Genomic DNA, 72,089 nt, shown 5'->3' on the forward strand with positions numbered 1-72,089 from the left:
TGCAACGTTTGAATCCTTGTCCTTGAAGTACTCCATCTAGGTGTCTGTTCCTTGCCTGCCGGATTGATGAAGACCGTATATACTTTTTCTTAGCTTTAAAACTTGATCTTTGTTTTGAGGATCATCAGACGAGGGTTTTAACGTATTGCATATTTCTTCGAGGTTTTCTGGAATCTCCATATAAACATCCTCGTCTAGCTCAGCATTCAAATATGCAGCTCTAATGTCTAGGTGGTGTATTTTCCAACTTCTTTCGGCCGCGATTCCAAACAAAGCTCTCATACTTTTCATCATGACTACAGGAGCATATGTTTGGTCATAGTCCTGTCCGTGTCTTTGAGTGTTACCAAGCGCGACAAGCCTTGCTCGATACTTTGCTAATTTAGATTTTATGTTTGACATTGTTAAATCGTCATTGTCGATCCGTAGACTACGTGCTACAAATTCGTATTCTTTGGGAAAGCCTAGAATAGCAAACCCTGCCAAAACAGTCTCTTCAAAGATAAATCCTGCGCTCCTCACTTTGTGATAAAGACCAACACGTCTAGTTAAATATTCTCCGATGGTTTCAGAATCTTTCTTCGTGCATGACACGAATTCCTTCACTAAGAGTAAACCATGCCAAGTATCAAATTTCGTATGTATTTCTTCTAGTGTTGTCCATATGTCTTTGGCACGAACGCAATCGGCGATATCATCGAGTCCTTCATCGTTCAGAATCATATAGAATATAGATTTAGCCTTATGATCTAACGCTGTCTGAGCGGCCGTTAAATCCTCTCCAAAACCAGGGGATACAGCATTCCAACATCCTTTTGCTTCTAATAGGCCTTGTGCCCTCATCGACCAGTGTCGGTAATTATTAGAATTTAACTTCTCTACCTTGTAATCGTCTCCCATTGCTCTGGTGTATCTTCAGTTTCCTTTATTCTCTTTGTTGATTCTGCTTCTCCAACAAAAGGAAACGTCCTTCAGTTAAGCCTTTGTCTCTTCTAGTAACTTTTCTTCTTTGAGTTACATTAATATTTGCGCTATTTCTTCACTTAAAGCGCAGTGAGGTCAGTGCTGGCGCCCATAACCTGTTATATTTGCAGAGTAAGGACTTAACGTCGGGGAAATAATCACACTTGGTTAATAATAACAAAAGAGCATTTAATAGTACGTGTGAACACCTCTAACTTCTTAGGCGAACCAACGAGGGCCACACGGAGTGGCTTATACAAAAAATAAAGATACACAAAATAAACCACTAGATGGCGCTATTGCCTCTGATTTTATTCAGTCCCTGCCAAATTCGAATCTTGCACTGACATCTGCGTTCTTGAACTATTTATTAACAACAAGACTGTCACTTTCAATTTCAATTATAGCTTAATATTTTACTTAACCTCCCTTAGCCCTTAAACACATTTTTAATCTTTTATTAAATGACAGACATAAACGCTAAATCGGGTTCAAGTCGGGCGAGAGAGCGGGTTAATCCAAAGCGTCAATTCCTTCGTTCTCCAGAAATCTTGCAACGAGTCCGGACGTATGGGCTGGGCAATTGTCCTGCTGAGCCTGAAACCATACACTAAAACAATGTTTTAAGTTAGTTATTAATATTAATACCGGTCACGACGTGGGCTGGTTACTCATACGGAGAAAAAAATACCAGCGAACAGGGCGGATCTCTATTTTTAATATTACAATGCTTTACCTTCTAATTTCATTAGAGTTTATGTCTGTCTTTTAGAATACGATTAAGAATGTGTTTAATGGGAGGGTGAAATGAGAAATCAAATAATTTTTATCGATTCTTCTACTAATTATAAGAGCATTCTGCATAGTGAAACATCCAGGAAATATATCCGAATGATTCAAATTAGGTTCAGATTTTACGGAAAATTTGAAATAATGACCTCCGACCCATCGCGTAACGCCCTACCTTCCAATTGACAAAATTCTCGTGGCACGCTCCACGCCGAATGAAATTTATCGCGAGATTTATTAAAAGTTGCTTGCGATGTGAGAGAATATGCAGCCATTATACCGTACAAGATGGCGGCCACTCAAGGGGGAGGAGTCGGGTTTTTTCGATCTCCTCTCTTTACCTGTCAACATTTGATTGATTGTATAGGCTTATAACAAAGGATGGCTTTGCAGTAGCGTCGCTAGGGTTTGAAATTTGGGGGGGCTAAATCTGGGCAAACTATTTTAAAGTTATTATAAGAACTTAATATAAACAAAATGGCCCAAGGGCTGGGACTTAATAGTAGCCACAACGTTATCTATTTAATTAGCACATAAATAAAAAGAAAAAAATTCAAAGACCCTAAACAAAAAATCAGAAGTGTCCAATCCCACAGTGGTAGGGTGTCTTACTGCTGCGCCAGCCCGCCGGGTTCAATTCCCGGGTGCGGTGTGAAAAATTTTTTCATTAAAATAAAATCTCTAACTGAGCTCAGCTACCACTATTGGTTCCATTTAAGCTAAAATCTGACGATAACGAAAGCGAAAACCCCGGCCAGTACTACTACGGCTCGGGTCAAACTAAGAGCCTATCGTATACTACGATGTGGCTAAAAATTGCATAATGGGTTCTTTGGAAAATGTGTTGACTTTTAAAACTATCCGTAAATTTGTGTCAACGTGAAATTATTCGTATTTTAAAGATGTACAACCTTTTATTGATAAGGACTACGGAACCGATTATGAAGGACTTTCACTCGTCTTAGGTTTATTTTTAGTTTTGGTTAGCTTTTAGTCCACACTAAAGAACACGAAACACTTTACTTGTCTCCATCTGTTTTTTTCTTCAAAATTTTACTGTTTGACATTGAAAATTTTTTATATATTGCTTCAGAATTTTAGGTTGCTAACAGCAATTTTTTGGTAGGGTTTACGGATTATTTTGGGGGGGCTAAGTTTGGAATTGGGGGGGCTATAGCCCCCCCAAAAAAGGCCTAGCGACGCCACTGTGGCTTTGTAGGAATAAATTTATAAAGACCGTAACATAAAATAAGTTATCTGTATGAGTAAGCTTATAACAAAAGATGGTTTTGTAGGAATAAAGACCATAATATAAAGTAAAAAAGTTATTTTATTTTCTTTAAAAGTATAGGTTCTAATATTAAAGATATTTTTTCAATTTTCATTTTAAAATGCATTTGATTTATTCTAAAATAATTCCTTCTATCTTCGTAAGGAAGAAGATAAATTTTAATATTATTTTTAAATCTTACGTAAGTCATTAAGCCTATCTTTAATATACAACGCGTTAAGTTGTTTTCTAACGTAGAGTTCCAAAACAAATCTTTCGAGATCTTTAGTTTTGACTTTAAAGGTATGATAAGTTTCTTCCGTGTTTTGTTGAGGTTTTTCCGGTGGATTTTCCTCAGTCTTGACTTTTATATTTTTGGTGTACGTTTCTGTTTCATCAATGGTAAAGGGTATGTTTTTAGTAGGCCCACCTCTGATAAAATTACATTTAGGGAAATGTTTTAAATGTTCTTCGTAAGGATTATCGGTCGGTTTCCATGCTAGCAAAATCCCGTTGCATTCGAAACATTGTACTAGATCATCAGTATGTAACGAATAAAACCCCGCTCTGCTTAAAGCTTTTTTATAGTTTTCATCTTGTGGCCAGGAGTAAAAAGAGTGATATCTTTGCAGCTCGGAGTTCATGATGCTGAATGAAAATTCTTATAGGAATATCTGAGTTATATCCCCTTAAATTTACTACCCCCCTTTTTTACTTTCCCCCTTCCTTAATATATGAAATAAAAGAAAACAGTATTAAAAAAAGGGTGACACATTTATTTTTTAAAAATACAAACGAGATTACAAAGAGTATTTGTTAACAAAAGGATTAAGTTAATCTTTACGGGCGCGCTTCAACATGTTTGTAACAATGACGTCATTTTTCAACCGATCTCGTCCAAACTGTCTCATGAATGATTTGTGGCTCTTTCTTTTTGTTCTTTGTATTATATACATAATACAATATAGTCCGCATGTCGAACTTGACAAGTTTTGAAGTCTTCTTTTGTTAAAGGACCATTTTCTTGAATTTCTTTTAACAAATTCTTTAATAGAGGGGAGAAAGTTCCCTAAAGCCAGTGAGTCAAAATAATAACCCCTTCTGTTTCCATCAAAGTAACAGCATACCCAGTGGGATCCGTCTTTATAGTGATTGTCTAAATTTATTATAATAGATGAAGGAAACTTGTCAATTTTTTCGGGTAATAAATCACTTGGGTAAACACCTAGGAAATGTGGTGTGAATCGTAGAAAGCGTGTTATCTGATCGGCGTTCATTATTTGTTTAACAAACGATTGACACGTTTCTATTTTTATCTATTTGTAACAAAGCCTGGAATTCGGCTAATACGATACAACTAAGAGTAGTGGGTGTGGGTTTTTCAAATCCCAATTCCAATCTTAATTGTCCTTGTTTCGTGGGACTCCAATGATCTGAATGACTCGCGTAACCGTCAGGTGTTAAGTCTAAACAGTAAATGGCGTAACCCGAGGCAAAGTCGTCCATAGAGATATTGTTCCGCTTGTCATTGTAGTGGGAGTTTGACCCCGAAAATAAAGTGTAATAGCTTCGGACAAATTGCTTTTTACTGTAGTTGGGTCTTAAGGCTCTAGATGGGTATTGTTCGGAATTGATGAATGCTGCTAGATGATTGACATTCCAATGTCCAAAGTCGAAAGGGTTACTATCCAATGTTCCATTGTAAGCAGTATGCTTTACAATAGCTACTGTAATTCTTGAGGGCTGGGTACCCAGGTAGATGTTTCCGATTGATGTGTTTAAGATATTAGGCGAGATTGTAAATATTTTAGTTTCCGTTCTAGTGTAACTATATTGGGCTGGTTTAATACTTAAGGCTTGTTCATGAGCAATTAGAATTTTAGGGGCTAATTGCAACTTTAAGACGTATAATATGGCTTCCACGATGACCGGTTTATAACCAATTTTCCCATAAGACAAAAATTAGGTTTGCTTCTGTGTAATTTTAATTTCATAGAAACGCCGTTTATCAGATATCGAGGGATATTAAACATGTCTACGTAAAGGCTGGAATACATCTCAACTTCCTCGGATAATGCTGTAAGTTTCTGTCGTTTAACAAAACCCATATTTTCTGTAAGCGAATCCATGCTTCCACTTGTATCTTTGTAAAACAAAGAAGCCCCCAAATGAGATTCTTTAGCCGCCGGACCATAGACATTAGAATACTATTAATAACCTAGACACACTTATCGGAAGAGAAACACGCGCTTTTTGGATGCCGATTTTACGCTATTTACCCATTTTATATGCTATGGGGAAAAACAAGACGTTGGCCACCTAGCGGCGGACGGAGAAACTAAAAATCAAAATAATTCCAAAAAGGCGGTAAATTTATGTTGCATTTTCTGTATTTTTAAAAGAGATGGCATAAAAATACACAAATTATGTTAAGAAAGTTAGGTTTTATTAAGATATAAATGCATTTGCTATTTATTTATGTAAATTTCAATTAAATAAAAGCCGGAATTTGGCATATACCAGACAGGTGAAGTAGACCCCGCGAACTATAGACCCATTAGTCTGACCTGCTCAATTTGTAAGGTCCTTGAGAAATGTATTCGTGCAGCCATTATCCAACAGGTCAACCCTTTACCTTAGTGACTATCAACATGGTTTTCTCCATAACCGCTCAGTTGAAACCAACCTGCTATCTGCCTTTCATTCTTGGACCGCAGCCCTTGACAATAGTAAGCGCGTAGACGTCATTTATTTAGATTTAGCAAAGGCTTTTGACTCTGTCCCCCATACTGCCCTCCTAGCCAAACTCACTACTTATGGTCTTCCGAAAAATATTCTTGGTTGGGTGTCCAGTTACTTACTCCATCGTACCCAGGCAGTTAGGGTGGCGTCCTCCCTTAGTGACTTTCTTCCGGTGTTGAGTGGAGTCCCGCAGGGAAGCGTTCTTGGCCCTCTACTATTTGTCCTATATGTTAACGATCTTCCGCAAGTTCTTACCTCGCATCCCCGCTTATACGCTGACGACCTCAAGATCTTTCGCGTTATTAATAACTATGACGATGTTGCATGCCTACAGCGGGATCTTAACTCTCTCGAAACCTGGACAGTCCAAAACGGCCTTGCATTCAATACCGATAAATCCTTAGTCCTGACGCTACAACGTCGCCCCACAGACTTATCTACTCCCTCACCATATTACCTCCACGGTCATAACATAAAGAGGGTCAATGATTGCCGCGATCTAGGTTTAATTGTCACCCATAATTTATCTTCGCGATCTCACGTTATGCGCAAGTGTAAGCGTGCTAACAGTCTCATATCTGTGATTAAGGCCAATTTCCCCGGTATTTCCCTCCCTCTCTTAACGCGCTTATTCCAGTGTTACGTGCGTCCAATCCTAGAATTCGGAAGTCAAATATGGAACCCCAGTACCAACAGGGATACTGATATGCTCGAAAATGTTCTTGCGCGTGCTTCCCGCATTCCTTCTGCCCTGCGCTCTAAACCTCGGGAACTCCGTTTGTCCGCTCTTGGCTGGACTCCACTCTCTCTCCGTCGTACCTACCTCGACCTAGTGAGCCTTTTTAAAATCCTATCTCACTCCTCCCAGAAATATTTTTTATTTGCTACTCATAGTAAGGGTACTAGAGGCCACAGCCGTAAACTTTTTCTTCCTCCTTCCCGTACCAATATCTTACGTAACTCCTTTTTCCGCAGGACCATTCCCTTATGGAATGCTCTCCCTGATTACCTAGTTTCCATTACTTCAGTGAACCAATTTAAGAGTCATTTAAAATTATTCCTAAATATATAAATTTAAATTTCGCCCCAATTTAAGAGTCATTTAAAATTATTCCTAAATATATAAATTTAAATTTCGCCCCAATTTAAGAGTCATTTAAAATTATTTCTAAATATATAAATTTAAACTTCGCCCCAATTTCTTGTTATTATATTTCATATTGTTTAATTTGTTTAATTTAATTATAATTAATGTAACTTTTGTATGATATTCCCTATGGCTTGTATTGTATGTATTGTATTTTCAAAACGTTTCGGAGCTGTAAGACCTTTTCTTTGGTCCTAGCTCGACAATAAAAACGGAACAAAAAAAAATTCATAAATAATTAAACTTTCCGAGCATGAGGTTTCTTAATGTGTGGTGATATACATAAAATAATTATATAATTTATTTATTTCGACTCGTACTTAGAAGCCTGAGGGCTAATTTCATATCCCAGGTATCGATATTTTACTCTTATTACTACTTTTAAAGAAAAGACTATACTGTAAATGACTCGCTACCATGAAGCTGTTGAACTTAGTACCTGGTAAGTGGTATTCATATTGGATTTGTGTAATTTTTACTTGGAACAATAACTATGTGAGGCCTACCATAAACCAGAGAGGCAAGCCTCTTTGTGGTAATTTACTTGTTTTGCATTGGCACAGAAAGGCTACTTGAGACTTGAGTAGACCGAATAGGAAAAGTGAATAATACGAGAGTTAAGTTAACGGCTTACAATAAAACAGACACGCACAAAAGCTGATATACGTATGTAAAATTAGTATGATAAAATAAATTAAATGATGAATTTTCATTGGCCAAATGTTAAAGAAACAATATAAAACTTGACACAAATGTTTAGATAGAAACTAATATTGAGTACCTTTATCATCTCTACTAGTATATTCTGACAATTTTTACCAATCCAGACAATTACCAAGTAGTTGTATAAACACTAGATAAAACACTTATTTTGATAAATACTCGGATAATATATGTTAAATGACTAGCTGTCATGCTGCTTCGGACAAGAACCTTTGGACTCAGTCATTTAATCACAAAGAATATTCTGATAGAGTAGTGCTCATCGAGAATAATCAACTAATACTCTTAAAACAACTTTGATAGGCCTAAATACTCTTAACTCATTCCTATAATAGGTTTATTAAAATGTAGAATTTCGGTAAATAAATCAATAAGAAAACACAACACTACTGGTAAAAAGAACAAACTCTGAAGAATGTCACAATCTGGAAAATTAAGACCAGTTTATCAAGGCTAGCGATAGTGAGATTCACGCTACAGAGGACAATTAGTTAATGATGACACAATACCTTTGTTTTTTTAATTAAAAGATTTAATGAATCCAGTTGAAAAGTGTACATAACGATTGAATAAAGAGTTTAAAAATTTAACACAAAGACACATTACATCGCAATCACGACCCAATATCTCCCAATAACGTCTTATAAATCCCAGATTATTGTCTTTCTTTAACCACGAAATTGTTGTTGCCAAGAAGTAAATACCTTTAAGAATATTTAAAAAGACCAGCTTTGTTAATACTATTTGAAATGGGAATTCTGAGGGTATCGGTGTATTGGAGTAGCTCATTGATACTGATTTTTCGATGTTGTCATCGGTTGATGATGTAACTAGGCTCCCAGCATGATGGTATCATCTCAACGCTTTGATAAAACGAATTGATACGATTTATTTTACTTTTCGTCAACACAAAAACCACTAAAAACATTTACAACGAAATTAATAGAGAAACTCTAAGGAAAAACCTACCTTACCAATTTACCAAGTAGTTAAGCCTTTGACAAGGGCAGTAGCCCTAACTTGAAAAGAGTTGATTTTGCTTTATAATAAATTATATATTTCTCTCTCTCTCTTTAAGGAGAAAATCTATTAAAGTTGCTTACCATTTATTTTCTTTTATCTTGAACATTAATAATTTAATTAACTTGAAAAAGTAAATAATAATGCCCTAGGCCCCTACCGTATAATTAAACTGTATTTTTTTTACACTCTTGGCATTTTTCGTTCGTGACGCTGGTGCGCATGACTTAAATAAGTTAACCAATCATATTCCAGCATTAAATTAAAAAAATATATTTTAGTTACCGCCGCCGCCGCAGAGTGTCGCATGGCCTTTTTTTCCCCATATGACGTAAAATACATAAATGCTCTGACGTCAGCAACAATCGGCCTCAATTGCGGAAATTCAACAGTGACTCTATGTATCTCTATGCGCCGGACCGTATGACGTCAGAGCCGAAAGCAAAGCCGTGTACGCGTAGTTACTAGCAGCGGGTGTTTTGCGCAATCGCCCAGCTCCAAATCGACACGCTCAAATTGACTGTGTTGGAAATTATTTACGGGTCCAACCTCGTCAGTGGCTGTTAAAGCGGTTCCATCCTCATTTTCAATTTTAGTTCTGGTGTACAGCATTGTTAAAGCTGTATCCACGTATTCGCTACCGCTAGACGTTACTTCAAATTCAATAGGTTGGTCACCTTTCAAGGAAGTCAAAGGTTGATACGGAGCCCATTTGGAATTTTCGATGGCCGTTTGAAGGGGAGGGGTGGCGAAAATATCGAAACCAGTACTGCAAGCTTCGGTCATTTTTTAGGGAGAGAAAATATCGCGAACCGTTTTGAATGAAAGTTTACGTTCATCTGATTTAAATTTGTTTGTGTTGCTTTGTTTTATAGATTTCTTTCTCTTTGGTATTTTTTTCTTTTTAGCTAGTCTTTTCTTTTGTTTGCCACCCCCTCCTCTACCGTATTGTTGTTGTACATCATCCAGCGTTTCGGTGAACCTTCTTTTAGCGGAAGTTTTCAGATCCTTTCCAGCGGCGACATCGTTTATAATCTCTGAAGATGTGCCCAGAAGCTGTTTACCAAAGAACTTTGCCCCTTTAATTAAGAAAGGTGATACGTATCTTCCGAAAGATTTCAAGAAGGACCCTATCCCGTGTCCATTTTGGCCGTGGCCGTGTTGTCCTTGTTTGCCGACGTAAAAAGTCAGACCACCACCTGACATCGCTTGTTGGGTATAATAATCCGTGTAGACACATCTTTTGTTATCTAACGCGTTTGACTTGCGCATCTTAAATGAACTTTACAGTGCAACAGTCCAAACTGAAATAAAGCCGGTTCACCCATGTGATCCTTTATATAAATGCCAACCTCGCTAATATAATGTTTTGACAAAGGGACGTAATGGGGTGAGACAAAAGTAAGGCACACGGTATCAACGTGTTTCTTGTCTTCGATGGGTATAATACGTAAGAGGAGGGCGTGGATGTTACCGACAATTTCCCCCTCTACCAGGTCGCAATAAATATATAATTGAGATGGTACGTGGTAGTTTAGCCTGGCAGGTCTATCGCTCAAACCTTGTATATTGAGATGGTCTTTGTACCCCAAGATGTCGGCTAATGATTTGTGGGTCTTGAAGATAATTTTTGTATCACCAGAGGCATCGGTTTTTAGTTTTACATGTCCCGTCGTTTCTTAATGAAATAAAGAAGCTGTTTTTTCGCATACTTTGGAAGTATTGATAGTTTCCACAACGTGGTTTAGTGATTTTTAATGACCAGCCGGTATATTATGCAGCTGATAGATTTCGTATCTGGTCAGTTTTGCATCTTTTCGTTCAACCTGGTATGTTAAGTAGCATGACTTGGTGTTTTTAGGTTTTTTAAAGTTACCTTCATCCAATGAATCTTCAGGTGTTTTTCTCTTATCGGTTTTGTATATTACATTGTACCCAGGTAGCAAATTCACGTTGACACAACGTTTAAACGTAGCATTGAATAAACGTGTGTATTAACGTTTTTAAAACGGTGATCATGTCACCTTGAAACACGGTGTTTACACACGTGTTTTTTTTGTCTCAAATACATGAGAAATCTTGTTTATTTCTCGTTTTAAAAACGTGTATTATAAAGTAGGTTAACGTGGATAAATCGTGCGTTAAACGGTTCCAATTAGGTTTATTTTTCGGGTTATTTGAACGTGTGTAATAAGTTAATCTAACGTGTTTCAAAAGTTAATTCAACGAGTGTAACAACTTAATCGAACGTGCACAAAAATTTGTTTAATGTGTTTTATAAGTTAGTTGAACGTGTGTAATAAGTTAGTTGAACGTGGGTAATTAGTTAATAGCACGTGTGTAATTATTTAACTCGTGTTCTCAAAGTGGAACCGAAACATTGCCAGTACTAGCTTCGGCAGTTTCATTTGTAGATGCAATCCGAACCAATATCACAGCAATGACAGGACTAATACAAAGCCTAGTTTTCAGTTGTTATGTATAAATGTAGTATAGCTAAATCAAAAGATAACAAGGCTTTTGAAATGTTAAAATTAAACGATTTTCTTGGAGTTTTGAAACGAAACATAGCTTTATAGCTATACAACTACTAAAAGAATCGTAATGCCGAAACATATTTACCATATTTTCATTTTATATTTAGCAAAATTACAGTTTTGTAAGAGTCCTATTCACGCTAATACAAGGGAAAAAAGCAATAAGGGAGTATTAACCGAGGAGTAGAAACTGAAAACTTCTTATAATTATAAAAATTTATAGCTCAGTTTTTTTAATAAGCTCTAATTCCTACTAGGGCTTTCGTTGTTGATTATAAAAAACCAACCGTCTCTATCCTAAATCGACTTCTCAACAACGTCTTAATTACTCGCTTCATATTAACTATGAAATACGTAGAGTTTCAACTTCATTACCAGTTCAATATATATTTGACGGATGTCTTTCCGATGAAGGAGGCTTTTCTTAAATAATTAGGGTTATATGAATGATATAAATTATTTTAATCGTCACTATTTTACCTTAATTATAGTTAAGTCGATTTAAGAAACTTTATTCCTAAAATCATTTTAAACATAGCTATTTTTAATGTTTGACTTCTAGTGAACACCCTTTTAAGAATTTTTGTAAAAGGGTATATAAGGAGATTGATTCCTAGATAGGCGAATAAGAAAAAAATGCAATTGCGTGAACCTTTGACGAAAGCCCTGCCATCGGGGGCTAGACGTTTCTCGTAACCATAGACGCTCGCCTCCAACATTTTAACCCTAACGACAAGCTAATGTTGCAGATTGGTGTCTATGCGGTATAGACGAAAGACCAGCTCAAGACATGTACGAAATATCAACGTTTCCGAAACGTACAGTAATAAGGCAAAATTAAGGGTCATTTAAAACCATTTTCACGCGTGTTGTGAACGAACTTCTTATAAAGACTTGAAAATAAAGCTTTTGTATAAATGTATTTACAACTTTCTCGAAACTTAAGTCAAAAACGCAAAACTAACATTCCACTTAACACCATTTCGAAACGTGAATTTAACCTAAAATAAACGTATTAGTTATCACTTTGTATAATCGTTTTAACAACGTTGCCCAAATATACAGTAATAACGCTAAACTAACGGTCAATTGAACACTATTCTCAAACGTGTTACGAACGTAACATATATTTCTGAAATAAACGCTCTTGTATAAACGTTTTAACAACGTTGCCAAAACATACAGTAACAACGCTAAACCAACGGCCAATTGAACACCATTCCAAAACGTGTTGCAAACATAACATGTAGACCTGAAATAAACGCTTTATTTATCAATTTCTATAAACGTGATAACAACGTTGCCGAAACATACAGTAATAACGCTAAACTAACGGCCAATTGAAAACCATTCCCAAACGTGTTGCAAACGTAACATGTAGACCTGAAATAAACGCTTTAATTATCACCTTGTAAATACGTGTTATTGACGTTCAGAAAATCCTAAACATCTTGAGGTAACTTATGTACCAAAAATAAACGTTATTCTTACGTGTGAAGTACACGTGAAACGTTTTCAAAACATTGGCACCAAAAATCTACTTTAAATCAACGTTAATTTGCTATCTGGGTAGTTGCCGCTCAGATAAAAATTGCTCAAAAAAACGGATGTACCGTGGTTAAAGAAGTTGTTGAAAGTGTAGAAGAAACACCAGATGATAGATCCGAGTTTCTTGTTTTAGAAGTAAGGAACGCCTTATATCCGCGAAAATACATTGTAACATAAGATAATAAGACTTCGAGAGACCAGCTCGTATTTTTTGGCAGAGACCCTAGTTCTGAAAATTGAAATACATTTGGCCTCGCTTCGGGCTGTACAAATTTTTTAAACACTTGAGATATGGCGTTCCACTGTTAGAATCTGACACACAATTCCCTCAGCCATACGTAGTTGGTCCCTAGGAGTTGTTATTACCTTGTGGTCATAAAGGGACTCGAAAGAAGGCAGCGGCGATTGGGTAAAGATTATTAGAAATACGTCACAGGCACCAAGATCCAAAGACTCCGTATGGAGTGAGACTGGACACCTATGTTTTTGCGAGATTTCAGCCCAATTCCCTGAAGTGTTAGTTTTTGAAATAAAACATAGTTTTCGTGAACCACGCCTTTCCTTGGTGTAAAAACCCTAACGCTTTAGCCTATAATAAAAAATTAATAGACCTATTATGGAGTAAAAGAAAATCTAAAAAGTGTAATAATAAAAATTGAAATAACTGTCATTCGCGATTAAAAACGAAACTGTAAAAAATGAACATTGTATACTGATAAGATTTGAAATTGTCAACAAAAAACAAACATAATGCCTACAGAGAAGGGGGCGTCTCTTGCTCACGAAGAAAAAATTATTGTAATATCAGTCAACTTTTAGAAGCCGCGCCGTCAACAACTACTAGTTTAGAATTTTAGAATAAATAAAGACAATTTTTAGTAAAACGACTCGTAATTTTTAGTTCGTGAAATACAACGACGATAGTTAGCCGAAACCACTCGAATCCGCGGTGTTTCAGTCCGCCGAATTAGCTCTCCCAATAGAAAACAAGACGGCCCAAGGGCTCGTAATAGTAGCCATATCGTACGAGTGAATAGTCCCTCTATACCCTACCCCTAATGAGTGGATAACCCCTCTATACCTTACCCTAATGAGTGAATAGCGCTATCTTTTTCAATGCTTAAATGATTTACCGTGCATAAAATCAGAGTGAATAGCCCTCGATTCCCTACTCAAAACAGTGATTAAATTATAACCGTATAAATTTACTTATGCTGTAATTCTAATATTCCGGCGAATCGAAGAACAGATAGTTTTTAGTGATAATCCTCTCGATGAGTTTACAACATAGACTTATTCCGATGCATACTTATCGCATCTTATAAATTTCTAACAAGGACTTATGCCCAGAAACTTTTGAAAGAGAAAGTTTAGTTATAGTTATTACGCATTTTAGTGATTATACCCTCGAATAACCTTTAGCAATGCTAAAATGATCAAACGCATAACGCTCAATTAACACTATGTTAGCTCTATCTAAACCCACATTTGAATTAACCGCCAAAACGTTCCAGTCAAACATAACATAGATGACGATAGCTACCGAACGAGAACGAAACACGCGCACACACAGGAGCGCGGTAGGAAACGGGGAAAATCGTTATCTATTTAATTAGCACATACATAAAAAGAAAATAAATATAAAAACCCCAAACATAGAAATTCATAAGTATCCGACCCCACAGATAAAAATTCAAAAGTTTCCGACCCCACAGATTAAGAGGTACCTCATCCCACGTCACCCCGACATTTTAGAGATAAGAATAAATAATAAAAAACTCGGAGTTTCTATCAAGTCTCTATGGTTCAGTTGGTAGAATGTCTAACTATTGCCCCAGCGACCCGGGTTCAATTCCCGGGTCTGACCTGAAAAAATTTTAATTAAAATTAAATCTCCCTATGGGTGGGTTGTGGTAATATAAAGTTCCTTTTAAGCTAAAATCTGACGATAACGAAAGCGAAAACTCCGGCCACGACTACTACTATTACTACTACGGCTCGGGTCAAACTAAGAGCCTATCGTATACTACGATATGGCTAAAAATCGAAATAACAACACCACTCCAATTAACACCGGGACAAAAACAATTTAGAGTGGCCAAAATCAAAAAGACGGCCACACTTGGTCACGTGCCTCTAACGTATTTCAAGTAATTTTTACCCACCCGAATCGACCTTCCTTGGAATATACTTTCTCTTTTCTAGTTGACAACGTCGACCGGAAAAACATTTAGGAGCAAGAAAGTTTTATTGTGCACTAACGCCTTTACCAATTTTAAAAGTTTGCTACCCGAAGGAAAGACGGCTAAAATGGGATTTAATATGTCGGAAGTCGCGCTTTTACTGTTATCACCCGAAGAAGCAAACCGGTTAAAGTATTACATACAAACATTTTGGCTACGAACCGTTCATTAACTACGTCACGACAATTTTTTATTTTGAGACCCTTATTCATTGTCATCAAAAGCTGATATTCCCTTTACGTGTGGCCTATATATACGTTGAAACCATGTGGGGGTTAGGATTGTGGGACGCTCTGAGCAGGCAAAGATTAGGATTCTAGAATGTCAAGGACATTAATTGTCTGAAGCTAGGCACGTGGGGAACTTAGATCTTTATTTTTCAAGTATGTAAAGGCCACTCAAAATTTTAAAGGACTGTTTTAAGGTTGGAGCATCAATCAGTGAGAACTTACAGCAGGAGGCACTGGCTATCGGTCGTACAGTTCAGCACTTGTGCACTTAGCCCAACAGAGAAGAAAAAACTCAAACTTTGTTGCCCGAAAGCTTGGCCTACAGAAGTGCGCCACACTCCCTACTCCTTTCCCTACTTCGGTCATGCAGGATGTATTCCCTAAACCTCTATGCGCCAGGATCGAAAAATAACTTCATTCGTGGTCCTATTTAGAATTACGAAGTACTTAGTACTTTCCATGTACGCTGCAAAATTGTGTGACGTAGTTTATGAAAGTTCGTAAAAATACGCGTCGATGAAATTATTTAAATCTAAAGGCATACTTCAGAACTATTCCAGCGATCATATACGGACGTGTTACAAAAAATGGGAAACCAGAAAAGTACAGCGTTTACCGAACACCACCCTTGGTCTATCCTGATGGTTAGTAAGATACTTTGGAAATAAACGGTACTTTTTCATTAGATCTTTGAGAGGGAACTACGTGAAATAAGAAATTGTTGAGAAGCCATGGAGAAGTATAGTTAGGTTAGAGGGGTTCCCTAGATTTAACGGATGTTATTGTTAAACCTCGAGGGAAGGAAAAAACCTGGCAAATAGCAAAATTATTACTGTAATAATATTGTTTTATCGAAGATATTCAACGATATTAATATTTACCTTTAGTGCATTTATTATCCTAGGTTAATGACTTCAATCCTGGAAAATAGTGGTCTTGGTTAATGAAGATAAATCCAAGTTCCTTATTTTTATGGTACTTTTTACAATTTAATATAGGAAAACATTACTTGAAGATTGGATGGGACGATCCTAGCAGCGGGTATATTTATACTCTCGAAGAGATGATAGAATGGTATAACGCTAAAGACCCACTGCCTAGACAGGATCAAATAGTTGATATTGCCAAAGAATTGTTTCCAGGTAGGCAAGGAGCATAATAATAAATATATTTACTTTGGTCATACCACCCTTCTTCGAACACAGTGTATAATCACGAAGATAATTGGTGGAATTCATAAACGTCGGGCGCAACGCAATTTAGTACAGACAACGGGATTGCGCAAAAAGCCGCCTTTGCACACTACATTGCGATGCGTTCGACGTTTATGAATTCCACCAGGGATAGATTTAATTTTAGAAGTAGGAATGGAGACCGGTTAGCATTTACTTCAGTCCGACTCATAGCCCAGTATAGAGCCCCTCCCTCCAACACGTAACGAAAAGTTCAAATTATCTTATAGCCTCACTTAAACTACGTTTTGATGACGTTGCTGACAGGAACGGCGAAAAATAGGCAATTCCGTTTTACGTCTGTCGCTATGACCCGCCTCTTATTTCATACCCCTCCGTCCCGTGGAAGGGAGTCCGGGACTTTGACGCGCGCCAAGTTTACTCTGTTCTCCATTCCTACTTCAAAAATTAAATCTATCCCTGATATCACCAATAGAAACGGAGTGGTTTTTGGCCTCGGAAATGAGTACTTCGAACACCTATTGGGAATGAACTTGGAACAACAAGGCCTACAGCGTTCGCGTATGATTTGTGACGTCGCCCATATTTTCTCTAATCATGTACCTCCACTTTCAGCTCGAATATTTATTTTGTTCAACCCGTAAATCGCAACGACTTTTCGAAACATTAAGGTTTTTATATTAATCTTATGATTGAATTTAATAATAATAATCTGAGCTTTGAGATGAATTCAATTGGTTGGGACGCACACGTCTATAGTTGACTACTACTAACTACATTTTAGACCTATTCCAATCGCCTGTTCTTTGTAGTAGCAATTTTTCCAATCAATCCGAAACTTCATCAAAATCTGTGAAATTCAACATTATTAGGTGGTGTTTTTTACCACTTTCATATACGTTCACACCACCGCGCACAGAAATTTAGAATGGCCTTAATAAACTAAAATCGTAATTTTCAATACAATGCCTTCATGGTTTAAGATCCATGCTTGAACTATTTTCTCCCAATGTAAACTCGTCAATAGTCAATTATGGAAAATTTTTTTCTTTACAATTTTAGGATTGAAAATTGAAAGTGTGAAAGGTATGACGTGCAGTACTACGGCCTCGCCCACCCGTCTGCCCTACATTGATATGGTGACACCTAACATGGGAGTAGCAATTTGTGGAAATGGCAATTCGGCAAAGAGCTCTGATGAACTAGGAAGAATAGCAGCCAACTTAATCGCCAAGGGTGAATGGATCAGTGAAATACCACGAGATAAATTTCAAATTATATTTAACGAAATATAAATATTACTGCACATCGATTTTACATTATTAACTAAAATTTAAATTTAAAATTATATTCAACGCAATATAAATATTATTACACATAAATTTTACGTAATTAACTTAAATGTCTTACTGTGATGACACTGTATGAAGGATTTAAAGAAAATATTTTTAAATGAAAATAAAATTAAGCCTACAAAATGGCCGATAGACTCTAATGAGCTTCGACATTAATATAATTTATTGGGTTTCAAATTTTGGACAAAAGAAAAATCCGCTTTCCCAACCGAAGGAACTGAATGCATTTTCCAGGAAAACCAAATTGCAAGGGCCGTTAGTCTATTTTACCACATTCTAATGGAAAATACAGTTTTTTTCGTTAAGAAGCAGCGCTTTTAATCACACTATATTTGAGGGGGGGGGTCTTCCAGATTTGCTGAAATCCGAGCTAAATAATGGGGATGGATTCAGTGCTTCTTGAGATCTTTTCTAAATGTCCGGAAATTTTCTACAGATGTGTGTTTCAATCTCTCCTACAGTGAATAATTATTTTAAATTACAATTAATTTCCAAATTCAAAGTTTTATTTAATACATTCTCTTATCCGAATTTAAAATTAATAGTTTTAGAATTTATAATAATAAAATAAACCCAAAATAAGGTTGGCCGTCTAATTTAGGCCTAAAACTAAAAATTCACGAATCTAACTTGTTTATATCACGAAGTAATTAGTATTCCTGATGAATATAACAATGAAAAATGAGATAATCATCATTAGTCTTACATATTCAGAGACTTTATGAAATGATTATGAAGGATATGTTATTAAAAACAAATTAGAATTAAAATGTCAACTGTCACGATTGTTGTTTCGTTAAATATTTCATTTCGCTTTTTAATATAAATGTCAACTGTCGTGCTTACCTGGTGATTTATATTCTTGTTGTTTTGTCAAATATTTCATAATACACTCACATTAAACTATATCACCAAGTGATTAACGAGAGCATTTAAACCGTTTCAGGCGCAGTTTGCTTTAAGACTCATAACGCCCCTATATCAGTGATAAGCTTTCAATTCAAGCAAACTCGGCGTTTTGCTTAAAATTTAAAGTACGTGACATCACTTTTACATTAAAAACAACACGAACTGGAAAAATTTAAAACGCACTCACTCGACGTTTTATATCCATAGTCAGAAGAACAGTTTACTGAATATCATCATGAAATTAAGCATCTTCGGTCTAATTTTTTTCGCAGCCATTATGTTAACTTTGGAAAATTCCGTGTACATGCTAACCTATGCGTGTAACACAAAAGTCGATTGGTATCAATTTACCGAATTGGTGGACTTTGCTAATGCGATTTGCTACGATAAGGGTAAGTTTTAAACGCAAAACATTAACTCGCCTCGTTACTAGTAGTAAAACCCGATTTTTACGGATAACCCTTAATAAAATTAGCATTAGCTTTCAATTTCTTCTTTAAATTTAAGCAATCATCCGTAAAACCAAAAGCAGATTATGCTTCACACATAAAGTACGTAAGTCCCACTTTTCCATAGCTTTGGCCATGGATTTCATTCCCCGAAGTAAAGACTAAGCAGACGAAAAAAAAAGCTTTTAACAAATCATAAGCCCCTAACCGCAGATAACCTCTTTAATGCCAGACCAATCGGCGACGGCTATTACCTCGTAAAAAACAGATACACGGCGTCTTAAATAGTCCAAGCAAAAGCTACCCAGATTGATAAGATCTGCGTTCTTTACTCCCAAATAATCTTTTGTATTGTGAATAGTTATATCTAAAGAATATTTTAGACACCCTACTCAGTCTTTATAGTAGTTCCCTAACTTATGAACCTGGTAAATTGGTTCTTAAGGCGGAAGGTTCGCAAGGATCCGAAAGAGCCGCATTACCGATTTTTTCTCCGCGTAAGGGGAGGTTCTTTCCTAGGAGCTTAGAGAATATCGTGTAGCTCCCGCAGGCACATGTTACGTACTTCATGTGTAAAGCCTAATCGGCTTCTGGTAAAACCCTCCAATCATAACTAGTGAACGGAGAACCTAAGGTCAAAACGTCACTTAAAATTTCGATTAAAAATCGCCCAGTTTTTCGGTCCCTCCGCCTCTTTTTGAACAACCTGTAAATAGTAATACAGTACAGGTTTAGCAATAATACTTTTCTATTGCTTTAGACATTGATAAATGCTTGACTGAAATAAAAAAACTAGTCACGGTAAACAAACTAAAAATTGTCGAATTTCTACGGAACTTCATAATAAAAAAGTATAACTATGCACACTTCTTTTCAGAAATATAATTCCACAGTTGACACCAGTTGCTTTGACAATTTTATTGGCAAAGGTTTCTTAGGAAAAGAAAAGTGCCCTCCAATGACAAATCGTCAAGTCACGAAGGCAAGTTGAAAATATAACAGCCTAATACAATCTCGTTGTATTATTGCCCTGTGCTATGATAAATAATAATACTAATATCTTAAGGAAAATGGAGAATTTCCACTATATTGCTGCGCTTATGAAGTACTACCAAAAAAAAGGGCAGATCTTCTACAATTTGTGAGGGATATTAGAAAATACCGGGTATGTAAATAGTTCCGAATGTTATGGACAGAATTTAAAACTAGTAACCGGTATTATTATTTAAGGCTTGCCAAAAACAAAGAGCCTAAGTGTGATGTATAACTGGAAATAAATAAAATATTTTGCAAATGTCTCAAAATACGTTTCCAATTGGCCATTTAAATCTTTAAGAATAAAATATTAATGTTAGCCGTTTGTGTTTTCCATAGCTAGGCCTACATAGTCTTTGCGCAACTTGCTTCACATCGGAAAATCCGTATTTCAACGGGAATTCGTGATTGTTATCTCTTGCCAACTGCCCTTTAACTGATTGAGGGGAAAGTTGGGAGAATGGTAAGTGAATGGCGGTAGTGTAGAAGTAGACAACGTCGATGTAAATCGTCACTCACTGAGTTTTTGAATTGATTAAAGCTTTTAAAGGCAATATTAATTGAATTTTGTTTTGGATGGTGATATGTTATTTAAATTAAATTCGAAACCAAGCTAAACAACTATTTGCACACCACAACAAATGTATTGATTTATACAACAACATTATATCGGTGGCCCAAAGGGTATCGACAAATTCATTTGCCTTAACTATTTTAACCTTGTATTGTTAAGAAACAACGCTCTCCATCTATTTAAAAACACATTTCCCCCCGTTAGTTGCTTATTAATAAATAGCAATAGTTGCTTATTAATAAATAGCAATAGTTGCTTATTAATAAATAGCAATAGTTGCTTATTAATAAATAGCAATAGTTGCTTATTAATAAATAGCAATAGTTGCTTATTAATAAATAGCAATAATTCCTTATTGATAAATAGCAATAGTTGCTTATTGATAAATAGCAATAGTTGCATATTGATAAATAGCAATAGTTGCTTATTAATAAATAGCAATAGTTGCCTATTAATAAATAGCAATAGTTGCCTATTAAAAAATAGCAATAGTTGCTTATTAAAAAATAGCAATAGTTGCTTATTAATAAATAGCAATAGTTGCTTATTAAGAAATAGCAATAGTTGCTTATTAATAAATAGCAATAGTTGCTTATTAATAAATAGCAATAGTTGCTTATTAATAAATAGCAATAGTTGCTTATTAATAAATAGCAATAGTTGCTTATTAATAAATAGCAATAGTTGCTTATTAATAAATAGCAATAGTTGCTTATTAATAAATAGCAATAATTGCTTATTAATAAATAGCAATAGTTGCCTATTAATAAATAGCAATAGTTGCCTATTAAAAAATAGCAATAGTTGCTTATTAAAAAATAGCAATAGTTGCTTATTAATAAATAGCAATAGTTGCTTATTAATAAATAGCAATAGTTGCTTATTAATAAAGAGCAATAGTTGCTTATTAATAAATAGCAATAGTTGCTTATTAGTAAATAGCAATAATTCCTTATTAATAAATAGCAATAATTCCTTATTGATAAATAGCAATAGTTGCTTATTGATAAATAGCAATAGTTGCTTATTGATAAATAGCAATAGTTGCTTATTAATAAATAGCAATAGTTGCCTATTAATAAATAGCAATAGTTGCCTATTAATAAATAGCAATAGTTGCCTATTAAAAAATAGCAATAGTTGCTTATTAAAAAATAGCAATAGTTGCTTATTAAAAAATAGCAATAGTTGTTTATTAATAAATAGCAATAGTTGCTTATTAATAAATAGCAATAGTTGCTTATTAATAAATAGCAATAGTTGCTTATTAATAAATAGCAATAGATGCTTATTAATAAATAGCAATAGTTGCTTATTAATAAATAGCAATAATTGCTTATTAATAAATAGCAATAGTTGCTTATTAATAAATAGCAATAGTTGCTTATTAATAAATAGCAATAATTGCTTATTAATAAATAGCAATAGTTGCTTATTAATAAATAGCAATAGTTGCTTATTAATAAATAGCAATAATTGCTTATTAATGAAATGAAATGAAATACATTTTTATTGTGCATAAAAAAGCTACATGAAGCTCACGAGATTATACACATTTGTCACAAATCCATAATAACTCATATTTTAGAATCGTTACGAAGTGGTTGGTGTTATCGTTCTAAAAAACACAGCTTAATTATGTAGATAAATTGTAAAATCCAATTAATTATTTAAATATTAAAGTTTGATTGCTTTTAAGAGTTTTAAATCTGTAGGGTATATGTCAAATTTCTCCTGAAATTGATTACATGTCCTTTGCATACGTAAGATAGGGTTGAGCCGAAACTTCGAGGGATAAAACGTAGTAGACCTACGTAGATTGGAAGGGACATGGAAAGCCAGTTTCGATAGTAAAATGGGTGAATAGTAATCTCCACGTACTAATTTAGCCACAAATTTCACATCGGATATCTTCCAGATGCTTTCTAATTTTTTCAAACGTAAAGTGTCTAATATGGAATCATAGCTATAGGCATGATCCTTCAGGAAAAATAAATGACAATACTGCGCAAACTTCCTCTGTACACCCTCCATTTTATCACGTAAGTAGAAGCTACAACCGCTCCAGACCAAACAACCATATAGCACACGTGAGCGAACTAGGCTCAAATACAGGATCCGAAAATGTTTTAGTGAACGAAGTTTGCGAGTAAGTTTTAATATCACAGCTAATGTGCGACGATTTCGACTCACTGTGGTAGCAATGTGTTCTCTAAAATAAAGCTGCCTATCAAAAGTCACTCCAAGATCTTTCATGACATGTCTCTGAGGTATAATCAAATTATTCAATGTATATTTGGACCTGACCTCGCGACAAACACGTCTAGTATACGTCATGTGAACCGATTTATCTGGATTAATGGGTATATTATTGTCTGCACACCATCGGCAGATGGCATCAAGGTCGTGTTGTAACAGGATTGTATCGTTAGAGGAATTGACAATTTTGCATATTTTGAGATCATCGGCAAATTGATATAACTGTGTGTGCTTTATATCAAATTGTAAATCAAAGGCATATATATTAAACAATTCAGGGCCGAGAGAGGAGCCTTGCGGTACCCCACACGTAACCCCGTAGGATGTTGGTGTGATCGTCCCGTTGCATTTAACGACGTTGACGCGATCCGCAAGGTAATTGCCAAACCATCTGAGAACCGCACCGTCCATGCCAAGGTTGTGCAACTTTGATAATAAGATGTTGTGCGACACACGGTCGAATGCCTTAGCCAGGTCGAGGTATATAACGTCGACCTGACCCTGATTCTCGACCTGCGGCGCAACAAAATCCATAAAGGCAGTGTGATTTGTGGCTACACTCTTACCCGGTTGGAACCCATGTTGACAGTCATTCGGGAAGTGCTGGAACCACTTTTGTAAATGAGCGTGCATAGCAATAGTTGCTTATAAATAAATAGCAATAGTTGCTTATTAATAAATAGCAATAATTGCTTATTAATAAATAGCAATAATTGCTTATTAATAAATAGCAATAATTGCTTATTAATAAATAGCAATAATTGCTTATTAATAAATAGCAATAATTGCTTATTAATAAATAGCAATAATTGCTTATTAATAAATAGCAATAATTGCTTATTAATAAATAGCAATAATTGCTTATTAATAAATAGCAATAATTGCTTATTAATAAATAGCAATAATTGCTTATTAATAAATAGCAATAATTGCTTATTAATAAATAGCAATAATTGCTTATTAATAAATAGCAATAATTGCTTATTAATAAATAGCAATAATTGCTTATTAATAAATAGCAATAATTGCTTATTAATAAATAGCAATAATTGCTTATTAATAAATAGCAATAATTGCTTATTAATAAATAGCAATAATTGCTTATTAATAAATAGCAATAATTGCTTATTAATAAATAGCAATAATTGCTTATTAATAAATAGCAATAATTGCTTATTAATAAATAGCAATAATTGCTTATTAATAAATAGCAATAATTGCTTATTAATAAATAGCAATAATTGCTTATTAATAAATAGCAATAATTGCTTATTAATAAATAGCAATAATTGCTTATTAATAAATAGCAATAATTGCTTATTAATAAATAGCAATAATTGCTTATTAATAAATAGCAATAATTGCTTATTAATAAATAGCAATAATTGCTTATTAATAAATAGCAATAATTGCTTATTAATAAATAGCAATAATTGCTTATTAATAAATAGCAATAATTGCTTATTAATAAATAGCAATAATTGCTTATTAATAAATAGCAATAATTGCTTATTAATAAATAGCAATAATTGCTTATTAATAAATAGCAATAATTGCTTATTAATAAATAGCAATAATTGCTTATTAATAAATAGCAATAATTGCTTATTAATAAATAGCAATAATTGCTTATTAATAAATAGCAATAATTGCTTATTAATAAATAGCAATAATTGCTTATTAATAAATAGCAATAATTGCTTATTAATAAATAGCAATAATTGCTTATTAATAAATAGCAATAATTGCTTATTAATAAATAGCAATAATTGCTTATTAATAAATAGCAATAATTGCTTATTAATAAATAGCAATAATTGCTTATTAATAAATAGCAATAATTGCTTATTAATAAATAGCAATAATTGCTTATTAATAAATAGCAATAATTGCTTATTAATAAATAGCAATAATTGCTTATTAATAAATAGCAATAATTGCTTATTAATAAATAGCAATAGTTGCTTATTAATAAATAGCAATAATTGCTTATTAACTGTTGTGTTTGTGTGTTGGGTTTTAATGTAATAATTTCCAAGTCAAAACACAATATTAACTAAGCATAAAACTTCTTTATTGTTGAGTAATTAACAAGTCGTTTAAAGTTAAAGGAACAGAATGCAGACTGATCGGTAGGTAAAACGGAGAATGCCGCATGGGCTTATGTGAGCTACTTTTATACACGAGTTCTTATCAGTTATTAGTATGCAAAAAACCTTTTGGTCTATTATACAGCGATAATCTTTTTTTGGTCTATTTATACATTCACAACACTACCCCTTTTTTTAAAGACCTAGTCTGTCCGGTACTTTGATCTTTCGACCTGATGTCCGTCTTGTGGGTTGTAAGTGCTTGGTTATTAGTCCTGCTTGGTTGTGATGTGTTGTTGTTGGGTCGCTGTTCTGCTGAATACTCTGACTGACGCGCGTCTGGGAATGGTGATTCACTTCGGGTGTGTCGCTGGATATCGGATAGCAACTGCTTAGATTTGTGCCGGAAGTCAGTTCTTGAACCATTGGGTTTTCGGCTGTTTGTGATTCAACATTGTGGCTGCGATTCCTCAGCTGGGCGATGTGTTTGCGGTGACGTCCGGTTTCGGATTCGACCAAGTACATCATATTGCCCAGTTTTCCAAGTATTGTTGCTCGAATCCATTTTTCTTTACTGGCTCTACTATGGTTGGTAGCGTATACGGGATCTCCTTCTTCGAACTGACGTACTTTGCTTTTTCGTGTTGCGTCATAGAGTCCTTTTTCTTCCGGATTTTGACTTATTTGTAGCGAAGCTGTGCGACGATAAAATATTCGCTTAGCATATTGCTAAGATCGCGATTAAAAGGGTTAGGGAAAACCTCACTACAAAGAGGAATAAATACAAATGCGTGGTCCGGGCTCGTTACCCTTACTTTCTCTAGTGGGTTAGCGTATAAAGATTAAGTAGTAATGGTCAGTATTTGTCTAGGGGATTTTTATAGGGGGAATAATTAAACGACATTGAGAGTTACCAAGGTCTATGTTTAATTTTAATAACATCACTAACAAACTAATAATCAATAAACTAAAATAATAAACATGCACGCGATAAAGGAAATAATAAAAATATTCATGCACAATGAAATAGTAAATTTATAAAAACAAAATGGTCATGACCCGTTCTCTTCTCGTTAAGCGAGATATATTAAGTATTGTATCTCGTTAGGCGAGATACTCTACACGAATTCGTAATAATAATAAATAAAGAAATGCATTCAGTTTTTGTAACGTTACGGTTTCGGCCATTGTTCGAGGTGGGGTGCACCGAAGTTGACAAGCACGAACGAAGAGTTCTCAATCGTCCATCATACGTCCGCAGGAAAGACGGAAGGCGCGACTCGTAAGCGCGAGCGTTGAAAATGTCCGACGACGGTTTATCAAAGTATAAACATGAATTAATACGCCCGAACTTAGAACTTAATGTGGCCGGTTAAGGCGTCATGGTTTCTCGGGAGCTCCAAGGGGCAGAGTCTCCAGTGGCTGGAACATCAGCTGGTCGTTCTAATCGGGCAGCGCTTCCTCCGGAAGGTCGGGATACGAGTCATGGTTTTTCGAAGCCATGGTCGAACTTTTATAGCCGGCAGGCGGTAGGCTTTTCAGTGCCATCAAGAATGACGTGGCGTGGCGCTCTCGGATAGAGTTCGGGTTTTTCAGGGTTTTCACCCTCGCGCCTGGTGACGTGGTGGCGACGGCTTGATAGCGTCGCGTTGGCGGGGCATCCCCGCTCTCGGACCGTTCGCGATGTCGGTAAATTACCGTGGGGTGAACCCCAGTCCGCGCGCGTTCTTAAAATCTATTTACACTAAGTTATACTACAACTATACATTATATACAAAACATTTAAAAATAAGAAAGACATCGAAAAATAAAAATACCTGGCAACTCTCAATAAGCGAGGGGTAAATAACCTGAAAGGGATGATGCGAGGGGAACGCTATTTTTCCCAGATAGAGAAGTTCAGAGAACTAGATAGCCGGGGCTTCTTGTGGCCACAAAGAAGCTGGGTTTTGGGGAAAGCCTCTGAATTGGTAACCAACGCCAGCATTGGGATTGACCTTTTCAGAAGTTTCCCCGGGAAATTTATTATTGACGGATTAAATATGCGAAGTGTAGGAGATTTTCTTAAAGGGATAATGAACGAAATAAAGGGATAGTGAGGAAATATAAATTATTCAGATTTTATCGTTACAACTCCCCCCAAACTGACTTCGAGCGTCCTCGATCGACGTATCAATGAAATGAAAATAAATTTGGAAAAAAAAACATAATAACAAAAAATATATCTCATGTACTAGTATTGAGAGACTAAAAATGAATAATAACAAACTATACAAATGCGCATTAAAACTACAAATTAATAAAAACTAACTGGGGGAATTAAGGCCTTAATTAACTTTGACCTTTCCAGTTAGGGGATCCCTGGGTCGTAGAGAGCGACCACTATTAATTTCTGGTACCAGTCCATCAACCTGCTCACTATCATTTAGTTCTGCTAGGGAGGAATCAAAATCACAATCTTGAAGGAGCAATTCCTTTCTCTCTGTATAAGGCTTTAATTGGGAAATATGATATGTACCAAATAGTAACTTTTTGGTCTTGATATTTTCCAACCTATATGAACGAGAGCTAAGCTTCTGTGCTATTTTATAGGGTCCTTCGTAATTAACAGCTAATTTAGCCGAAAAATTATCGGCGGCGCTGGACAGATGGTGCGTTCGTTTCAGAACTAAATCACCTTCATACAACTCAAAATCTCTATGCCTTTTATCAAAATTGGCTTTCTGCCTAACTTGGGCTTTCTTAGTATTTTCATACGCGCTTTCCAAGGCTTTTTGCACCTTTGGAAGTAAAGCGAGGCCATAGTGTTTTTCAGTTTCTTCATCTAAATAATCGCCTGGTCTTTTGGGGGTTATCAGGCTACAAGCCGTGCGGATTTCACGACCAAACATTAATTCGGTTGGACTAAAGCCGGTAGATTCATTAACCGCGCTTCTGATTGCCATAGCGTACTGCTGTAAACCTTCATCCCAGTCTTCGTGATTAGTGGTAACATACGACGCGATCATAGTTCCCAATACTTGGTTAGATCGCTCGGTCGGGTTTTCTTGCGGGTGATACAGCGACGTAAAGCGCTGTTTTATACCCAACTGTTTAAAAACTCCCCGGAAAAGATTACCACAAAACTGTTTCCCATTGTCACTGGTGACTGACGATGGCAATCCGAAACGGGTAAAAACGTCATTAACTAAATGTTTAATAATGGGTTTAGTCGCCGCGGAACGGAGGGGGAATACCTCAATCCATTTCGTTAGGTAATCAGATACGACTAAAATATATTTAAACCCACTTTTGCTACGAACAAATGGGCCCTTTAGATCAATCGAAATGGCTGAAAAAGGTTCGGCTACGTCGCTCGATTTCATCAAACCGGCCGGAAGTTGGCGAGGAATCTTGTGTTTTTGACACACGGAACACGACTTACAGTATTTTAAAACGTCTAGCGTTAAATTTTCCCACGTGAATTGACTTTGTATGCGTTTCATGGTTTTCTTTGAACCAAAATGTCCGGCCGAGGGAATATCATGACTAAGATATAAAATGCGCGCTTTTAGGGCGTCGGGTACAAAAATTTTATAAGGATCCCACCCATTGGTAGTTTTTCCTGTATCTTTGTATAAAATATCGTTACGAATATCGTAATTAGGAGCCGTTTTCTCTACCCAACTTTTTAACTTGGCGTCCTCTGGCAGCAGGCCGTCCCGTAAGAACGCTAAAAGGGGGCCTAAACGATTGTCTTTACTTTGGGCTTCAATTATTTCTTGGGTCTCATAGAGAACAGGGCGTTTATCTGGATTAATGCTCGAAATCGCCGAAATATTTCCACTGGGCTGAGGGTTAGAGGAAGCGGCGTCCTCTGGAATTCTCGATAGGGCGTCAGCCACTGAATTATTCTTACCAGGGGCATGGTGTATTTCAAAATCAAACGATTGCAAGTGGGCATTCCAGCGCGCAAATTTACCGGTAGGATCTGGGGCACGACTAAGCCATTTTAACGCGCTATGGTCTGTATATATTTCGAACTTAGTCCCTTCTACGTAAGGTCTGAAAGTATCAACAGCGAACTTTACCGCCATGCATTCTCGTTCGGTGGTAGAGTATTTTCGCTGGGTCGCGTTAAGAGATTTACTGGCATATTGTATGACATGCTTGCGACCTTCTATGACCTGAGACAAAACAGCACCGATCCCGCAATTGGATGCATCGCAATGAATAACAAAGGGGTAACGGTAATCGGGGGAACTCAGTACAGGGGCAGACGAGAGATGCTGCTTCAAGGTATTGAAAGCGGATTCCTGAGGTGACTGCCAACTCCAAGCTACGTCATTTTGTAATAATAAATTAAGGGGTCTTGCTATTTTTGAAAAATCTTTTATAAATCTTCGATAATATGAGGCCATGCCTAGAAATCGACGTAGTTGCTTGAGGTTTTTGGGAGTTGGATAATCGCTGATGGAATCGGTTTTCTCACTATCGACTTTTATTCCGTCATAATTGACTATATGTCCTAGTACCTTACATTCTTGACGACAGAACTGCGTTTTAGACGCTTTAACTGTTAGGCCTGAATTTAAAAGTCTCTCAAAAACTTTACCCAAAGTAGCTAGATGCGTGTCGAAATCTGATGACGCAATAATCAAGTCGTCGAGGTACGCGCATACTCCCGAATTAAATAGATCACCAAAAATATTATTAACCATCCGCTGGAAGGTTGCAGGGACATTCGTTAGACCAAACATTAAAAATTTCGGTCGGAAAAGACCTCTATGCGTGACGAATGCAGCAATGTCACGGTGCGCCGCGTGAAGCGGTACTTGGTGATACCCACTGCGCATATCGAGCGTGGTTATATAACGCGGTTTGTGGATCGACTCTAAAATATCGTCGATTCTGGGGAGCGGGTACGCGTCCTTTCTAGTGACTGCATTAAGGTTACGATAATCCTGACATAATCGTGGGGCACGTGGGGGTTTACAGATTAATACGCTAGGTGCAGCCCACGGGCTATCTGAAGGTTCAATTAAGTCATTACGTAACATGTCATCAATAATTTCATCTATCTGAGCACGTTTAGCTGGCGAATATCTGTAAGGGGCGTTAGAAATCGGTAAACTGTTCCCTACGTCTATGTAATGTTCTATCTTGTGTGTTCTACCAGGGACTAACGAAAAAATACTTTTATAATTACTAACTAAATTCGTTAACTGCAGCTTTTGATTGGCGTCTAACGGGGCATCTTCCAGCGCTTTGTTTATACCTTCGATGTCTATGTTGACGTCAATATCTCGAGACGATAAACTAAAAATACTGCCTTTACTTCCGAAGGCGGGAGCAAAGGGGAGCGTAGTACGTTCGTTTCCGGAATAATAAAAATTACTATTACCAAAATCAATGATCATTCCTACATGACCTAACAAATCGCGTCCCAATATGCATTGGTACGGTATACCAGAAACGTACGCGGCTTCGAAATTGAATTGCTTCTTAGGTAAACAAAACGGGACGGTAACGGATCCGTGGGTAGCCAACAAAGTGGAGTCGGGTTGAAACAAAGCTAAAGGTAAATTTTTAGTGGGGAAACCCTGACTTTCTAAAATAGGTTTTAAATCTTTATGAATTACAGTATGACTTGAGCCAGAGTCTATCAATGCTAAGCACGGGGTGGACCCTAAAAATATGTTTAGGAAATCTCTACTTTCCGGTATTGGGAGGATTTCTGGCTGTGTTTTTCCCGTGCTAGCTTTTGGGGCATTTAAACTGGCGACGTGGGCGGTAGCGAGGTGACGATCGCCGCGTCGTTTTCGTCGCCTCTCCCGTCGTTTCCCGGAGCCGGTTGGCTCGGTTCCATGTTCGGACAATACGGTCTAACGTGGCCTACTTCGCCGCACCCATAACAGGTTACGTTCGGGTTAAAATACCGACCTGCACTACGGGGGTTCCTATCAGAACTCGGTCTTGAAGATTCTAGACCCCCTGGGTTGCGCGATTGGGCTTGGTAACTACTAGGCCCATTATTGTTAGGTCTATTGTTCGAATTCCTAGCTCGATTATTCGAATTGTTCGATCTGTTATTAAAAGTATTGGCCCTATTGGATCCGCGATAATTATTGGACTGCCCATAATTGATCGGACCGCGGTTAATTTCGGAATGATTAATTTGATTAACATTTGGACCGCTAATTGGACCTGACTGGCTTTGTTCGCGACCTTCACGTCTCACTATTCTTTCTACGCCTACAGCGTCATCTAATAATTCGCGAACGCTACCGTAATTATCCTTAATAACAATATATTTTTGTATGTTATCTCTTAAATTATGGCGGATAACCCTGATTTTCTTTTCTTCAGAAAAGGGGGTATTTAATTGGGAAAACAGTTTTTGCATATTTTCCACAAATTCACCTACAGTCTCTTGGGGTTTTTGTTTCCTTTCGTAAATCCTACTTTTAATTATTTCATCTTGACCTTTACGCTCAAATCGAGCTTTTAAACCTTCCTCAAAATCCGCGTATGTGGGAAACGGTTCATTTTCAACGTAAAAATCAAATGCAGGACCGTGTAAAGAGGGGCAAATAAATTTTTGTAAAAACACGTCATCCGGTACGTTATGAACATAACGGAGCTGTTTCGCTCTTCGCAAAAATTCCTTGGGACCTGCGTCAGTGGGATTCCCAGAATAAGACATGGTTGACATCGGGGCCGAATAAACAAAAGGCGTGGCTCCCGCTGACAACTGATGGGCACTAACATTTGAATTTCCATTAAAGTTTTGGGAAGGCGGTTGTCGTATTCCACTATTACTAATAATTGAGGCTACACTAGGGTTAGCGGAAATGGGTGCGCTAACCTGAGCTGCAATGCCAAGAGACAAAGGCGCGGGCGCATTTACTAAGGGTGGCGGTGTATTTACACCGGTCAAGGGCAACGTTACACTAGCTGGCTGAATTAGCGAGACCGACGAAGTTTGAGACGGGGTGGTTATCCCCACGTTAGAAGGAGCTGTGCTCTGAGCTTGAGTTGGTACAACTACGATTGATGGGGCGGATGAAGTTATTGGGGTACTAACATTTTGCGTCTGGGCTGTTAATAACTGGGTTAACAAATCACTAAGACGTTTTTGTTCTGCCGCCTGGTGGGCTAACTGTTGCATAATAGCCGTTAAGACATCAGGCGCTACGGCGGAGACAGTCGCGTTCGAACCACCGGCACTGGCGACCTGAGTACTAGTCATGGTACTCATTGTACTAGAGGGGGCTGAACTACTACTAGGGTTAGGTATTAAGTTACCTGCTGGGCCTTGGCCAACGGGCGCTTGCATATTTGTACCGGCTGAAGAAGCTAGATTACCGGCGGGGTTAGCCATTCTCGACGGGGAGCTACTTCTAGTTGAAGGAGGGCTATGGCCTACTAAACTCATGTCGGAATTACGCTTAAGGTATCGCTCTTTACGGGATTGCTTACAAAAAACTATATCTAACTCGTCGAACCTCGAGTATGGATTTTCTCGACTCATAAACACAAAAGAAAATAAACAAAAAAATCAGACTACAATGGCGGTACCAAAAAATACTTGGGGGGAAAGAAATACAAACTAAAATGGAATCGTATAAACTAACAAATAAAACTCGAATTTAATCTCAAAATGAAATTGATCTATTGATCCTGGATACCCAATGTATATAACCAACAAATAAACAAACTAATTAACTAACTAACTAACGAAATATAGTCTTGGTTACCAGGAGATGAGATAATTTTTAATTTAGATTAATTCAATTTAAAAGCATTGCTTAGTGGATTCAGTTTCATTAATACTTCGGATCCCGGCAAGGACCCCCAATTTGTAGCGAAGTTGTGCGACGATAAAATATTCGCTTAGCATATTGCTAAGATCGCGATTAAAAGGGTTAGGGAAAACCTCACTACAAAGAGGAATAAATACAAATACGTGGTCCGGGCTCGTTACCCTTACTTTCTCTAGCGGGTTAGCGTATAAAGATTAAGTAGTAATGGTCAGTATTTGTCTAGGGGATTTTTATAGGGGGAATAATTAAACGACATTGAGAGTTACCAAGGTCTATGTTTAATTTTAATAACATCACTAACAAACTAATAATCAATAAACTAAAATAATAAACATGCACGCGATAAAGGAAATAATAAAAATATTCATGCACAATGAAATAGTAAATTTATAAAAACAAAATGGTCATGACCCGTTCTCTTCTCGTTAAGCGAGATATATTAAGTATTGTATCTCGTTAGGCGAGATACTCTACACGAATTCGTAATAATAATAAATAAAGAAATGCATTCAGTTTTTGTAACGTTACGGTTTCGGCCATTGTTCGAGGTGGGGTGCACCGAAGTTGACAAGCACGAACGAAGAGTTCTCAATCGTCCATCATACGTCCGCAGGAAAGACGGAAGGCGCGACTCGTAAGCGCGAGCGTTGAAAATGTCCGACGACGGTTTATCAAAGTATAAACATGAATTAATGCGCCCGAACTTAGAACTTAATGTGGCCGGTTAAGGCGTCATGGTTTCTCGGGAGCTCCAAGGGGCAGAGTCTCCAGTGGCTGGAACATCAGCTGGTCGTTCTAATCGGGCAGCGCTTCCTCCGGAAGGTCGGGATACGAGTCATGGTTTTTCGAAGCCATGGTCGAACTTTTATAGCCGGCAGGCGGTAGGCTTTTCAGTGCCATCAAGAATGACGTGGCGTGGCGCTCTCGGATAGAGTTCGGGTTTTTCAGGGTTTTCACCCTCGCGCCTGGTGACGTGGTGGCGACGGCTTGATAGCGTCGCGTTGGCGGGGCATCCCCGCTCTCGGACCGTTCGCGATGTCGGTAAATTACCGTGGGGTGAACCCCAGTCCGCGCGCGTTCTTAAAATCTATTTACACTAAGTTATACTACAACTATACATTATATACAAAACATTTAAAAATAAGAAAGACATCGAAAAATAAAAATACCTGGCAACTCTCAATAAGCGAGGGGTAAATAACCTGAAAGGGATGATGCGAGGGGAACGCTATTTTTCCCAGATAGAGAAGTTCAGAGAACTAGATAGCCGGGGCTTCTTGTGGCCACAAAGAAGCTGGGTTTTGGGGAAAGCCTCTGAATTGGTAACCAACGCCAGCATTGGGATTGACCTTTTCAGAAGTTTCCCCGGGAAATTTATTATTGACGGATTAAATATGCGAAGTGTAGGAGATTTTCTTAAAGGGATAATGAACGAAATAAAGGGATAGTGGGGAAATATAAATTATTCAGATTTTATCGTTACAATCGCGTTCCTTGGGTGGAAGGTGTTCAATCGATTATTGATGGTTCTTCCGAACAGTAACTCAGCGGGGGATTTTCCAGAACTCGTAGGTGTACATCTATAGTTGAGTAGAATTTTCGCGAGACGATTTTCGAGTGATCCGCTTTTATGATTCTCCAGACCGCAGCTTAACATGTTGACCTCCTCGGAAGTTCCTCCTGAAATCTTTTTAAGAGTTGATTTGATAATACGGACGCTTCTTTCTGCTTGTCCGTTGGGACATGGATGATGTGGTGCGATCGTCATATGCTTCATTCCGTTTGAGTTTACGAAGTGTTTGAATTCCTCGCTTGAAAAACACGTAGCGTTGTCGGAAACTATAGTTCTCATGATTCCAAATCTTGCGACGGTTTCTCTTAGAGCCGATATCGTTGCTTCTGACGAGGGTGTTCTCCTGACGAAAACTTCTATCCATTTTGTGTACGCATCCACGATTACAAGTAAATATCTACCTTCAACAGGACCAGCATAATCCAAATGTACACGTTCCCAAGGGCTTTTGGAGATAGGCCATGCGTTGTGAACTGCTGGCGGAGTAGGTGCAGTTTCCTGACATATGTTACATGTCTTTGATGTGATCTCGATTTGCTCGTCGATCATCGGCCACCAGATCGAGGAGCGTGCTTTAGACTTCATTTTGACTATGCCGTCGTGGGCGCCGTGCAATTCTCTCAGTAGGACTTGCTGGAGAGAGTGCGGGACCACGACTCTTGAATTCAAAAGAATTATGTCGTGAGATATGGACATATCTTGCTGTCTGTTGAAGTACGGGACGATTTCTGGTGCGATCGTGTGTTTCGCGGGCCATCCGTTCTTTAGATGGTCCATGACAGTTTGTAGAGTGGGGTCCTTTTTGGTAGCTTCGGTCATCATCTTCAGAGAAACGGTTCCTTCGTCCAACGAACTTATTGTTAAGACGTATTCTTGGGGTTCTGGCGGTTTCAAATCGTCGGCTGGCAAGGGTAGTCGGCTTAAGGCATCTGCGTTGGAGTTAGAGTTACCTTTCTTGTAAACGATCCGGTAATTATGCGCAGACAACAGAAGCGCCCATCTCTGCAATCTTGATGCGGCCATTGGCGGTATCGGTTTCTTTTCCGACAGTATGGATACCAACGGTTGGTGGTCAGTAACGAGTGTGAAGGTCCGTCCTAGTAGATAATCTCGGAACTTTGATACTCCATACACTAATGCCAATGCTTCTTTCTCTATCTGTGGGTACTTTTTCTCTGCAGATGCTAGGCTTCTTGAGGCAAAAGCTATTGGTTGCTCCTTGCCGTCCGCGATGTGGGAGATGACTGCACCGATGCCCACAGGGGAAGCGTCGCATGCCAAAAGAACCTCCTTCGTGGTGTCGAAGTGCGCCAAGACATTTGAATTTTTGAGTGCCAGTTTTGCCGATTGCAAAGCCTCCTGTTGAGTTTCGCTCCAAGTCCATGGTGAGGATTTCTTCAATAAGGTGTATAATGGTGCCAGTAAGGTTGCGTTGTTGGGAACGAATTTCGAGTAGTAGTTGAACAACCCCAGAAATGATCGTAGTTCGTCAACGTTTGTAGGAACCGGTGCTTCCATTATAGCTTTGATTTTTGAGTCTTGTGGATGAAGGCCGTGTTCGTCCAAGCGGTACCCGAGAAAGTCCAAGGATGGCACGAGGAATAAACATTTGTCCCTTCGCAGGCGTAGACCGCGTTCCTCCATGGTGGTTAATACTGCGTCGAGCTTGCGAAGGCATTCTTGTTCAGTTCTGCCACCCAATAGAGTGTCATCTTGAAATGGGTATACGTAGTCGTGCTTACTTAGCAGTATCTCCATATGTTTCTGAAAGACGGCCGAATCTGATGCAATACCGAAAGGCAGTCTATTGTAGGCGTATAGGCCTTTAGGTGTGTTGATCACGACGAGCTTCATAGATTCTTGATCCAGCTTGAGTTGATTGTAAGCATCGCGCATGTCTAATCTGGCGAAGACCTTGCATCCGGCCATACTTGCGAAAATGTCCTCAGCTTTCGGCAAAGGATAAATTTCGGTGTCGATCATTAGATTCGCGGTTATCTTGTAGTCGCCGCAGATTCGAACTTTTCCTGATGACTTCAGTACTGGGACCATCGGTGTGGCCCAGTTTGAGTGTGGTATCGATTCGATGATCTTCAGTTTCTCGAGTCTATCTAGTTCTTCGTTCACTTTGTCTTTCAGTGCGTAGGGTAGCTCCTGGCTTTGTAGAATTTAGCCACGATTCCGGGCTTAGTGTGCAGGTGAACTTCGACATCTTTTAGGCATCCCATGGTGTCCGAAAAGAGTTCGTGGTGTTTGGCCAAGATCGCTGTTAAGTCTTCGTTCTCGACGCGATTGATTCCCTATGTTTGGAATACGGGATCTTCGATACGCAGCTGTGAGTATATCCAAGCTCGTCCGCATATGGTTGGTCGGTGATGGTTGGATAGTAGCAGTGGCAAACTTGCAGTTCTTCCGGCAACTTCCACTTTTACCGTGAGTTGTCCCAAGATCGGTACAGGTTCGCCGTTGTACGCGATTAATCCACTCTGCGTGTAGGGCGTGATTTGGCCAATCTCGGGTAGGGTTTGTAACATGTCCATCGCCATAATAGAGAAGGCAGAGCCGGTGTCATATTCCATGGCCGTGGACTTTCCGTTGATGTTACAGTGAATTATGGTCGGCTTGGGCGGCGCGGAATGTTGAAATTCTTTGCCGGGCGTTAAGTGAAAGATCTCGTACCCATGGTGTTCTTCTGTGGTAGCTGACCTGTTTTGCTCTGAATTTGACATCATAATCTGATGTGTTGTGTGACGGTTGTTTCTGCTTTCCGTCCTTTCAGCTAGGCATGCTCTTGCAAGATGTCCCTTCTTTTCACATTTCAGGCTGGTGGTGTTGATGTATGGGCACTTCGCTGGTACGTGATCGTAATCGTTGCATCGTATGCACCGTCGTCTACCTCGGGGTTCGGAATGGGTTGAGAGTCGCTGGTGCGATGGCTTGACTTGCTGTGTTGGTTGCGGAGTGCGCGTATGTCGTTTGCGTGACTCGTGACCTCGACTGTGGATAGCGTTAATCCCATTCGTTCCATTCGTGGCGTTGAGAGTGCGCTTCATTTCTTTCGAGTTCCTGGCAGCGTTCTCCATTGTTAACGCGATGGTGGTGGCCCTTTCTAAGGTGAGTCCACTTTCGGATATGAGTCGGTCCAGGATCTGTTGGTCGTTTATGCCGCATACCAATCGGTCACGAAGCATGTTTTCCAGGTCGGTGAATGCGCAAAATTCGATTAGTTTTCGTAGTTCAGCCAAATAAGTAGATACTGACTCGCCAGCGTTGCGCGAGCGGTTATAGAACTTGGGTCGTTCAGCGATCTCGAGAGGGATGGGATTGTAGAACTTCGTTAAAGTACTGACAATTGTTGCATACGTGGACGCTGATGGTTTATCTGGTGCCAAGATACCACGTAGAGTCGTATATACTTCTGGTCCGATGCACGTCAATAGGTGTGCCTTCTTCATAGGAGCGGCAGTGATCGCCATGGTTTCGAAGAATATTTCGAGTCTTTCAGAGTAAATAGCCCAAGGCTCATGTCTAGGATTGAAGGTGTCGAAAAGTCGGGGTGAAGCAAGAGTGTGTCTGGGTTCTTCTTCATCCATTGTAGCTAGTCTTGGGTTGATTCTCCGCTAACGGTACCTCCTTGAAAAAGAACTGCGGTGTGGTCCGGGTAAGCACTTTGAGACGTGAAGTACTTATGAGAGTTCGTAAAGCTCCGTCGCCATTTTTGTTGTGTTTGTGTGTTGGGTTTTAATGTAATAATTTCCAAGTCAAAACACAATATTAACTAAGCATAAAACTTCTTTATTGTTGAGTAATTAACAAGTCGTTTAAAGTTAAAGGAACAGAATGCAGACTGATCGGTAGGTAAAACGGAGAATGCCGCAGGGGCTTATGTGAGCTACTTTTATACACGAGTTCTTATCAGTTATTAGTATGCAAAAAACCTTTTGGTCTATTATACAGCGATAATCTTTTTTTGGTCTATTTATACATTCACAACATTAACAAATAGCAATAGTTGCTTATTAATAAATAGCAATAGTTGCTTATTAATAAATAGCAATAATTGCTTATTAATAAATAGCAATAGTTGCTTGTTAATAAATAGCAATAGTTGCTTGTTAATAAATAGCAATAGTTGCTTGTTAATAAATAGCAATATTTGCTTATTAATAAATAGCAATATTTGCTTATTAATAGATAGCAATAATTGTAAATTCAGGTAAATTAAAGGGTAGATAGTCCTTTTTCGAGCTAAATAATGGGGATGGATTCAGTGCTTCTTGAGATCTTTTCTAAATTTCCGCAAATTTTCTACAAATGTGTGTTTCAATCTCTCCTATAGTGAATAATCATTTTAAATTACAATTAATTTCCAATGTCATATTTTTTCTTCTCTAATTTTAAAATTAATAGTTTTAGAAATAATAATAAAATAAACCCAAAATAAGGTTGGCCGTCTAATTTAGGCCTAAAACCCAAAATTGACAAATCTAAGATGATTATATCACGAAGTTATTAGTATTTCTGATGAATATAACAATGAAATGAGATAATCATCATTAATCTTGCATATTCAGAGAATTCATGAAATGATTATGAAGGATATGTTATTAAAAAAGAAATTGGAATTAAAATGTCAACTGTCACGATTGTTGTTTCGTTAAATATTTCATTCCGCTTTTTAATATAAATGTCAACTGTCGTGCTTACCTGGTGATTTATATTCTTGTTGTTTTGTCAAATATTACATAATACACCCTCATTAAACTATATCACCAAAGACAAATAGAAGTAAAGGAAAGTAAGGCACCGAAAGTCTTCCGTAATGTCGGTACGATGGAAACGACGTAGATTCTCGCATTCTTCTCTCAGGTTGTCTTAGTTTCAGGTTAAACTTGGTTTGGATTTACTGGAGGGTTGACTGGCATACACTTCGCCTTCGTTATCATTACTGAATCACTTTCTCTTTTTCCTATTTGCCTTGCACATAACGAAATGTCTCGCCACAATTCGTCTACCCTAAGGTGATTAACGAGAGCATTTAAACCGTTTCAGGCGCAGTTTGCTTTAAAGGCCTGTCCATACTGACACATTTTGCGCGTTCGCATCTTCGCTGCGCTTGTTTGCAATATCGCTCTGCTGTCCAAATTGGGTTTTCGTTACTTTGCGTCCTCATATCGCGAAGATGCAAATTTCTTGCGACTAGGCCAAGAATTTCGCGCCTTCGCGAGATAAGCACCAATCACAGACGAGAGTACGGGTGGGGTGTGGAGGGTGGCGATTAGTTTTGTTTTTATCACTTTTTCACAATGGCGGAAGCAGCGTGCAGCTCAGTCGAGTCACTATTAATAAATATGGTGAACGTAGATGGCGCAATGATTTCTCAAATTTCATTGGCTCTCAGAATAGGAAAAGCAAAATATTTGCGTGTATCTGAACAGTAGGGCAAATATTTTTCATGTACTGTTACGAAGATGCGAATAAACGAAGGCGCGAACACGCGAGCGCGAGCTCAATGTGGACAAAGCTTTAGACTCATAACGCTCTATGCCAATGATAAGCTTTCTATTCAAGCAAACGCGGCATTTTGCTTAAAATTTAAAGTACGTGACATATCACTTTTACATTAAAAACAACATGAACTGGAAAAATTAAAAACGCACTCACTCGACGTTTTATAACCATAGTCTGAAGTACAGTTTACTGAATATCATCATGAAATTACGCATCTTCGGTCTATTGTTTTTCGCAGCCATAATGTTAACTTTGGAAAATTCCGTGTATACGTGGATAACCGATGCATGTAACAAAAAAGTCCGAGCGTTTGAATTTCTCGATATGGCAATGAAGTTTACAAATTCAGTTTGCTACGCTAAGGGTAAGTTTTAAAGCAAAACATTAACTCATCTCGATACTAGTAGTAAAACGCCTTGTTTTTACGGATAGCCCCATAGTAAAATTAGCATTAACTTTCAAATTCTTCTTTAAATTTAAGCAATCATCCGTAAAACCCTCCAATCATAACTAGTAAATTGAGGTCCTTAGGGCAAAATGTCACACAACATTTTCGATTAAAAATCGCTCAGTATTTCGGTCCTAATACCTTTTTTTACAACACCCTGAATATACTAATACAGTCCAGGTTTGGCAATTTACGGATGTAATTTTCTATTCCTTTAGACATTGACAAATGCTTGACTGAAATAAAAAGACTAGGCACGGCAAACAATATAAAAATTGTCGAAATTATGCTGAACTTCATAACGAATCAATATAACTTTGCATACTTCTTTTCAGAAATATAATTCTGCGGTTGACACCAGTTGCTTTGACAATTTTATTGGCAAAGATTTCGAAGGAAAAGGAAAGTGCCCGCCAATGACAAATCGTCAAGTCACGAAGGCAAGTTGAAAATATAACAGCCTAATTCAATCTTATGGTTTTATTGCCTTGTGCTATGATAAATAAGAATACTTAAATCTTAAGGAAATCCGACAATTTCCACTATATTGCTGCGCTCATGAAGTACAACCAAAAACAAGCCAAAATTTTCGGCGATTTATAGGGGATATTAGTAAATATGAGGTATGTAAATAGTTCCGAATGTTTTGGATGGAATTTAAAACTCCTAACCGGTATTATTATTTAAGGCTTGCCAAAAACAAAAAGCCTAAGTGTGATGTATAACTGCAAGTAAATAAAATATTTTGAAAATGTCTCAAAATACGTTTCCAATTGGCCATTTAAATCTTTAAGAATAAAATATTAATGTTAGCCGTTTGTGTTTTCCATAGCTAGGCCTACATAGTCTTTGCGCAACTTGCTTCACATCGGAAAATCCGTATTTCAACGGGAATTCGTGATTGTTATCTCTTGCCAACTGCCCTTTAACTGATTGAGGGGAAAGTTGGGAGAATGGTAAGTGAATGGCGGTAGTGTAGAAGTAGACAACGTCGATGTAAATCGTCACTCACTGAGTTTTTGAATTGATTAAAGCTTTTAAAGGCAATATTAATTGAATTTTGTTTTGGATGGTGATATGTTATTTAAATTAAATTCGAAACCAAGCTAAACAACTATTTGCACACCACAACAAATGTATTGATTTATACAACAACATTATATCGGTGGCCCAAAGGGTATCGACAAATTCATTTGCCTTAACTATTTTAACCTTGTATTGTTAAGAAACAACGCTCTCCATCTATTTAAAAACACATTTCCCCCCGTTAGTTGCTTATTAATAAATAGCAATAGTTGCTTATTAATAAATAGCAATAGTTGCTTATTAATAAATAGCAATAGTTGCTTATTAATAAATAGCAATAGTTGCTTATTAATAAATAGCAATAATTCCTTATTGATAAATAGCAATAGTTGCTTATTGATAAATAGCAATAGTTGCTTATTGATAAATAGCAATAGTTGCTTATTAATAAATAGCAATAGTTGCCTATTAATAAATAGCAATAGTTGCCTATTAAAAAATAGCAATAGTTGCTTATTAAAAAATAGCAATAGTTGCTTATTAATAAATAGCAATAGTTGCTTATTAAGAAATAGCAATAGTTGCTTATTAATAAATAGCAATAGTTGCTTATTAATAAATAGCAATAGTTGCTTATTAATAAATAGCAATAGTTGCTTATTAATAAATAGCAATAGTTGCTTATTAATAAATAGCAATAGTTGCTTATTAATAAATAGCAATAGTTGCTTATTAATAAATAGCAATAATTGCTTATTAATAAATAGCAATAGTTGCCTATTAATAAATAGCAATAGTTGCCTATTAAAAAATAGCAATAGTTGCTTATTAAAAAATAGCAATAGTTGCTTATTAATAAATAGCAATAGTTGCTTATTAATAAATAGCAATAGTTGCTTATTAATAAATAGCAATAGTTGCCAATAGGCAAAGCCAGACGGAGCTCGCGCTCTCTACACGCGAGAGGCTAGTTGACCTAGACTGCCGCTTGCGGTGCTTCTTGTGGGAGGGGAAATAAATTCTTATGGCGGCCGGCGGTTTGCTTTTCCTATAACATTACATAATTTTCGAAAACATGGTAGCTTGTCAGTTAATGCGACCAAACTCTCTTCGGCCATGTGAAAGTGCCTTACTCTTCAAGGCCCGAACAGGTGCTCTCCCTAGAGCCCTGAGATTATCACAAATCTTTACCCTATCTGCCATGTTGTGATTGAAGACGTGGCTCATATTCTTCAAGTATGCCCAGAGTTTCAAACGATAAGGGAGAAATATAACATCGACTTATGCACCCTCCTTGGCTTTCATGACGCAACCCGAATTTTAACAACAAAAACTGAATCCTTTTGAATTGAGTGATCTTAATGTCGTTTGCCTATATCCTCGCCTTAACTACGCTGTTCATTGTTCTGCCATCGTTGCAAATATCATTATTTTAAAAAGTATAGTATTATGTTTTGTATTATTAAAAAAAACATTTAATACACTCTCCCTGTTATAAAAGGGATCTTCGTAAAGAAAGCTAATAAACCATTCATTCATTCAATGGTTTATTGGAGAGGAAAGACCCTTACACTGTAAAAACTAGGGATCTAAAAATGGTCTATACATGGTTTAAACTAAAACATCAAATCAGTAATTCTTTAAATTTAGGTATATTATGGTCTCTACATGGTTTAAACTAAAACATCAAACCAGTAATAGTTTAAATTTAGGTATATTATGGTTTAAAAATGGTTTCGGTCAAAATTATCCATAAATGGTTTGCCCATAAAGCTCGATTAAACCAACAATGTTCTGGAATTAGACATGAAACCGTTATGTTCTAGTATCCGACCCTTCAACTATTGTTCTGCTTTCAGAATACGATTCAAAAATGTTCCGACTTTAAACGATATCTCGTTAATTTTCCGTCTTTAAACGATATCTCGCTAATTTTCCGTCTTTAAACCATATTCTGTTAATGTTCTAATAATAGAAGTAAAGTTTAAATAGAAAAACTTTACTATTCTGATATCAGGAGTAAAGTTTAAATGTTTTAAAATTTTACTGTTCTGATATTAGAAGTTGAAACAAAACAATTTGATTTTAGATACAAACCCTATAGAGTATTCTTGAAACTTACTTGAAGATAAGCAGCTCTGTAATAATTCGCTATTTCAACCTTCATTATGTCTTCGATGTTCAATCACTAGTATTCTTGAAGTCGAAATGAATTTGTCAACGTAGTTGGTGTACAGTATGTTTAAAAAGATTTCAACCGAATGCAATAATTCCTCATAAGATTGTATAAACAAGATTTAAGGGTTCTTAACTCGCTTGACCAACAAAGTGGAAACATATAGCGTGCAGCATGAAAAACCTGTACCAAAAACGGATTTATGTAAGTACATAAATCCGTTTTTGCCTGTACGTATTTTCTTATTCCTTTCCTAGCTTCCTCCTTAAGCAAGGTTTTCACTTAACCGAAAAAAAAACTACTTTGTAGCTGGACGTCAAATGTCAGATTTGTTTTTTACGTTGTCCCCCAGCGTTATAGCGTTTTCACTTATAGTTCCCGCAAATAATACAGCCAAGCCTTAACAGATAAACTGAACACTGCACTAATTGCGGCCTATCTATTGTCTTTCTTTTTTGCAATCTTTGTTTCTAATATCATACAGATTTGTATTGTTCCTAACCTCTTCAATAAAACTTTCAGCATTGAACTTCGGCATTCTCAGGGATTTGTACTAGTTACTGACTCGATTAGGAACGAAATAAATAAAAACATGGCGGAACGCCGACGGCCTCTTCCGAACACGCGTGGTCGAAAATGACGTCACTACTCTAGCTTCTTGATGTATGGCTCGTGCAGAGCGTTAACGTTGAACGCGGCCGAAAAAATAGAAAGCTAATATCGCCACACTCAACGTAATTTCTGTCCAGCATAATTATGTTTTTTTTTTCGGTTGTCGCTTGACGTCGGGCGAAAAGTCGTGATTTACGCCAAGTGAAAACCATGCTTTAGAGTAGGTTATTTAATTCCTGACGTGACTGAATTATGTTGCTATCGATCCCACTGAAAGCTGCCATATTTAATTACCTTTATTATACTATTAATTTTTACCTCTCCGAGTGACGTATGTCACGGAGAGGTTCTAATTTCGACGTGTCTGTCTGTCTGTCTGTCTGTCCGTCTGTCTGTCCGTTGTTACACCCACGTGACCGCGTTCGCAGTTTGCAAATCGGAGCAAACGTGTATTCAATTTCCAGACCGCATTTACAGTCCCGGAAATTGTATTCCACTTACAGGTTATTACTCCATTGCCTATCTAACAACTCTGTTCATTTGTCCACCCCATGGACACCAGTCTGAACTTACTAGCTTCTAAACACCACCATCTTCTAGTCTTTCGCCCATTCCACATGGACACCAGTTTCTACTTACTGGCTTCTAAACACCACCACCTTCTCGTCTTTGTCCATTCCACATGGACACCAGTCTGTACACCTGGCTTCTAACACCACCATCTTCTGGTCTTTGTTTTTGTCCATCCCACATGGACACCAGTCTGTACACACCTGGCTTCTAACACCACCATCTTCTGGTCTTTGTTTTTGTCCGTCCCACATGGACACCAGTCTGTACACCTGGCTTCTAACACCACCATCATCCTTAAGGTTAAGACATACGCGGCGATCGGCTAGGGTTACGAGAAACGTCTAGCCTTCCAATGGAGGGGTCTTCCTCCAAGGTTCACGCAATTGCGATGTTCTTATCTACAGCTGCGGTTCGAATCCTTTATATACTACCTATTTTAGTAAGGCGAAGCAACCGGCGTATGCTTCATTTCAAACGCCAATATTAGTCAAGTCTCTCAAGAATGTTTAATTGTTCTTTTTTAAAGCGATGTAACGTTCAATAAGGCGAATAACTAACGAAGAAAATATTAAATATTAATTATATTTATTTTAATATTTAAGATAATCTTGTTTCTCAATTCAAAATTAATACGGAAAGAGTTAAAAAGCAGTCTATGTTATTGTCTGTGTGTGTCCGTCCGTTATTACACTAGTGCCGCAGTGCGCTGCGTTAGAAGTTCGTTTTGCTTTGATGTGTAAAGAAATCCTACAGAACCATAATATTCCCTTTATCCTTAATATAAAGTGAATATGATGAAATATTTTTCGTAATTATGATGCATTTAGTGCTTTTGTAGCTTTAAAGCTCTGTTTCATTTTGATAATCCAAAGAGTTTTTTTAATATTATTATTTGAAATGGCTGTTTATATATTACTTAAGCTATACTACATCTGTATATAGAATAATCCTTGGTTTAGTAATTTCATGAATAAAGCTAAGATCTAGACTCCGGCGGTCATATCTAGTATTACTTGCAATAAGCTTAGTGAAATATAGAGTACACTGTAAAAAATTAGCGTGCTTTTGGCATTCAAAACTGATAGTGACCGTTCAATTTTGAACAAGCCTCTATTGACGCGTTCACATTTAACCAGAGACATTCAATTTTCAACAAGGGGTGTTTTAGGCGTTCAAAACCAGTCATGAGCATTTATTTTTGATCAAACTACCGTCATGTCGATCAAAACTTAACTCAAGCATTTATTTTTGAACAACTTATACATAACCGTTCAAAAATGAATCTTTATCCCATTCAATTTCAATTTTGAATAACCGCCTTGGGCTAATGAAGCGTTCAGATACGGTCGTTTTGGCGTTCTAATAGGATTGTATTAGTATTAGTATTAAAACAAGAGCGTTTTAGGTATTCAAATAAGAACTTTTTGACTTTCAAACGAGTGCATTATGGGCGTTCAAACGAGTGTGATATGGGCGTTCACACGAGAACGAAATTTTTCAATCCCAATAGGTGTGCCAAACCAAATTAATTCTGCCCTAAAATTACTTGATTCCGCTGCTGTAAATTTGTACTACAAACAAAGCTTCCATTAAAAATTCAATAACTTCTCAACAATTTACTATAACTTGCTTATTTACCTTGAATTAAATATACATTAGCCTGTATAAACATCATTATACAATAATATCAAAGGAAATGTTACGGATTATTGCGTATTTCTCCTTTCCCTTATATTTACTTGGGCCTTCAAATAGTTTGATAATATAACCTATTGCTCTAACGTTATAATCGGAAAGGGTGCAGACTTTCTTCATACAACTGAATTATTATTTAACACAACGATTATAGTTTATGTGTTTCAAATTCACCCGCCCTCAGAAGATGTACAAGCTTTAAACACATTAGATTTCTTCCTTATCAGTGTGTTTACTATATTTAATATAGTATGCCCTATACCATAAGGCATTCAGCGATGAAATTTGAAATCAAATTTCTCCAGGGTATTCAAAATTCAACGTCAAATTTCAATGCTTCATCAAACGCTTGTCCACCATGTATTATTAAATGGTGAACTGCTTAATTTTAAACGTAAGCAATTGAATATGAACGCTTGATCAAACTCTCCGGTGTTGCTCAATAATGAATACATAAAGATTCAATATTAAACGTTAAATTTTCCAATTTAATTTGAGCGGTTTCATGCTTAAATTTACACGATATACTAACCTCTTAGCATCGTTCAAATATGAATGCGTGAGCGATTAATTTTGAACAATAGTGTTCTGTTCAAATTTGAACGCAAAGAAGTTATTCAAATTTGAACGCGAAGAAGTTATTCAAATTTGAACGCAAAGAAGTTATTCAAATTTGAATGTTAAAGCGTACCACCACAGTGTCGGCGCTATGCACGCCTAAGCAATCAAAGATGAACCTCACTTTTTTACAGTGTATATAATTGAGGCCTGAGGTGAAGTAAGCTTTGGGTTTTGATTTTCGTGTCTGAAATGAAGAGACATCAACGGTTCAGGGTGAGCCGAAAGTTAAATACACTCTTAATTAATCAGGTTAAGATTTTATAATAGAAGAAAAGATGATGGTGGCAATTAGATTAGTAGGGCTAAGCTACAGAGTTTTATTCTCTTTATGATGCGCATTGACTATCAGTGCGTCTAGCTACAATTTAGCTTTGGTATTATTTAACGTTAACACTCATGTTGACAAACTAAGAATATTGTTGAGGTGAGACGAGACGATGGTGTTTACACTGCTAACCAGTTGTGAATGTAGCTATCAGAATATAGGGTAAACAGCTGAAGCGTAGACTTCATTTCCTGTTTTTTTTACCATTAACTGATTTCTATGTGTCCAAGATTTATCCTTATTGGAAGTAAAATGTCGTCTGCTTTACTGTATATTCGCTATGCTTGGAATACTGCTTCAATATTTCGTAAATTTTTACTTCAAAAAAGAGAAATAATTCCATATCTATGTAAAAAACTTTGTAGTAGTAGACCTCTTGACTCGGAGAGGTAATATTTTGGTTTTCCCAACTTGTTCATATCTGCTTTCGCCTTGGGGTGGTTTAACTCAATTGTGTTGCCATCGATCCAACTGAAAGTTGCCCCTTTTTTACCTCTCCGAATGACGATGACGTCACGTGTGTGTGTGTGTGTGTGTGTGTGTGTGTGTGTGTGTGTGTCAGGCACTTTCACCCCAGGGGACCGCGTTCGCAGTTTCCGAATCGAAGCAAATGTGTTCGCCATTTCCGGACCGCATTCACAGTTCCCGGAAAATTCAAAACTTGAGGCTATCCACAATTCGCCTGGCCACTATTACTTCATCTGACTAGTCAATTATCCATTCCACATGAACACCAATCTGTATACATTGGCTTCTAACACCACCATCTTCTGGTCTTTGCTTTTGTCCATCCCACATGGACACCAGTCTGTACACCTGGCTTCTACACCACCATCTTCTGGTCTTTGTTTTTGTCCATCCCACATGGACACCAGTCTGTACACCTGGCTTCTACACCACCATCTTCTGGTCTTTGTTTTTGTCCATCTCACATGGACACCAGTCTGTACACCTGGCTTCTACATCACCATCTTCTGGTCTTTGTTTTTGTCCATCCCACATGGACACCAGTCTGTACACCTGGCTTCTACACCACCATCTTCTGGTCTTTGTTTTTGTCCATCCCACATGGACACCAGTCTGCACACCTGGCTTCTACTCCATCGTCATCGTTGGGTTTAAGACATTCGCGGCGATCAGCTAGGGTTACGAGAAACGTCTAGCCTCCCTAAGGTGGGATCGTCCACCGAAGGTTTTCGCAATTGCGGTTGTTCTTGCTTTTAGCTGTAGTTCGACACCCTTATATACTACCTATTTGAGTATGGTGAGGCAACCGGCGTATGCTTCATTTTAAACGCCAATATTAGTCAAGTCTCTCAAGAATGTTTAATTTTTCTTTATCAAGACGATGTAACGCTCAATAAGGCGAACAACTAACGAAGAAAATATTTAATATTAGTTATATTTATTTTAATATTTAAGATAATCTTGTTTCTCAACTCAAAATTAAAACGGAAAGAGTTTAAAAGCAGTCTATTTTTTTGTCTGTGTGTGTCTGTCCGTTGTCACACTAGTGCGCCGAGTTAGCAGTTCGCTTTGTTTTGATGTGTTAAGAAATCCTACAGAACCTTAATATTCACTTTTTCCATAATATAAAGTGAATATGTGGAAATCGTTTTCGTTATTACGATGCATTTAGTACTTTTGTAGCTTTAAATCTCTGTTTCATTTTGATATTCCAAAAGTGATTTCTAATATTGTTATTGGAAATGGATGTTTATATATTACTTAAGCTATACTACATCTGTTTATAGCATAATCCTTTCTATAGTGATTTCAAGAACAACGCAACGATGTATGTCTATTGAACCTTTATTTGTCAATAGGCCTAGTGAACCAAAAAGTAAACGCTTGGGTTTGGTTTTCGTTTCTGTAATGCAGAGACATTAACGTTTCAGAGTGAGCCGAAAGTTAATACACTGTTAAATAATTAGGCTTAGATGTTATAATCATGGTGGAAATCTGGGCCGCGTTCAGCAGAGCTCAGCGCTGTTAGCAGTGTCCTACAGGACGGGATTTTGTTTTTGAATTTGACGTCACGGACGGTGCTTAGCGCTGAGCCAGCGCGGTCTTCAAAGAAAATCGTCGGGTTTTTGGAAAACGTGACGTAAAACGCGTAGTTCTCAGCTTGGCGAAAGAACATGGAGGAATTAATACAAATAGCTCTTGCTGATTCTGATCGGATTATAGCTATTTAATTGGCGTGAAACCAGTTGATCACGCGAGAATTTTAAGAGACATGTTACTTTCTAATTTTAATTATAAAAGTTGTTGTTATCTATCTCTTTAAATATGTTATCATACAATTTTTGTTAAGCCTTGGTATCTTGCACGCTTTATTGCGCTAGCGTCATTTTTAAAACACCGATGACCGGAGAAAAGCTATGACGACAGATCTCACCGGTAAACGTTTTCCAAAATCCGCTGTCATTTTGGGGAGCTCTGCTGGACGCAGCCCAGACCAGTGAAAGGTCTGATCGTAATCGGATTATAGCTTGGTGTTTTCATGCTTTTTATGGTGCGCATTTACTTTCAGTGTGTGTAGTCACAAATAAGCTTTGATGTTATGTAACGTTCACAGTCATGTTGACAAACTAAGAAAATCGTTGAGGTGAAACGAGAGGATAGTGTTTACATGGCAACCCTGTTGTGAATATGGCTTTGAACATAGAGGTAGAGGGTATACAGTTGAGGAGTAGAAAATTGGGCCTTTACAAAAACGTAAAGGTAATATCCCTCCAAAGTTTTAGCTCTTCATTTCCCGTTTTTCCCCCCATCGGATGATTTTAATGTGTACAAGTATATCCTTATTGGATGTAAAATGTCGTCTGATTTACAGTATATTTGCTATGCTTTGTATACTGCTTTAATATTTCATAAATTTTAACATCAGTATTTGTTCTTAAAAAAATAAACATTTCCATATCTGGGTAAGTAAGTTTGTAAGTAGTCCTCCTCGGAGAGGTAATATTTTGGTTTTCCCAACTTGTTAGTTGTATTAGTCCAATCTCGAAAGAATCAACATATTGTGTTTTTGGACACGTATTCCACGTTTAACTTGCTTGTTGTTCCTTGTACTTAAAATAATACGAGGTCAAATATCAGTGAAAACGTTTTAAGAGCTTGAGCATATTTATTGCGCATATTATTGTTTTAATTAAATGGACCATAATATTACTCTGGTTCACTGAACTGGCTACATTTCAATCCAAAACTATTTTTCATAGAATACATTTTTAGTTCAAAGTCGTTTAATGTGTTGTTCATTGCCTGGCATATAATGAACGGTAAATACGATACAGTATAATACTCGATATAATTTTATCATACAATAGAACCAAACGTAATTTCAAAAGTACTGTTGTTGATAAATCTGGGGTAAAATAAAGTCTTTTGTTTGATCACCATGTTTGATAAAGACGAAACCTTCAATATGTGAATCCAAAGACGATAGATGGTGCTTCGAAGTTACCAGTCCACAATAGTCCCTTACCGGAAGTTATGTCATAAGAAAATAAGATGTTCAAACACACTATTTTAACCCTGACTTTCAAAAACGGTCTAGTGGTGTACGAATACCAATTGTTAAATCTCAAGTAAATATTCAACTTGAGTATACTTCGTTGGGAATTACAAAGTAAAAGCATATTTTTTAGAAAGATTTCTCCATTGTCAATATTGAAGGATTTCTTTTCGGTTTGAGGTTCATTGATTTTCATTAATCGATATTTTTCATTTCTACCAAGAATTATTTGTCGCACTGTTGTCCTACCATAAGCTTTATCTTAAATAACGAAAAGGTAATACGAACGAGTGTTTTAGCTTCAGTGTATTTTACTTTCAATTATCAGGATGTAAATAACAGCACACAACACTCCACTGAAGTAAACAATAAAGACTCCACGCAATTTACTCAAATTGATTTGGATAACTTTCTCTTCGTTCCATTTTTGGAGACAACGGTCGAAGTCTTCCGAGTTTCTATCAACATCATGTGAGATGAGGCCATTTTCAACTAGATTGATTGATCTGCATACATTAAAAATATAACAATTTAAAATTAAATTAGCTTCAACGTGTTATCACACTCGAATATAAAGAAAATTGTCTATTTCAATCAATAACTTATAAACTTCCGTTTCAATTTAGTCTTATCCATATTTATTAACAATTAAATAAGTTTTACTCACAAATATGATAAACTTTCTTTCAAATCTGAAGGCAAGTATTTATTGACAACGAATGCGTATAACATCCCGAAATCGCTAAGAGGTGTAATGTGAAATCCACAAGGTAGTTGGTAATTAGAACGATCATGCAAAACCTTAATTCCAGTCGAGTATTCCACAATCACAAAGTATTCATTTCGTGTTAAGACTTTTGATATCGTGTCATTCGACAAGAAAACTTCATATGGCAAGACTGATTCCACTGGATTGCTTTGCAATTTGCTCAAAATTCCACTAACCCCTCGTATCTTGCTCACCTGCAAAGACAGACATTTCGTATTATTATTCTTTGCATACTAAAATATCTCTCAAAAAGCTAATAGGTGTGGCACAAGTCCATAACCTTGCTCGAAGTACCCAGGTATAACTGTTTATACCCTGGCGGTTTTCAGCAATAAAACTTTATTCCAAACTCCCCTCCGTTTCCCCACAATGTTTGGGGGAAAAAACCCGTAAAGATTTTTGAGAGAGTTGCTTTTTTGACGAAGGGGTGACGTATGTAGTATTGTCCAATCATAGGGTTTCAACTTCCTTCTTTCCCTCCAGGGTGGGAAATAAGGATTTTTTTAAACTTGACATTAGGCCAGCCAGCCCCTGGCCTAGAATAAATAAATTTGTCCATGACCATTGACCAGTGCGCGTCGTCTGCTAAACGAAAGAAGTGCATAATTGAAGTATTTGAGTTAATATCTGGGCTCTGGTTACCCTTGAATTTTCTTAGTGGTCTGGTTGACCACTGACCCCCCTCCAATTTAATTTTTAAACTGGACCAGACAATTTTTAAACTGGTCATTTGCTCTGTGCCCCCGCCTTATTTCCCACGCTGGTTCCCTCTTGTCACTAAAACCGAGAAACCTAAGGATGTTGATACTCGTCCCATTTTGCCCCTTTATGTCTTGCTGATGTACTAATTTTGTAAGCGCTTTCACAGCGATATCCAAAAGATTTAATTATCTTCAGAGATATATTTGACCACTCATACTGATGCAAGGCCAAAAATGACCAAAATTATGGTCAAAACTGAAATTATTTTTACCTTTAGGGAGTCAATGATATTCGTTCCCATTTCCACTAGAGGAACAGATTCGGGAAATTTTTCAAAATCTTGAAGCGATTTTATGAAGTCCCCTGGTTTATTGACAATCATAGCCGAAAGCAAGACAGCCGAGAACGCCAAGCATACAAACCGAGCACCCAATTTCCAAAACGTTATTAAAATTCGTTGGCTACGTCTTTTGTCTCCCCTCTCAAACTCCAGGCAACCTTAATATTTTTGTTAAAATTTAGATTTAAAAATTTATAAGAATAGACCTAAGTGAAATGCTCACATGTATTAATCAGAGGAGACATAAACACTATAAACGCCTTACTAAATATATTATCAGCTTTTGATCTCGGCTTTGCCATATGCCCAATAAACACGTATAATACGATGCAAGTTAATAATAGTGTTGAAAGAATGAGCCACACCTGAAAAAAGTGCTTGACTTATTATTAAGAAAAGGTTGTTCCATTATTTTCCCTCAAAATTGCAGACAAAAATAAAAATATGTTCTTCTGTTATGTCCTCATACTAACTAAACGGTTTGAACCTATCATAAATTATAAAAAAAACCGTTTTTACAAACGGAAAAAACCTGATATACACTACATCCTTGATTTTGGGTCGCCACTCACTGTTCTTGGGAATCTTGTCACGGCTTCTAAGGGACAGATATTATTTATTCTAACCGTTTCATATAACACCACCATTTATTAAAGCGGTAACATTACGTCAAGACAATTAATATCACATGTCATGACAGCATCAACTATTAAAGCGCTAATAATTCGTCATGACAATTAATTTCACATGTCACAGCTAAAAACTGTCGATTCTTATCAGGGGCGTCAACTTCATTATCTTAACACATTTTCTAAAGTTACTTTTTATTTCGGCTGACATTTTTACCATAACTTCGTTGTTATGGCAAAAATTATTTGTTTTTAGCTTCAAAAAATGTCAGCCGAAATAAAAAGTAAAGAAAATGTGTTAAGATAATGAAGATGACGCCCCCTGATAAGAATCGACAGTTTTTAGCTGTGACATGTGAAATTAATAGTCATGACGTAATATTAGCGCTTTAATAGTTGATGCTGTCATGACATGTGATATTAATTGTCTTTACGTAATGTTACCGCTTTAATAAATGGTGGTGTTATATGAAACGGTTAGAATAAATAATATCTGTCCCTTAGAAGCCGTGACAAGAACAGTGAGTGGCGACCCAAAATCAACGATGTAGTATATATCAGGTTTTTTCCGTTTCTAAAAACGGTTTTTTTATAATATGTGTCCCTTCCTTGAAAGGCGTGGTCTTACTAATAATGAAATATGAAATGATTAATTTCAAACGGAATGGATATTTATGTGTCCCTTCCATGAAAGGCTTGGTCTTACTGATAATGAAACGAATCGGAGAACGACAGAGATACGTGCATTGTAACTCAAAGAGAGTCCAAGTCTCAATAAACGAATCGGAGATACGTGCATTTTAACCTCAATGCCTTGGAGTTACGAGAATTTTGAACTCGAGTACGTCGTTAAAAGATCCCCCACCATGATAAGAGCTAGGTAGAGACCACCCTCGAGAATGACCTACGCGACTTACGCTTTTAGCAACATAAGGGTTAACAAGACGGCCCCGGCCAGATTAGAGCCCCATCGTTTGTAAGGCTCCAGCAATCAAGAACGTTTTACTTGTGAAACACTGTAGTTAGTACGCAAGCGTAAAAAAGATACAAATTCAGAAGTATCCGACCCCAAAGATACAAATTCAGAAGTATCCGACCCCAAAGATACAAATTCAGCAGTATCCGACCCCAAAGATTCAAATTCAGAAGTATCCGACCCCAAAGATACAAATTCAGAAGTATCCGACCCCAAAGATACAAATTCAGAAGTATCCGACCCCAAAGATACAAATTCAGAAGTATCCGACCCCAAAAGAGACAAATTCAGAAGTATCCGACCGCCAAACGAATTAACCGCCAAAACGTTCCAGTCAAACATAACATAGATGGCGATAGCTACCGAACGAGAACGAAACACATGAGGAGCTCGGTAGGAAACGGGGAAAATCGTTATCTATTTAATTAGCACATAAATAAAAGGAAATAAATATAAAAACCCCAAACATTTAAATTCATAAGTATCTGACCCCTCAGATAAAAATTCAAAAGTTTCCGACCCCACAGATTAAGAGGTACCCCACCCCACATCACCCCGACATTTTAGAGATAAGAATAAATAATAAACAAGACGGCCCAAGGGCTCGTAATAGTAGCCATATCGTACGAGTGAATAGCCCCTCTATACCCTACCCTAATGAGTGGTTAACCCCTCTATACCTTACCCTAATGAGTGAATAGCGCTATCTTTTTCAATGCTTAAATGATTTACCGTGCATAAAATCAGAGTGAATAGCCCCTCGATTCCCTACTCTAAACAGTGATAAAATTATAACCGTATAAATTTACTTATGCTGTAATTCTAATATTCCGGCGAATCGAAGAACAGATAGTTTTTAGTGATAATCCCCTCGATGAGTTTACAACATAGACTTATGCCGATGCACACTTATCGCATCTTATAAATTTCTAACAAGGACTTATGCCCAGAAACTTTTGAAAGAGAAAGTTTAGTTATAGTGATTACGCATTTTAGTGATTATCCCCTCGAATTACCTTTAGCAATGCTAAAATTATCAAACGCATAACGCTCATTTAACACTATGTTAGCTCTATCTAAACCCACCTTTGAATTAACCGCCAAAACGTTCCAGTCAAACATAACGGGGAAAATCGTTATCTATTTAATTAGCACATACATTAAAAGAAAATAAATATAAAAACCCCAAACATACAAATTCATAAGTATCCGACCCCACAGATAAAAATTCAAAAATATCCGATCCCACAGATTAAGAGGTACCCCACCCCACATCACCCCGACATTTTAAAGATAAGAATAAATAATAAAAAACTAAGAGTTTCTATCAAGTCTCTATGGTTCAGTTGGTTGAATGTCTGCCTGTTGCGCCAGAGACCCGGGTTCGGTTCCCAGGTCTGACCTGAAAAAATTTTAATTAAAATTAAATCTCTAACCGAGCCTAGTAACCCCTATGGGTGGGTTGTGGTAATATAAAGTTCCTTTTAAGCTAAAATCTGACGATAACGAAGCGACAACCCCGGCCAGTACTACTACTACTACGGACGGCTCGGGTCAAACTAAGAGCCTATCGTATACTACGATGTGGCTAAAAACAAATTGTCGATTATTCGCGTGAAGCCTAAGCGTTGTCATTTCTGCACCTCAAAAAACTTAAACGGGAGGGGTCCTGTTTGCAGCACAACGGTTAAAAACCAATTGGCGTTTATTCGCTTGAAGCCATAGGCCTGCCATTTCTGGCCTCAAAATTATCTACTCTCCTGTTACAAAAATTTGCCCGTAGAAAGGCAGGAAACTCGAACGACCCGTATATATCAGCCAGTCTGTCGACTGGCTTAAATACTGTAGTGTAGTGGTTAACACATCCGCCTCACACCCGGAAGGCAACAGGTTCGAAACCGCGAAGTTTTTTTTTTCGCTTGGGATATATAAAGACCTTTATAATTATCCGAACATTTGTGTCAAGGTCACATTATTTTACATCCCCGTATCTCTAGTAGAAGCAGAGTTCCGAGCCTCCAAAATTTAGTTTAATGCATTTCCTATGGAGGGGTTTGTTTCTTTACGTTTTGCTTAAGTACTCGGCCCCAGTTTGTCTTAGCCCAAAGTTTTTAGTATGGTTAAATGGGGGACAAATTGCACTATAGCTTATCCAAAGGACATCCCCGTATCTCTAGTAGAAACAGAGATACGAGCCTGCAAAATATAGTCTAATGCAATTCCTATGGAGGGGTTTTATTGTTTACGTTTTGCTTAAGTACTCGGCCCCAGTTTGTCGTAGCCCAAAGTTTTTAGTGTGGTTAGATGGGGGACAAATTGGGCTATAATATACTCAAAGGACATCCCCGTATCTCTAGTAGAAAAAGAGTTACGAGCCTGCAAAGTTTATTTTCAAAAATCAAAAGTAACCTCCTAACAATAAGTGAGACAAAAAATAAGTTGACGACGATATTGAGGTGGCCTCAAGTTTAAAGTATCCTTGTATGGGGAGCAAAGAGTACTATAACATATCCAAAGGAGATCCCCGTATCTCTAATAGAACGAGAGTTATGAGCCTACAAAGTTCAGTGCTATAATCATAAGTAACATAGCGAATATAAGTGAGACGATATCATACGTTGACGAACATTTTGCTTAATATCTCGGCCCCTGTTTGTCGTAGCCCTATGTTCTTGATATGGTTGGATGGGGGACAAATTGGACTATAACATACTTAAAGGACATCCCCCTAGGTCTAGTAGAACCAGAGTTACGAGACTCTAAAGTTGGGTGTGACGCTATTTCTATGGCATGTTTTTGAATATTTCGCTTAATTTCTCGGCCCCTGTTTAACGCAACCCAAAACCTTTGGTATAGTAGGATGGGGGACAAATTAGGCTATAACATACCCAAAGGACATCCCCGTATCTCTAGTAGAAACAGAGTTTCGAGCCTGCAAAGTATAGTCTAAAGCATTTCCTATGGAGGGGTTTGTTTCTTTACGTTTTGCTTGAGTACTCGGCCCCTGTTTGTCGTAGCCCAAAGTTTTTAGTATGGTTAGATGGGGGACAAATTGCACTATAACTTACTCAAAGGACATCCCCGTATCTCTACTAGAACCAGAGTTACGAGCCTCCAAAATTGGATCAAATGCTTTTCCTATGGAGGGGGTTGTTTGTTTACGTTTTGCTTCATTACTTGGCCCCTGTTTGTCGTAGCCCTACGTTTTTAGTATGGTTAGATGGGGGACAAATTGCACTATAACTTGCTCAAAGGACATCCACGTATCTCTATTAGAACCAGAGTTACGAGCCTCCAAAATTGGGTCAAATGCTTTTCCTATGGAGGGGGTTGTTTGTTTACGTTGTGCTTCATTACTTGGCCCCTGTTTGTCGTAGCCCAAAGTTTTTGGTATTGTTAGATGGGGGACAAATTGCACTATAACTTACGCAAAGGACATCCCCGTATCTCTATCTGATAGGGGAAATTTAGGTCGTGGTCATGTTTCTTATTTGTCTTCTTCCATTTGCAATGAATTTATAGAACTGATGGCCAAGAGAGTACAAGAAGTAATCGTAAATGAAATTAAGTCCGCGAAATATTTTTCTATAAGCGTAGACTCCACTCCTGATATCTCAAAGATAGATCAACTAACGTTGATATTTCGATATGTTCTTCCCAATGGCGACCCAGTAGAGAGATTTTTCAAATTCCTCCCTTCAGTTGGACACAAAAGCGCAGAAATGCGAGATGCAATCATTTTAGATTTAGAAGCGCAAGGAACGGACATCAAAAACTGTAGAGGTCAGTCATATATGACAATGCTCGGAATATGTCAGGTGCGTATGCCGGACTTCAAACATTGATTCGAGAGAAAGCTCCATTTGCCGACTACATTCCATGCGCTGCACACTCTTTGAATCTGGTTGGAACATGCGCCGCTGACTGTACCACCATATCTACAGATTTTTTCATGTTTCTTCAGGCCATTTTCGTGTTTTTTTCCTCCTCAACTCACCGATGGGAAGTTCTATCTAGTCATTTGAAGAAAAAAAAAGAAACTAAAACCATAAAATCACTTTCGGACACAAGGTGGTCAGCCAGAGAAGACGCGTGCAATTCACTATCGTGTGGATATGGTGAAATTAAGGAAGCATTACTTGAAATATCAAAGGACACAATGCAAAAATCGGCCACACTTCATGAAGCTAAATCTCTTCTAGAAAAAATGTGTACCTTGGAAATCGCCTTTATGATCGTATTTTGGACTCCTGTCTTAAATCGAATAAATTCAACTAGCAAAACTCTTCAAGAAGAAAAAATAGAGTTATCAACTGTAACATGTCTGTATAACTCCTTGATGGTGTACATAAGTTCATTGCGGGATGAGTTTGATCGCTTTCAAGCCGAAGCCGAAGCTTTGTGTGGAAAAAGCATATACAAATGGGAAATAAGTAGGACGAAAACACGAAAAAGAGCAGTTGATGAAGGTAAAGCTCTGGAAGTTGTATTAACTGGGAAAGACAAAATGAAAATCCAGACATTTCTAGTCATAATTGATACATTCAAGATTGAACTTTCTAAAAGGGCTAATGCCTATCATTCCCTGCAAAGTCGTTTCAAGGTATTGCTTAAAGCGCCTATGCTCACTAACGACGAAATTGAAGGCGGTTCCACATTGCTTGCAGAGTATTATTCTAGCGATATTGAGCCCGACATTTACCACGAGTTACTTCAGTTAAAAGGATTACTTCCTGCTTTCGGTTTGAAGACTGATAATATTACAGCTAAGCAAATTTTAAAGCTATTATTAGAGAAACAGTTAAGTAGTTCCTTTCCCAATGTCGAAATTGCTTTAAGGATTTATTTATGCCTTCCCTGTTCTAACTGTTCGGGAGAAAGATCTTTCTCAACACTGAAGAGAGTAAAAAACTACTTGCGTTCTACAATCGATCAGGAAAGACTTAATTCTCTATCTATACTTTCTATAGAGTCAGATATTTTAAATAGCCTTAGTTGGGAGGAAACTATTAACAAATTTTCTGTATCGAAAGCGCGAAAACGTAATTTTTAATAAATTGCATTTCATTTTATAATAAACAACAATTGAGGTTCCTATTTTCCTGGCTTAGGGGGGGCGCACATTATCTCAGACCCCGGGCGCAAAACGGCTTAATCCGGCCCTGCATGGCCAACCAACCAGTCAGCTGAACACCCAAAACCTTATATCGACAGAGTCGAGCCATGCTTTAGAGATGTCTTTATCGATCGGACTACTATAGGCGTAGGTAGGTAGCAAGTGGTCGAGGCAGACCGACCGTTAGAATCGATCGCTTTAACAGGGAGATAAATTGAAAAGGGAGTTCTAGTATTTCAACCGGATTCTTTAGGTTTAACTTTGGGCTTTATTGTCTTATTCAAAATCCTAGAAGTAATGCGTATAATCAGAAGGGGATAATAGAAGAAGGATGACACTCTGTATCCTCTTAATGCTTTAGTTATGTAACGTCGTTCTTCCCAGGCTCCCCCTTTTAGTTTGCTTTCCCGCTCATCAAACTACAAATGGGCATCGCACTGTAAAGTGAATTCTATAATTGTTTGGCACTAAATCCTCAGCTATCATCCCACAAACCTCGTCATGACGTGGGACAAAAATGCACAAGCGCGTCTTGCCAAATATATAAACGCTAATAGAGTAATGATGAGGGAACTATTTATCGCGTATCTGATTCGTTTCAGTAATCTTGCTCTAAATGTTCCGATTTTGGGAAGAGTGACGTTACACTTACCCCGCTTTGTGGTACACTTCTCTCGAAGAGAAGTATTATATACTTCTGGTATAAATACAATTTCAGTATAAAGCTTAATTCACACTCTGTGAAAAATAACTACGGAATTCCCCGGAAAAGAGTTCAACGGAAAAATTACACACTGTGCTCGGCGCAATTGCCGTTCCGTTGGACAGTATGTGGATCTTATTTTTCGTTTGAACTCTAGCGTAAAGTCTGATTATTCCATCAATGTACTGAGTTTAACTAGAGATTCTCGTTCCAATGGCAAGAGCATTTAGCTCAGACTAAAGATTTGACCAGCTCGCTTTTATATTCAGATTAATTAAACATTTTTCTCCTCCAAATTCCGGAAATAATTCTTATTACTGACATCGACAGCTATCGCTTCAGCATCCGAAAAATCCAATTTTTCAAATGCAGTTTAAATTAAGCTTAAACCTTATACTTTAAATTAGAATTAGCAAAAGTGGATGAAAGGAAAAGTATGAAAATGGCCAAAAGTCGCGAGTCATCAGAGTTTCGCCGTAGTTGACCGTTTTATTGGCGTAGCTATACTGGGCCTGTTCACTCCCTTTAAATATGTCTTGTGTTAATTCGCGGTTTCGTGGTTACCGTCGTCTGCTATTGTGTATGCTAGAACTTACTCGATTTGTGTTTGTAGTCAGGACAGAGTAGCTGGTAATGTTTTAAAAGGTATTTGAAGGTATAATATGGATTTAAGTAAGGTTATCGAAGCAATAGAAGAGCACATAAAACTAGATACGTTTAAAATAAATCTATGTAATTTAGCTACAGCGCGAGCAGCTTGCATCGTGATTCGCGTGATCGAGTGAGCTATGGTTAAACCAAGGAGCATAAATGTCTGAGCTACTTTCAGTCGCGAGTTTGCAAGTCCATCAGTCACTAGGAAACTAAATAGTTATTGGCGAAACTTTGATGTCCGCGGTTTTTAACACAGGCTCTATGGCCATTGTCATACTTTCCCTCTCATCCACATTTGGAATTAGCCAGGTTCCGGCAAATGTTAGCACCTGTTGAAAGGAAAACAAAATAGCTAAATTGAGGCATTCACGAAGTGCTTCTTCGATATTAACATATTTTTCGTACTGCAATCATACCTGTTTGCGAAATGCAACACTTTTGGTTTCCCCGATGGGAGTAGTAAATATTTTATCACTGGCTACGTTCTCCTTACTATTAACAAACATTCTTCTATTTCAATTTGCCGTTGCTTCCATGCGGTCGCAATAAAGTTGTTTCTACTCCCTTATATTTAGCATCTCCCTGAAGATAGGTATAGCGCGGTGATGATAAAGAGCATCTAAAAACTCATTGGTTTCCCCAGAGAATGGCGGAATTCCATCCCTTGGCTCCAATCCCTGGCCCTATATAACGCAAACGTCAGGCAGGTAAGCAAAGGCGAGAGGACCGCTATTTCTAAACAATATCAGGATTTCATTTTAAGATTTTGCAAATTTGGTTGGTGTTTCCTTAAGGATTTCTATTTCGCGCTTGTTTTCACTGGATTTAGTAGTTTTGCCAGAGGTTTAATGATTTGATCAAATCTGTAAAGAGTTTGCTATTTTCAGAAGTTGATGACTTCTTATCCTGGGAAGTATTGGACACTAAGGCTTTGTATAGTATCCATCCCTGCAAGTCAAAATTGCCTATGGCAATCGTAAAAGAGGGTCGAAAGTTTCCTCCCCACTAGGAAAACTATCTAATCTACTGAAAAAATCCCACGCTGAGAGGCTGTGGCACTCAAATTGTGGGGCGTGTTCAAAACTTCTTCAGCGCCAATCGTTGAAAAGCCGTCTGGCTAGAACTCTATGAAAATCCATTACAATCCGTGGGCCTAGGACCCCACACTAGTTTGACCGGAATTTCTAGCAGTCTATTAAAACAGCTGTTCTTGTCACCGTTTCTGATTCGTTACCTCAAACCACAGGACACACCTTAAAGTTTCGTTTCTTGCCCACTGCTGGCGCGCAAGTCAGCGTGACAACTCAAAATGGGGGAAATGCCATAGGTGGCGCAGTGATCGGACCTAATAAGAAGTTGGCTAACAGAGATGGTTCCGGATATGGTTAGAGTCCAATACTTCCCAGGATAAGAAGTCATAAACTTCTGCTATTTTCAATGTTATTTCGGATTGAGATTTCCTCTGTGATTGTTTGAGTAAAATATCTCCTGGTTACTTTCCGTGATTTCCAATGTTTGTGTCGAATATTTCGCAATTTCTTCACATTTCCTGATTTTGTAAAAAATACTTCGTAATTTGCATCTTGATTTCGATACTTTTTCTTTGAAGTCGAATTCCACGAGGAATTGTTTACCAAGGTTCGGAAAACGACATAACAAAACTTAACAACGTAAAACAAGTTTCTTATTCGTGTATAAATAAAATTCTTAAGAAAAAATGGGTTGTTCCCAGGATTCTAAATCGGTAAATTATCATGGTAACATACGAGGGTAACTGTAATATACTATTTTCTCGGCTAACTACGAAAACGGTAATTACCCTGGTTGTTACCGAAGTAATTTACATTGGTTAATTACCACGATTGTAATTTACCACTGAATTCTCATTTCTTTCCCTTGAAAAATGGTCAAAGGGCTCCGTATTTCGCTTTACCCGCGTATGCTAACCTATTTCTTCTCACAGGGTTCATAAAAACCTGAAAAACATGGAAAACCTGGAAAAATCAGGGAAATAAATAGTTGACACAAACCTCAGGGAAAATTCAGGGAAATTACGAATTTCTAGTAAAATTCAGGGAAATTAGGGAAATTTGCGTCAAACAGGGGCCGAGTAGTTAAGCAAAATGTTCATAAACATACCCCCCTCCATAGGATTAACATTACACTATACTCTGGAGGCAGGCTGGTTATATTAGAGATACGGAGATGTCCTTTGAGTATGTTATAGTACAATTTGTCCCCCATCTAACCATACTAAAAACTTAGGGCTACGACAAACAGGGGCCGAGTAATTAAGCAAAACCTAAACAATTAACCCACCCTGTCGCACTCGTTTAGCTAACCCACCCTGTAACGCACTCGTTTAGCTAACCCACCCTGTAACGCACTCGTTTAGCTAACCCACACTGTAACGCACTCGTTTAGCTAACCCACCCTGTAACGCACTCGTTTAGCTAACCCACCCTGTAACGCACTCGTTTAGCTAACCCACCCTGTAACGCACTCGTTTAGCTAACCCACCCTGTCGCACTCGTTTAGCTAACCCACCCTGTCGCACTCGTTTAGCTAACCCACCCTGCCGCAAGAACTTGCAAACTCTACGCAGAAGGATTTGTTTCCAGATTTTCACCCGGTGCCACAGTCCGGGATCCTCTTGCTGCGAGGCGAAAGCGCTAACCGCTACGCCACCCCCCCCCCCCCAAGTTCTAGGAATGTATGTAGCAAATAAAATGAGCTCTATATGTCCTTACATACATAGATTGAAGAGTGTCCTAATTTAAGAGATATAAAATCCACATGGTGTTATTGGCGGGCGTTCTATCCTTTAGAATAGAGTGGCCCTTAATATTGTAGAGGCCAAGGGTTGAATGGGGGAAGTTTGCCTTGGGGCTTATTACTTTTTCGAGTCCCGTAATGAGGAGGCAACGCTTAGAAAAGCGATGACTTCAGCGAATTCTTCTTTAAAGATAAGCGACGATAAGCATCCCAATACATAAGACACTAACGCCAAAACTCCCCCCAAGTCACACTTGACTATAAAATCAAAGGTAGTCTCTAATAACAAAGGCAAATGGAAAGTGGAGAAGTAAGAAGAGCCTATAGAGACAACGAAAGGCTTTCTATACTGCCCCCATCTATGGTAAATCTCGCGTATGAATACTAGAATTTGAAGCCCATGAAAAAATGCTAGAAGTAAAGGACGCAACTACTATAACACATTCCCCCAATGCCTCATAATTTAAATAACCGAAATGGTGATTTTCTTCGCAGCGAAATTAACAAATATAATCAGAAATACATGAACCGAAATTATCGGAGACATATTCCTCTAACGCAAGAGGCAAGTTCTCTCTGTTTCCCCTCCTTAGGCGCCATATTTTATAGACCCCTTTTAGAAATACAATCATCTCTGATTCAAGAGGGAGCTTTGAATACGCTACCTAGCGATTGCTACAAGAAGCTTTGTTTATACACAGACTAAAAATATACTGTGGGAAAGTGTCTCTTTTAGTCTTTGTAATAAAGGAAATCTGCTCTTCTTGTAGGGATTATCCAGAAGGGAAATTTTAATCAAGTGCCTTATTTTTTAATCAAAATTGAGAAATAAATGGTCTTGAAAGGTTTTTTAAGTAAGTTACTAATTCTTCCACGTTTATCATAATTGCAAACTAACCACCAGTGCGCCATTGACCACTAGGCCTAGGTTTGCAGACGACGTCACGACGATTTTAAAGAAAGAAGAAAAATTGTTGGCTGTCACCATGGCAACGAAATTACCCATGATTCCAAAAAAAATTTTACCGCTGCCGCGGGAGGGTAAAATTTACTAACCTTCTTTCTAGACTCCATCCCCAATCACTTGGGGACATTGCCTGTGGCGAAAAAAAGCCTCGTAGATAATTTCGGTTCATGTATTTCTGATATAATACAATATTAAAGGAGATGGCTGATCGGTTTATTTTGCAAAGAATTTAGAAAGAACCTAACTTACGTGGACTTCAGAAAATAGGCTTAAGGGACCAGATAAAAAAGGAAAAATGTGGTAATAATTGTTGTTGAAATATAAAGGATATTGATTTTCGTTTGGGATTGGCGGTAGGTCGGTCCTTAAGCAAATGGTCCGAGAGTAGTTAAGCCTTGCTTCATTCTTTAACGCTGCATAACGATTTTTTTCTTTCGCATCATCTCCTACAGTTATGATTAAAAATTAATGGACGATTTTATTTTATCATTCACGTTCTAGTGGTGCACCTTACCGCCCTTCTTCCTATATTCAGGCAGGTGAATGTCGGCATTTTGGTTCCATTGAAACATGCCGATTTTCGCGCTATCTAGCGTTAGAGTGAAGGAAATACGTTTTAAAGCATCATCTGAAATTTTGATTTCCATGTGGCATACTGCGCGTTTTATGGTACTGTACTTTCTTAACCTATTTAAAGACTTTGAAATATCGCAAGCCCTCAAATTTAAAAACGTGGGTATCATTTAGTACACTACCCATAAATCCTAATACCCTAAGGGTTTTTGGTGTACAATATTTAAAGGCCGCGTTGTAATAAGAATTTGAAAGACCTAGCGAGCTCTGCTTCCCGGCATACCCAATGATCCAAAGCTAACCCTAAATGAAATATTGTTCCCTTGTCGAGCGTCATTTTTAACCCTTGGCTAAAGTTTTTACATCGCTTCCAACCGCTAATGAGGTGCCGCTGGCAAGAAAATTAAAAAAAAGTAAAAATCTGAACGAAGAGAATTATGCGAGAGAGGCGGAAGAGACTACGTTCTTTTCCTGATAATTGGCATATTCACTACAACGTAAATTGTTTGGTATATACCGTCTGCTTAAAGATTAAAATTATTATATCTTAGCGTTAAAAAACCGAATTTTTTTTAAGAAAAGTCAGGAAATAAGTAATAAATATAGAACATTCCATTTTTGATATGGGTGAAAGAACCGCTAAAAGCAGTGTGAGTTGTCTAACCTCCCGCGTGTAGTGAAATCAGGCTCCATCTCGCGTTGCCTCTTGGTTCGAAGGAAGAGACCCCTCCGCCCCTGCGCCTTCCTTTCTCTACCGCAACTAGAACCTTAACTTCCAGGGTTATTATTTAACGCTAAGTCCTCCTCCTTTAGTAGATTCTCGTTGCTCCAACCAAAGGGTACTGGGGAAGTGAAGCGACATGAGCTCGCTAGAGACTGTGTCATTTTTAATTTTACACGGAATTTTTCCGTTTAAAATTTAAGAAACGGCACCAAAACCCCTGTCCCTGTCCCTGTCCCTGTGCCGGACCGAAACGTACGCTTACGATGAGAGAGAGAGATCGCTAGCGTACGCGGTGGCGATACGAAGCCCCGCGTAGAGAGAGAACTGCCTGCCTGGTATATTAGTGAGAGGGGGAAGAGGGAGAGGGGGCATCCCGCTCGGAGAGAGAGGAAAGAAAGGTAGTTTAAATCTCGCGGGCTTTTTTGAGTGAAGGGAAACAAGATGATAATTTTCGTGCACTACTGCACTTTTTTAATTTTACACGGAATTTTATTCCGTTAAAATTTAAGAAACGGCACCATGCGCGTGATACATCAGAGATTATGCTGAATGGTTAGGTTAGGTTAGGTTAGGTTTCGTAAAATAGAGGGGACGGTTTACGGTCATAGTGATTTCTGGTTTAGGGGATCCAGGATTTGGTTTTAGATACATTATTTGATTCGTATGGTTTTGAAAAATTATACTTTAGTGGGGTGCACAATTTAGTTTCATTAATATTATTTGAAATGTGAATTAAGGGGATACACGATTGCGTTTCAGAAATGTTTTTAGTTGTACGATTTATTGGAGATCAACTATACGGGGGGGGGGGGTCACGTGAGCCGTGTAAAATTACTATTAAGGCCCAGCCCTTGGGCCATCTTGTTTTCTTCGTGTTTCCGAAATCCCTTGACGTGCAGTTTCTCAAATTATGCGCTCTTCATCAAACTGGAACGAGGACTTCCCAGCCACGTTTTCTCTAAGAGATTTTTTCTCGTAAAAATCCTTTTAATTGATTTCTCGGCTTTTATGAATAATTTATATCAAAATGAAGATGAAGAATTTATACTTGTACTATCTTGGAACGGTTATTGCCGTGAGCTATACCTCTTGGCAAGATGTGTGGGTGAAAAATGGGTCGTTCTTAAATCTCGTTCAAACCGATTAGGTATTTTCACAGCAGCTGAACTATTCAACAACATACTTCGTTAGATTAATCAAAACGCGTCTTGGATTTAACCAAGACCTAAAAAGTATCGATAAGAACAAGGTTAATCACTTGACTGAATGCGCAGATATTGAAACTTTTTTTAATTAAAACTTACATGCTTAAGAAAGTATGTTCCATCACCCTATTCCATTGAATAAACTTACTTTACTGGTAGTAAATTTTTTCCCTCTCAATAATTTGAAAAATTTACTTATCTCGGGTTTTCGAGCACAATTCCATTCCCCGAAAACATTTTATAACTACATTTATTATCACTTTTAAGAGAGTACGTGTATGACATTGCGTCGTTAATAGGTTGCTAACATATCCCGCGTTCATGCCCGGTACGCTCCATAATGAAACCTTTTGTTAATTTTAGTGCAAATTTCAACAATGGCAGCACATTCAATATGGACGTTATGATTTTTACTCTTGGTTAAACTGAATTATGTAATAGACCACTTCGACATGGAAAGACACGGGGGTAAAACTTTGCCTTCCATCTCGGTCGAGTCGATGGAAAAATCATAAATAGAGCAGAGACGGCGAGGGGTCAAACCCCCCCCCCCGTATGTCCCGATACTGAGGATTGACATCTCTTTTTTTTACGTAGAAAGGGTCTATAGCAGCGGTACGACAGACAATGGTCAAACGGTTCTGCCAAGGCGTTTCTATGGTTCGCAAGCAGTAGGGGCGTGCATGATATTCGTAATTTTTTGATTTTCTTTGTTGTAATTGTTAACTTAAGCGTGGTCGTAGCCTGAAAATTATGACTTGGTTATTTTGCAAAATAGCCTGCGTTCACCGAGTCGCGTGATCTACGACGCTGTGGCTCGACTCTGCTACTTACTAGTCTGTATATCTTCAGGAACAAGAATAATGTATTAACGGTTTTTAAAGGAATATGGGATTTTTAAACTTGTCGCTGCGAATCTTCCTATAGTGTGCTACCGCGAAGCTGGGGGGAGGAAACTGTGACGTCAATATTGGGTCCCGAATTTGTATTGCCCAAGCTGACGACGTCTCGCGACTTCCAATATGGTCGCCTGAAAATAAGGTAAGAGATAAGAGCATGTGACGTCACTACAAAGTTCGTGGTAACACACTATAGTAAATGTAGTATTTCTAGTAGCCCCAGAGACTTCTGGTAACTCTCTGTATGCATTTGGTAGAACAGTTTTTTAGAAATTGAAATGGTAGAAGATATTTATAAAATAAGATTTGTTCGAATATTTAAACTTCAATTTGGTCGAATTATTTCGTAGTTGTCCTATTTCAAGGCGAGGAATGCTCTCAAAAACAATTACTATTTGCTGACCTTAAAAAGTAATTCACACAGAATTCTCGAGCAGCTTAACGCGTAATTGAGTGGGCTATTGCCTTGGTGACAAGGTCAGCGAAAGACAAGGCATGAGAATGGCACAAGGCGTACTTCTATCAAGGGGGTATACAACTATAGATCCTCCTTGTTCGTATCGGGCGCGGCAGAGGCTAAGCAGACTACCCTAAATCGTTTTGTCAAATTTGTCATTGTTACCGTTACGTGTAGTTACTAGTTATATGGTATTTTTCCACACGAAAACTCTTAAAAGTGATAATAAATGTAGTTATAAAATGTTTTCGGGGAATGGAATTGTGCTCGAAAACCCGAGATAAGTAAATTTTTAAAATTATTGAGAGGGAAAAAATTTACTACCAGTAAAGTAAGTTTATTCAATGGAATAGGGTGATGGAACATACTTTCTTAAGCATGTAAGTTTTAATTAAAAAAAAGTTTCAATATCTGCGCATTCAGTCAAGTGATTAACCTTGTTCTTATCGATACTTTTTAGGTCTTGGTTAAATCTAAGACGCGTTTTGATTAATATCTGTACTTCGGTCTTAATTTTTATTAATTTTGCGTACATGCGGTGGTGATTAATTTATTTCAGTGCTCATTCCCGCATGCTGCAGAAAAGGAAATAGTATGTCATTCAACAGACTGAGATTTAGTAGCTAAGGGGACGTCACATCAATATTTTTAGTCTTAATTTGAGCTGATGAAATAAGATATTATACTAGGGTGTGATGTCATGACAAAGATTTTAGTTTGACTATTTCTGATGAACCCAGACCAGAATATACCAGTTGCTTTCAGGCTAATTTTGCACCCCATTTCCAATGTCATTGTGTCAACAACATCTTATTCAGAACGCATATTTCTCTTAACCTTTACACAAGATTCAACATATAGAATACCATCTTTTGTGGTGCTCTAACTTTAACCTAATTTAAGAAACTAAAATATTAATTGTTTTTGTTAAAAATGACATTAAATAAGACAACTAGCAATAATTTGGCAATATTTCGGGGGAAAAGAAATACAATTTTGTAGTATTTTGGAAAAGATGGCAATTTCATAATAATTTGATATACAATAACAGGAATACATTTAGCCATTCACTTTTAATGCAAAGGGCCCCTCCTTTGGCGCGTCTTAAAAAGATTTTCTCTTGTGTGGTAGTTTGGCATATTTTATTTTTAGCTCTGACCTTAAGTACAATCTTAATTGGATTTAGCCATGATAAATGATTAGCCAGCATACTAGGGTAGTCTGGCAATGGAACTGTGCTTAGATTTATCATTGAATATAGGAAATACCAGGATCAACAAATTATTTACTAGTATTTATGAAACTAATATTAACTATTTTACCTTTGATAAATAAAGTCAAATGAGAGTTACAGTAGTTTATTGATGACAAAAGTTAGGGTTAATAATATTATTTATTTTATATAATAATTAAAATATAAATTGTAATTTTTTACAGTTATGGCTGTTCAATAATTACTTTAAAGTCATTAAAACAATAAATTGCTTTATGAATATTTTGGTTAAACTTTTTGTCAAGGTTTAAACACGCATGATTATTTTATTGGAATGTGCTAAAGATTTATTTTAAAAACACATTTGGTTTGATAATTACTACGTTTATATATAGCATGCAATTTGGAATTATATTTCCCTGGTTGATATTTATTTATGGTATTCATTATAATTATTTTCCAGTAAATAAAAATTTTGTTTTTCACGTTTAAAGCTAATAGTTGCGTATTTTTTAAAGGGTTTCATTCATAACTTTATAAGGAAAATTATTTTGGACACCAGAAAGGCTTTTGAGAATAATTAGTGATTGCATCCAAACTGGCAAAAAATAGACCTTAACAGGGAAAAGCTATGAATAACTATAATTAATTTTAACTGAATCTAAAATGTAAGTTTCACTATGAATACATGAGAGGGATTAAAAAAATGTTCAAAGACAGTCATACGTGAAGGTTGGACTTAAAAAAGTGTGAAAAGTTCAACATTAATGTTAGAGCACCAATAATCATTTTGTTAATCTCACAAGTGAATAATTCAATGATGAAAAAATATTTATACACATTTAATCCTAGGACTGTAAAATTGAGAATATATAATAGCCAGAAAAATAGTAAGCATGGGTTTTAATGTTAAATTATTTGAGGTATAAAAAAGGGAAGGGGGAGTTTGTTAAAATACTGCTAATATACTTAAAGATGCTTTTTAAAAAGGGTAGTGATTTGTTGGTGTAGAATCTGCAGTTTAGCTCAGAGAGTTAATGAAGCGCCTTGTATTTCGTTAGTGACATCTTCGATCCAGTTGATTTATTATTTTTTCTATATTTAATACTATTGAACTAAGATGGCGTTAGTGGTTAATGTCATTAATCGGTAGCTTTTTACTAGCTCCATCGCGCGTGATTTTGTTTTGTTAGCGACATCTCCAGTCCATTTTATTTTTTTTATATATTTTTTACTTTTGAACTCAGATAGCATTACTGCTTGACGTCATTAATTGGCAGCTTTATTTTACTAATTCCATCGAGCTTGTTTTGTTTGGTAAACGTCCGTAAAATAACGTTCATAAGGCGTTTCGATGGAAATTTTAATTGAACTCCAAGGTTAATCACAGTTGGGTTTTTTAGAGTTACGAGTGAAGTACTTGAGGTTTAATCGGGTGGTGAAGGAGGGGGGATTTGGGGTATTTCACCACCCGCGGACACGGGGTAGTCAGTTCCTGTAGGGTAGGCATGCTGACAAGTCCCTTATTCCCTCAAAACTTTGTCGCCCAGAAGCTTGGCTTACAGGAGTGCGCCCAAACTCCCAACATAGTAAAGTACATAATTTTAGTAACAAACCATTGCTGTTCTAAATTTTAATAACGTTGAAGCAACTTTTGTTCAAAAAAGTTTTTTTAGCGAATTCATATCTGTTAGGAACTTCTATTGTGTTGATGAACTTGAAGGCAAGGCTTGCCAAGCCTTTATATAATTATGCAGGGAAACCAAATAATTGACATGTATTGTTTGGCTTGACGTTCTATAGACACTCGCTCAACCAATACGAAGGTTATTTCTTTGATATCTTTGCTTTTTTAATCCAAAGTCGCTCTCATTCTTTGAACACGCCAGTCTAAAGTGTCTGTTGTTTCTGCATAGAAGTTGAATATTTATATTTCTTGATCTATCTATCGAAGTCTTGTGGTGTTGTTTTTTATAATGATGATGATCATATTTTTTAGCTGTGTAGTTTTAACCTTTTATTATACTGGTAAAGGCTATGATGAATTATCTTTCTGTTGAAGCTTAGCAGCTGGCACGTGTTGATACAATACGCTTATAATTGTACGAAAATAGTCTTTAAATTGCATGTTTCAAAGTTGAAAATATGCACTGCTTGTAGCATTTATGTCGAAATAATTTTATTCTTCGTTATATTAGTTATCTAAAGGGGCGGAGGGGGAGGAGGCAAAGAAAACTTTACCATTTACTGGCTATTATATGTTCATTTAAATATGAGATTTTGAGGGTCAATTTTTTTAAATTTTGTCAGGCAACTCTTAGCTTTAAGTTTGGAAACAGTGCTGCTAGAACATGACAATTATTGTTTTGCGCGTGGGTTACCAAAGGGACAATGAAAAGGTTATAAAATTTTGAAGAAAAAAA

General features: G+C 37.3%; 3 protein-coding genes and 1 long non-coding RNA gene across 5 annotated transcripts; 2 read left to right on the forward strand and 2 right to left on the reverse strand.

Annotated features, from left to right (window-relative positions):
- Positions 1 to 8,144: 8,144 nt before the first annotated feature.
- LOC149692876 (uncharacterized) lies at positions 8,145 to 8,980 on the reverse strand. Of its 2 annotated transcripts, none has more exons than XR_016382899.1 (2): positions 8,738 to 8,980; positions 8,145 to 8,653 (listed from the first exon to the last, which is right to left on the reverse strand). It is a non-coding gene; the product is annotated as an uncharacterized LOC149692876 (long non-coding RNA). The 2 variants fall into 2 exon arrangements; XR_016382898.1 differs by having other exon boundaries at positions 8,145 to 8,673.
- A 4,509-nt stretch (positions 8,981 to 13,489) lies between these two features.
- On the forward strand, positions 13,490 to 17,820 carry LOC149692877 (uncharacterized). The gene is made up of 5 exons (XM_089868799.1): positions 13,490 to 13,537; positions 14,945 to 15,114; positions 15,762 to 15,856; positions 16,211 to 16,354; positions 17,468 to 17,820. The coding sequence occupies exons 1-5, from the start codon at positions 13,490 to 13,492 to the stop codon at positions 17,698 to 17,700; spliced, it is 690 nt and encodes a 229-aa protein (XP_089724925.1). The 3' UTR covers positions 17,701 to 17,820.
- Positions 17,821 to 50,790: 32,970 nt separating this feature from the next.
- Positions 50,791 to 53,131, reverse strand: LOC149692878 (uncharacterized). Its single transcript, XM_089868800.1, has 6 exons — positions 52,999 to 53,131; positions 52,707 to 52,933; positions 51,632 to 51,927; positions 51,280 to 51,470; positions 50,935 to 51,225; positions 50,791 to 50,867 (listed from the first exon to the last, which is right to left on the reverse strand). The coding sequence occupies exons 1-6, from the start codon at positions 53,075 to 53,077 to the stop codon at positions 50,791 to 50,793; spliced, it is 1,161 nt and encodes a 386-aa protein (XP_089724926.1). The 5' UTR covers positions 53,078 to 53,131.
- Positions 53,132 to 54,303: 1,172 nt separating this feature from the next.
- LOC149692879 (zinc finger MYM-type protein 1-like) lies at positions 54,304 to 59,433 on the forward strand. The gene is made up of 3 exons (XM_089868801.1): positions 54,304 to 54,376; positions 57,903 to 58,157; positions 58,199 to 59,433. The coding sequence occupies exons 1-3, from the start codon at positions 54,304 to 54,306 to the stop codon at positions 59,431 to 59,433; spliced, it is 1,563 nt and encodes a 520-aa protein (XP_089724927.1).
- The last annotated feature ends 12,656 nt before the right edge of the window (positions 59,434 to 72,089 follow it).

Source organism: Phalangium opilio, unplaced genomic scaffold (assembly GCF_054372755.1).
Source record: "Phalangium opilio isolate 3A_F unplaced genomic scaffold, DU_Popi_V2 ptg000024l_1, whole genome shotgun sequence".
Classification (NCBI taxonomy): Eukaryota; Metazoa; Arthropoda; class Arachnida; order Opiliones; family Phalangiidae; genus Phalangium; species Phalangium opilio.

Excerpts from the sequence above, each read along its gene's own strand:
- LOC149692877 (XM_089868799.1), top strand. The coding sequence starts at position 13,490 with ATGCCTACAGAGAAGGGGGCGTCTCTTGCTCACGAAGAAAAAATTATT. Across the intron at positions 15,115-15,761 it reads GAAGAAGCAAACCGGTTAAA|AACTATTCCAGCGATCATAT; the intron begins GTATTACATACA and ends GGCATACTTCAG. Across the intron at positions 16,355-17,467 it reads TGCCAAAGAATTGTTTCCAG|GATTGAAAATTGAAAGTGTG; the intron begins GTAGGCAAGGAG and ends TTACAATTTTAG.
- LOC149692878 (XM_089868800.1), bottom strand. The coding sequence starts at position 53,077 with ATGGCAAAGCCGAGATCAAAAGCTGATAATATATTTAGTAAGGCGTTT. Across the intron at positions 51,226-51,279 it reads TTACATCCTGATAATTGAAA|ATAAAGCTTATGGTAGGACA; the intron begins GTAAAATACACT and ends TCGTTATTTAAG. Across the intron at positions 50,868-50,934 it reads TTCTTATGACATAACTTCCG|GTTTCGTCTTTATCAAACAT; the intron begins GTAAGGGACTAT and ends CACATATTGAAG.
- LOC149692879 (XM_089868801.1), top strand. The coding sequence starts at position 54,304 with ATGACCTACGCGACTTACGCTTTTAGCAACATAAGGGTTAACAAGACG. Across the intron at positions 54,377-57,902 it reads GGCCAGATTAGAGCCCCATC|AACTGATGGCCAAGAGAGTA; the intron begins GTTTGTAAGGCT and ends ATGAATTTATAG. Across the intron at positions 58,158-58,198 it reads AGGAACGGACATCAAAAACT|GTGCGTATGCCGGACTTCAA; the intron begins GTAGAGGTCAGT and ends GGAATATGTCAG.